This window comes from Sitophilus oryzae, unplaced genomic scaffold, assembly GCF_002938485.1.
Source record: "Sitophilus oryzae breed Bouriz unplaced genomic scaffold, Soryzae_2.0 scaffold_1387_pilon_pilon, whole genome shotgun sequence".
NCBI classification, from domain to species: Eukaryota; Metazoa; Arthropoda; class Insecta; order Coleoptera; family Curculionidae; genus Sitophilus; species Sitophilus oryzae.
Genome location: NW_022146045.1, coordinates 310,271 through 382,359, shown reverse-complemented (window position 1 = coordinate 382,359; position 72,089 = coordinate 310,271). Strand labels below are relative to the sequence as shown.

Here is a 72,089-nt window from a genome sequence, read left to right as displayed (position 1 = left end):
CACCTTTGTCTGACATTTTCAAACAATTCAAGAATTTCCCAATATCCCAACAGAGGCACGTTGAAATATCTAAACGGATCGAGAGCCGTCACTGGCTTCGGCAGCTGATTAAAAAGAAGCGGCCCGAGTAAACATAAAGAAGAAGTGTGTAAATTTAAATTGCTCATGAAATGATTATCGGGTCCAGAGGTGTTTTCGAATTTGTTAGAGGTGTCGGAGACTATCTCCCATCTCCGACAGAAGGTCAAGCGAGCGGCTGGACGGCCGCGGCCGGTCCGGTACCTGCCCAAAGGTACTGCGCGGCGTTAGAACGATAATTAGGATGGACGGTTCAAAGGAATCGATGGGAAGCCGATGTGTTTGTGCTGTAATTACGGTTTTTGAATGGCGGCCGTTGTTTTTCGATTCTCCTTTTGTGGTGCGGGTTTGTTTGAATTGACCGATGGCTTGAAGTAATAATAAACGCATACCAAATATGAAATAAAATATTGTTTTCGGCTAATACTGTCTTTAATTTTGAAATTTCTCATGAGAAGTTGAAGTAAAAACAAAGATAACATAGTAACTAAAACTATTTCATAAATTACCTTACTAATACACTAATATAATAATAGCTCCTGTATATAGCGTTTAACGCCGTGGGAGTAGCAAGGTATAGCTTGCCATACTAGAATCGTTCGGTATACAAGGAAGGTAATGTAGTTAGCATTACGCTTCAACCGCCTATTATTACCTCAGGATTGTAAATCCCAAGTACTCATTTAAGGCTGAGTCGACCTAGGTACCCAAACTATTTTTATTTTATTAAAAATAGTCGGCTGATGACTGGCTTTAGGAAATGACCGGCTGTAGGATTCGAACCCACAACTGTTAAGGATTTAAAGTAAACTGCGACAACCTCACATTCATTTGTGCGCCAGATTGACGTTGTGATAGCCGAGTCCGAGTAGTTGTCACATAATTGTCACTTAGGAGGCTCTACGTTAATTATAAGTTTTTTTGCAAATAAACGACGATAAGAGAAAATAGTAGGTTTATTATTAAACCCCGAACAACAACCTTTGAATTGGAGAGCTGTACCTCTACGCCTCGGGGCACTAATACACTAAACTTACGAAATCATTCTATCGTCATCTCTTTCAAATTACTGACGAGACTTCCTAATTTTCATAATATCTTTTCTGATCTGACTAAAGGTGTTTAGAACATTATACATAAAAGCCATCTTCTTGATTTCTTCCGAGTTAAAGCAAGTGTTCATTTGTGCTACCGCGGATCAAAATCCCACGTTTTCAAGTAATCAAATTGCTGAGGTAACAGATTCTCCATCTAGCACGGTTAAAAGAGTCCTTAAAAACAATGGATACCGATCGTATAAAGCGCGCAAAACTCAAGAAATTTTCCACGAAGACCAATTTCTGCGTATGGCGTTTTGTGAATCTGTAATGGAAAAGGCCAATTTAGATGAAAACTTTATTCGGCGTATAGTTTTCACCGACGAATCAAGTTTTCCTTCAAGAATATTTGAACAACACTTTTCCCAACCGTTTAATTATCGGACATGGAACTATTTTGTGGCCCGCTAGATCACCAGATCTTTCTCCCAATGATTTCTTTTTGTGGGGTTATGTAAAATCCAAAGTGTATGGTCATAATAGGGCTAATAATCTGGATGAGCTTCAAGTAAAAATACGAGAGGCTTTCCAAATTATTAGCCCTAATATGTTAGCCAATGTCAGACGGGGATTTTACGACCGCCTAGGCTTCTGTCTAGCACAAGAAGGTGGTCTTTTTGAACACTTGTTATAACTTTTATTTAGAGTAATATTTTAGTTTTTTTTTTAATATTGGAAATGAGTTTTGGGTTTAGAGAATTTATTTATTTTTAGTTTTGGCTTGTAAACACACTCAAATAATAAATATTTAAGTATTTTTATTTAAAATTTTACCTTAAGTGAAGGTAAACACTTAAAATGAAAATAATAAATACTCGGCACTCCTCTCGTCGTATTCCTAGTCTGTCACGACCGACCCGTCCAAGCACAACTGCAACTGCGCACTGCCTGACCAGCCGACTAGCAGTGAATCTCAAGTACGAACGCAATCGGGTAAACGCAAATTCGTCCGGCAACTTGCTATATTACTAGTAGCCTGGTCTTCTCTGTATATAGGTATGTATGTTGATAACGGTTTCTTTTCTTTCAAAAAGAAGGTATATGACTAGAAAATAACGAACACCTCTACAACCGTTTGTGCCATTTTTCTAACCTCACAATAACCTAATCATATAGCTCGACATATTTACTCGTTTCGCATGTTTGTTACCTTACAAGACGTTTGTGGTTACATGATATGCACAAAAATTTATGTTACAAAACATCTGACCTAAGATCACGATATAAAATTCCATGAAAAGAAGAACGAAAACCAAACGAGACAGAATTTAATATTTTAAATTAGTATGCGGAAAGCATCTTACGATTTAATAATCCCTTTCGTTCTTAACAAATTACCGCCCTTTGAAATAAAATTAAAGAGTCTTGATCGAAAACAAAGCTTCGCTCGCACACACACAACAAACTTTCCGCCTTTACAAGCGGCATTTTTACGTCGGCCACAATGGACTAACTCGACTTTTCTTCTCTCTTCCCGATGACGACCGGTCGAGAAAAAATTAAACTTCTTAAATGGCGTATAAACAGTACAATCCCGCCCTTAATAGTCGAGAGAAAGAGAAGATAAGGATGAAAACGTGGCCGGTTCCGGCCTGTCTACCGCCGAACCGAATGAGATTTAGTTGCAGCGGAGCATCTCGAGTGCAGCCGTGCATTGGCGGGTTCCTAGCAGGAGTCAAAAAGGTGCTTTAGTTGCTTAATCAGCTTAGAAAGATCTACTTTTTGTTGTAAATGTTTCACGTTAAAAATACTGAATAAGAAAGTCTGAAAATGATCAACGCTGGTAAAAAATTACAAAAAATCCAAATTTTTTCGGACTAAATATATATACAAATCAGTTCATAACGTTCTTCGCCGTCTTTTGATTTCCAGTCTCCATTGGTCTCTGTCTGTCCAGAGGTTTTCATCTATTCCTCTTGTTCTGATGTCCCCTTCTATTCCTCCTCTCCGACTCCGTCTAGGTCTCCCTCTCTTTCGTTTGCCTTGTGGTGTCCAATTGAGTATTTTCTTCGGGATTCTGCTCTCTTCCATTCTTTGTACGTGCCCGTACCACTTGAGTTGGTTAATTTTGATGTCCTCTGATTTTCTCTGTTTCACGCCCATGATGTTCTGAATTCTTTCATTTCTTACTCTATCCGGTTTCGATTTCCCGGCCGCGCGCCTCCAAAAGTCCATTTCTATAGCTTCGAATACTTAAAGGTTTCTTTCTTTCAAAGACCATACTTCACTACAATAACTAATGATGCTTTTAACTATGCCGTTATAAATTTTGTGTTTGTTTTCTTTTGATATGGCCTTATTCCATAAAATGCTGTTGAGTTGTCTAATTGCTTGTTTTCCCTGGTTGTTTATGCACTTAATTTCTTCATCAAGGCTACCATCGTTGGTAATGTGCATGCCCAGATATTTATATTTTTGGCAGTGTTTTATCTCTTGCTGTTGCTGTTCTAGGATTAAGTTCTGTTGTTCGCCGCCGATACACATATATTCCGTCTTATTAAGGTTTACCTCCAGCCCCCACTTGTGATACTCTTCAATTAGTTTGCGGGTCATATATTCCAGGTCCTCATAGTCTTGAGCCAGTATTATTTGATCATCACCGAAACAAAGAGTGTAAAGTATCGAGTCGTTTAGTGGTATCTCCATCAGTTCGCACTTCCATTTCCACGTTTTCAGAGCTTGTTCCAAATAGATTTTAAACAGTGTCGGCGATAGACAGCCGCCCTGTTTAAGATCTTTGTTTATGCTGAATCCCTTTGATACTGTTTGTCCTTTCTTTACTTGGCTAGTGTTGCTCTTATAAAGTTCTTGGACCGCCCTAATTAATGTTATGCTGATATTCGTTTTCTCGAGGGCTTCCCACAATTTAGACTATTAACGGAAAAAAATAACTGTGATTATTGCTAATATTTAGTTTGATCTCTTCCACAGTTTATATATTTTTTCAGATTTTTCAGAAATACTTAGTATTTCGAATCAAATTTTCGTTACGAACCGCAAGTTATAATTTCAAATAGACCATATGCGAAAATGTTAAAAGTTGACATACGATATGGCATTCTATTCAGAATGTTATTTTCTATCGAATAAAGTAAAAAAAAACCGAGGGTGCCATTTAAAAATCAAAAGTTGTAGTCGAAAGACCGAAAACAATTGAATACATCAGTCAATCCTAATTTATGTCATATACTAACATACCAAATATCGTTTTTCTATCTGAAAAAATAAAAAAGTTATAGGGGGTGAGCCACTATTGAAACGCACCCGGTATAACAATATAAACTACAGGTATCAACAAAGGATAAACAAGTATTTCAATAAATTTCATGTTTTTAGCCCAAAAATTCTACTCCGAGCTATGATACTTTATGATATTGGGTGGTATTGGGTGGTCTTGATGTTTTTTCCGTGATTTCCTTTTAAATAGCATGGTGTAGTATGTAGTATGAAACTGCACAAACAAAAACTTTTCATATCTTTGTCCAACACATTAACGCGAGATTTCATGGTGTGTAGCATCGGCCGACGTACGCCTCTGATCTCCGAAGAAGATAAAGGAAAAGGCCAAAAGTGCACTGTCATAACGAAGATTGAAACTAGCGGCACGGCCTAAAAGAACGCAGGTGTGAAGTGTGTAAATTCTAAATTGCATGTAAATTTATTAACTAATTTAAATCGTATTGGAATTTCAAAAATGATAATGGGATCCATCCGAGCGGGAATTGCTTTTAGAAAATGGAAAAGGGCATTATTAATTGCGGCGTTTGAGGTCGGCTGAGGCCGCGGCCGCTCTGTGGTAGGTAGACATAAATAATGCCGCGCGATTGTCACGGCTTAAATTCATGGAGATTACGTTGGAGTACTGTTGGCTCTCCTTAATTTTCCCTCACTCAACGAGATGATGGGATTAATGAGATCTGAATTATCTGATTACCGAGAGACGGCGAGGAATACTCGCACCGAGGAAGACGTAAATATTGGTCTTGGAGTTTATGTGCAGCACGATATCAATAATATTCTTAATCACAGTACACTACACACTGTTTTCCGATAGAGTCACTTTGTCTTAAGAAAGAATATTTTCAGTATTTTTATATTTCCGAAATTTATTCAAATTTAGTTCTTCTGGAGTAAGAAATTTGGAGCTCTATTCTGATGCCCTTCTCGAAGTGAAACAAGATTTAGTAATTATTGATTTAGTAAATGGAGAATAGTGCTATTGATTGCATTCATTAAGGTTTACTATGTAGATAGACATAAATAATGCCGCGCGATTGTCACGGCTTAAGTTCATGGAGATTACGTTGGAATACTGTTGGCTCTCCTTAATTTTCCTTCACTCAACGAGATGATGAGATTAATGAGATCTGAATTATCTGATTACCGAGAGTCGGCGAGGAATACTCGCACCGAAGAAGACGTAAATATTGGTGTTGGAGTTTATATGCAGCACGATATCAATAAAATTCTTAATCGCAGTATATTACACTGTTTTCCGACAGAGTCACTCCGTCTTAAGAAAGAGAAACTTTTCAGTATTTTTAAATTTATAAAATTTATTCAAATTTAGTTCTTCTGGAATAAGGATTAACCCTAGAAACTACAAACTAACCTTACAACCCTATTCTGATGTTATTCTCGGAGGGAAAGAAGATTTAGTGATAATTTATTTAGCAAATGGAAAAGAGTGCATTGCATTGATTATGGTTAGTCTTAGCTTAATTTCATGGAGTACTGATTTACGCTGGAGTACTGTTGTTGGCTATCCTCAACGAGATGATGGGATTATCATCATTATCATCAGCATCATTCTCAGCTTATTCAACCATTCTCAATTATGGTGTAGCCGCCCTCACATATTTAGATACTCTCTTTGTAGTTGGGCCCATTGCTATCTTTTTTTTGTGAAGTGAGGAGGGAAAAAATCTTGCATAAGACACTCACAGTTAGGTAGTGCCAGATTCTTACTGGCTAAAAAACCCTCCTCCGACTACCACTTTACACTGGAATTTGCTCTGGCATTGCTTCAGTGCAAAGGGTGTCTATAGATATATGATGTTCGTCCATCTCTTTACAACTTATTATATTTCGGACTATCCCATATACTAGCTTCCATTGTACTTCCCCTTTAACTAGGTATATCATAAATGCGGGTAAGTCAAAGTATCTCCCGGTTTCTATACGGAATTGTTCCCTAAGGACCTGCCATCGTTCACACGCAAATAGTGTATGTTAAACATCATCATCTTGACCACAGTAGATGCATGATGCACTATCAACCCTACCGACGTTCGTATAAATAATTTCTAAAACACCCACGGTCAGAGAATACTTGACTCATGAAGTAATCGACTTCTCCATATAGTCTGTTTAACCATAGTTGTATGTCGGGTATTAACCTGTTAGTCCATCTGCCATATATTCCGTTATTCCATTTCTCTTGCCACTGTTGGAGAAGTTTTGCCCTTGCTAGATTTTTATCCATCTCATTGTATCTATCATATCGTTCCTGTATATATGAGCAGATCAATAGGCTCTATTTCAGCTATAACTTCTATAGCCTCTCCAGATACAGTTTTGTATGTGCTGCATACCCTGATAGACATAATGCGTTGTATTCTGCGTAGTCTTTGCATTTGTGCAGCATACAACAGCTGCGAGTGTACCACACTAGCAAGTACTCTTCTTTTGGATGCTCTAGCACTTCCTACATTTGGCATGAGTAAGGCTAAAGCAGTGACAGTTTTCTCGGCCCTGGTGATGGTTTTATTAATATGGTCCGCAAAATTCAATTTTGGCTCATTGATGTCTATTGTTGGCTAAGCGGGCTCAAGTTATCCCTGCTAATTTCCTAATATCATGGACCCATATCAAGTTTGGTCTTCTTCTAGGTCTCTTAATTCCTCGTGGGTACCATGCTATAATTTTTGTGGTCCATCTGTTGTCCGTCCTTCATACCAGGTGTCCTGCCCATTGTCACTTGTGGGATTTGATTCTGTGGATGATATCTATTACCTGGGTCTTTTTTTGTATCCACTCTATTCTTTTACAGTCTTTTTTGGTTATTTCCAGCATATTTCGTTCCATTGAACGTTGTGCGAATTGCAGTTTTCTTATAATATCCGTTTTAAGTGTCCAGGTTTCGTATGCATACTATGTATTGCAGAGGTCATGACTGGTAGTACACATTGGCCGATTTTTTTTCTTTTTTAAATAAAAAAGCATTCTAGATTTGAAGACGATTGAGTTTTTCCCATAAGTACTCCATGCTAACTTAGTTCTTCTATTAATTTCTGGTAGTAGAGATCGCGAGCTGTGTATTAGTTTTCAGTATTTCCAATGTTGTGTTTATTAGAATGTGTGTATTTTCTGTTTACTAGTTCGTTGTATATTACTTCCAGTTTTTCCTAAATTCATTTTGAGACTTACTTTATTGCTAGCTGTATTTAGTTGTGTGGTACCCAGACAGAAATAAACTTGGGCATTTGTCCCAACGGGATCTTACCTAACGAGATAACTGAATTTCCTTCTATTAAATTTCTATCTTACTGAATTTTATTGATAGTCTTAATTGTATCAAGGGCAAAAGAATTGTAACTAATGTGAAACAAAACAAAACCAGAAAACGCTGATTTAAAAAAAAATATCCAGATCATTGACAGTAATAAAATGACGTTAAAATGCTCTTTTGTAATTAAAAGAAGTCTTCGGTCACGAAAGGATGGCTGCAAAACGATACCGTTTTTTAACGATCCGCGGTTGTAATGTCATGCAAAACGACAACAAAACTGCAAAAAATGAATGCACTAAAGTACATTCTACGGGCGTTGGGTTAATAGCTACGTTTTTTAGGCCACATTCACCTCCAGTCCGTGTGCTTTAATCTATGAAATAGCTATTTCTTTCAACCGGAGGAACACAAAAGCATTCGAAACCTATAATTTAGTAAAATACACACACGGCGTTATTAATATAATGGGTCATTCTCCAGGAAAAAATATCGAAAAAGTGTATAGACGGATTTTTAGTAAGTTAAACGTTAAAAACAACATAAAATTGGAAGTTTATGAGGCTTCAAAAAGTAGGTACCTTAGAATATTGATGACCGATCGAAATTAAAAAACTAATAATTCCAAGATATTCAAGGCAATCATAATCAAAAACCAAACATAAGTTAAAGAAAACGAGAATTAGTAAAAGAAAACTTGACACTCAATCAACATATTATAGGCTAAACATTAACTAAAATTCCAGATTTGAAGTGTAGTATATCAACACAGGGTCGTTCAACAATGTTGAAGGGGCAATATTTTGGCTAACTGTATAACAAACAATTTAAATGCAATAAAGGAACCTACGTTGTGTTAAAAATATGTTTTAATGTGACTTACCTCGGATGCGCTGGACAGAAGCAATAATAGGGAAATTTGAGGAGAATAGGTTATGTAAATCAATCGCTAAATTTGTAAATAGCCCTACTTCTTCTTCTAAGACTGCCGTCTCCCTTCGAAGGTTGGCGACCCAACTGGCCATGATGGTGTGTGAAACCACACCTCTGAAAATTTCGATCAATGTTCTTCCAAACCAACGACGCAGATCCTTAAGCCAGGAGTTTTGCCTTCTTCCCACTGATCTCCTGCCCTCAATTTTGCCTTCGATGACCAGTCTGAGCACCTCGTATCGATTATCCCTCATGATGTGAACGACGTACTGTAATTTCCTTTCCTTCACTGTTGATAGGAGTTCTCTATCTTTGCTCATCCGCCTGAGTACCTCCTCATTTGTCACTCTATCCATCCATACGACGATATAAATACATCTCAAAGACGTTAATGCGGTTTTCCAATGTCTGATTGAGTGTCCAACTCTCAGAGCCGTAGAGAAATACTGGAAAGATGTAGCAACGCAGCATACGTTTGCGGCTTAGATCTCGGCCGGAGAAGAGAGTTTTCATGGAAGCAAACGTACGTCTGGCCTTTTCGATCTTCGCTAAAATTTCAGTTTTGGGATCGTAAGCGTCGTTGACTAGGGCTCCTAGATACTTTATGGACGATACTTGTTCTACCACCAAGTTAATGTTGTTAATTCTGAGGACTGTCTTTCCCGAGGGCACGGCAGAGAAAACCTTGATCAATATTCCAAAGAATCCAACTTTGCTGTTCTGAATTTTAATCAAAGAGAAATAATAATAATACAACTATACTGTCCTCATACCAAGTTTGGAAGTTTAACACACTTAAACATTCATAACTGAAGAGTTTTTTTTAGTTACCAGGTCGCCATCTGCAAGTACTGAAGTCCCTGGATTCGGAAGGCTACTCAGCTATAGTTCATATGTGTCATATGGTCATATGGTGCCAATATCTTTAGACTATAAGTTATACCATTTTTTTTTTTGGTTTTGACTGCTCACTTGTTTAAAAACTGTATAGTTACATTTTAATAAAATATTTTCCATTAGAAGCGCTCGATTTTTGTAACGCAACACAGAAAAAAAGTGCATTGTAAAATGCATAATAAATCACGTTAAAATAATTAACTCGTTCTATGGAATTCGATTTACCTAATTATTTGTTTCATAAACGATTGCTAATAATATAATATTGTTTTATATACATAATAAAAATTAAAGCATTCGAAATAAAGTGAATACTATTTTATCGGATATCTAATATTTAGTCCTTTAGTTAATGAAACGATTTCGCTGTTCATGTACCTATGTTTTAAAAGAACCACGTTCAAAATAAATTGGCATTTCCTTATTGTTTTATATGTACAAGTATATGCATTAAATCAATAAATGTCTTGTTAATTCAATTATGACCATTAATGAGGCCAAAATATGTTTTGGTTTGGTTTAGTTTTTATTTATATTTAGATTTTTAGAATAGACTTTATTTGATTCATTAGCATTTTTTTTGATTTTACAATGTTTTTTCTCTCAGTGAATAAAACTAATTGTGAGAACGATAGTCATCAATTTTTTTATAAAGTATACGTGTTAACAATATGTTTTAAAAATTTTATAAGATAAAAGTCCGCCGCGGCCTTGTCTGGTCTGTTGAATCCTGGATACCCAATTTATAATGACGTTATTGCATAAAAGTGACTCAATTTCGGCAATAAGGCGCCTAATGTTCGCCTTTAATGTGGCAACCGTTCGAGGTTTGTCAGGATGAATTTTGGATTTCTTGTCAGGATGAATTTTGGAGAAAGCCCCAGAGAAAAAAGTCCAGTGGCGTTAAGTTGCAGAATTTGGGCGGCCAATTAACAACACCATTTTGTGATATAACAATTAGCAAATGTATGCCGCTGCCTATGATCGTTAAGCTTTAGTTCTTGGGTTAATTGCACTTTATAAAGGTGAAGCTCTAAGTCTTTATGCAGGATTCGCCAAGTTGTCGTCGAAGACAGGCCAACTTCTTGAGCCCGACGCGGAATGGACTATATTTACACGAGAGCAATATTTTCAAGGTATCTTGCGTTACGCTGATGTACGGGCACTTTCTGATCTGCCACAGTTTTTTCGAATTTGTTTATTAAACGGCGAATTGTGGATTCTGAAGGATGATCGTTATCACCATAAATTGCACGAAATGTTTGCCGAACAGAACATTCGTTTTGATAATAGTTTTTAACAATTTCGACACGTTGCTCAGTGATGTAAAATAAAAGGCGGAGACTAATTGAATAAGACTACCAAAGATAGGACCTGTGTGACTAGCGACTTCGTCATGTGCTGTTGCCAAAAATCGAGCGTTACTATTAAAAAACTCTTTACAATAAAAATAAAATAAACGTATAGACTGACACTGCCTGAATGTCAGCTGAAACTGTAATGTTACCGTGACAAAATCAGGCGAGTCTCAAGAATGAAACCATTTCACTGTTTAAATAACTATAGAATGACATCTATATAAAAAGTCAATAACCAACCAGCCAACCCTTGAAAAACTAATCCCGCGTGCTTAGTTAAGGTCAATTTAACAACCACAAAAGTACCCAAACTTGTCAATCAACTCCGAGAACCTGTTACACCCCGACTCCCATCCCCTCCCCAAATGAATCGTATCGACACGACGGACGTTCTTCTACGACCGGCCGTTTTTCAAAGAACCACCGATTTATTCACACAAAAACCAACAAATAATGGTTTTCACCATAATGGTCTGTTCAAACAGCCGAAATGGTATAATTATAATAATGTGTTGGCGCATCTTTTGAAGATGCTGGCATCCCGTCGTTTGTAATTATTGTTCTAACACCATCAGGTAGGTACGAGGGTCAGCTCGGGCTTTGATATTCTCTCGAAGCCGAACATCGGTCTACAGGTCCTATACAGGTGATCGTATATATAATGAATGCCCCGCTACGATTCTTTTTTCGGCTGTTGTATTTGTATTAATTACTATTAAGCGCTATTAAGAACCGGGTAGAGGACGGTAACGTTGATTACCATGACGAGGCGATGGACGTTATCTATGAGTTTTTTTATTATATCAAATATTAAGCTTAATGTTAGGAAAAAATAACACATAAAGCAACAAGACGCAGATGTTACATGTCTCATGTTTATGCATATAACTGATATGTTTAAAGATGATGTGTACTTAGAGAAGGAACTATTTATAAATAGAGAAGAAAGAGAATAATAGAATAGAGAAGATCTTTTAGAAACTTTTAGTAGCAATCTAGTTTGCGGTGAACAATTCCGGTAAACAGTTTTAAAATGGCACACCCGGTAGTCAAAGAGCATTAAAAGCTATCAACTCAGTAACCATCAAGTCGAAGTTGGTCAAAGAATACCTAGAGAAGCTGAACAAATAAAAGGCAAATATCTACATATATAAAATGCTAATGTTTATCTGTGTCGTCTCTATTGAAGTAACGACTTGCCCTAGAAAGTTGCTTTTTTACTAAAAGATAGCTAATTGGCTCTTCTAAAAACTGTCGTCGCTGGATTTTTTGTTTGGTTTGGTTGTGATGTCATTGACGACAGGTATTGATCATTTAGATTCTAATTATCTCGAGAGCCATTACGCGTAGCGATTTTTACCAAGATATCTCTTTTACGTAAAAAACGTCGTAAATGTATATTTTTTACTCAGTAGCTTTATACAGGTACGGACAAAAAGTTATTACTCTTCAAACCAGTTAAAATATGTAAGTGGCGCCCTCTACATGTAGGAGTCATATAGATATCAAAATCAAATTTCTCATATCAAAAAACTCCAAGACACCTATTTTTACCCAACTATTGACGTTACTTTAGAAATTATTTGGAAAAAAAATAAAAATGAAACTTCTACATCCTGTATCTCCTAAACTAAGCATTTTAGGACATACATTTATACGAACTTTTTTACTTATTTTTATCTGCAGAATATGCTGAGTTTCCGGAATACTGCTCGGACCACCCTCTATATCTCTATTTTTTAAATACAACACCAAAAGATCAATTTTTAATTCTTTTTTGGAAAATTAATTGAATATGTGTTTTATTAGTCCCTATATAGGGTGAGTTTCCTAGGATTTTCTCTATGGGTATCTCGGAAACTACTGGAAATAGAGAGTCAGTTAAATTAAAAAAAAAAAAAAGTATTTTTTTCCTGGTGTCGTGGCGGATGCGCCAGGCTTCATCTAATAAAATAAAAAAAAAAAGAAAAAAAGACAAAGATAATAAAGTCCTGCCACTCTGGGTACCAGTCGACGAAGAGATTGAAGGCAACGAAGAGGCAAACAATCTAGCTGGAAAAGTAGCAAACACTCCACTAACTGTACCAGAACCGTTCTGGTTTCCAAGTGGAAACCAACTTAAAGCGGAACTCAAGAACCTGGAAGACTCCATCCGTAACCTGGACCATCCAACCGTCTAAGACACTCGAAGAAATTTCTCAGAACTTACGACCGAGAAAAATAAAAGATTGACTTTTTAAGAAATTAGATTTTTTGGGTTTAATAAATTAGAATTTAAGTAAGAACAATCCTCGGATTGTCACGGGGTGTTTAACAGGAAACTGTCTCCTCAACGAACACCTCAGTAAATTGCAGCTAAGAAACAACGGCGAATGCAGATTCTTTGGGGAAAATGGGGAAACATCAGAACACCTCATCACTGAGTGTGCCGAGACGACAACCATTTGTGCCATGAAGTTTGGTAAGACTGATATCGGAGATGGAATTAACCTTTGTAAAACCGTCTCAGATGCTGGCTTATTGTGTTGTATTGTTCTTGTAATTTTATCAGAGCCTTATGGTGGAACGTATAAACATACATACACAACTTTTACAAGTATGTTATGAAAAATACTTTTTGATATTTCACATTTATTCCTTTGTATACCCTGTATATTTAACTCATAATTAACCCAATTGATTTTACACGTGTTTAAATCAATCCATTCAAACGACAATCTTAATTTATTCCCGTATTTTTCAATTTCCAATCCGTTTATTAATAAACAATAACTTCGTCCTACTCATGCTAATACATTTCCCAGACTAGCAGTCAAAACAATCCGTTATTTTCATACTGTCTAGTCATTATTCATCGGATTAATTGTTATAATAAATATATCCCCAGTCTCTGCGGTTTGAATTATTCAAATTTCGTTTGTCTCAGAACTAAGTATAATTCTCATTCAAATTATTTAACTGCACGGAAAAAATAAGTTTTACCTAATTGTAAAAAATATAGCCTACCCTGTATCATAATTTTAATCGAATTATTGATTTGTACAGATATTATATTAGATGTAAATATAAAATATAAAAAACGTCAAGGTGGGCTTGAAAATTAGTTGCATTTTATATGTAAATTTCTATAGTGAAATTCATCGATCGTCATTTCCAAGCCAGAATGTAGAATGTATGTGTGTTTCCCTTTCTTGAGTAATAACGTGTTATAACTCATCATACAGTCTCAGAGCTTTAACAAGCCAGCTCTTCATCCTCCACATCAGCCATACCAAAGTTCATGGCATGAACGGTCGTCGTCTCGGCGCACTCAGTGATAAGGTATTCTGGTGTTTCCCCATTTTCCCCACAGAATCTGCATTCGCCGTTGTTTCTCAGCTTCAGCCTACTGAGGTGTTCGTTAAGGAGCCAGTGCCCTGTTAGAAACCCCGTGACAATCCGAAGATTGTTTTTACTTAAATCAAGGAAAATCTTTGATTTTTCTCGGTCGTAAGTTCTAAGGGACTTTTTCGAGTGCCTTAGACCGTTATAGGAGTCCCATTCCAGGTTACCGATGGAGTCTTCCAGGTTCTTCAGTTCCGCTTTTAGCTGGTTTCCACTTGGAAAACAGAACGGTTCTGGTCCAGTTAGTGAAATGTTCGCTCCTTTTCTAGCTAGATCATTTGCTTTTTCGTTGCCTTCTATCCCTTGGTGAGCGGGCACCCAAAGTAGGAGGACTTTATTTTCTTTGCTTAATTTGTTCAGCGTCTCTAGGCATTCTTGGATCAATTTCGAATTGCTGGTTACTGAGTTGATCGCGTTTAGTGCTGCCTGACTATCGGAAAAGATGATTATTTCCTGTTTTCGGTAGTTTCTAAAAAGATAAATTGTACGCATCTTTCGATAGCGTAGATTTCCGCCTGAAGGATGCTGGAGTAGGTGCCCGTTGATACGGAGTATTTAGTTTTCCAAGCTAACTTGACGCCGTTTTTTATTATAAGATATTTTTTGTTACTATAGTTGATTAATAAAATATTTCATAAGAAGTATGATTTCTATTAAGTATAGGTATAAACAAATCAAATTACTTAACCTATATGGAATAAAAATATTATATAAAGAGCATTTGCTGTTCCTAGAGATGTCATCAATAAAGTCAATCTTAAATTAGAACTAGAAAAAATCGTAACCAGCAAGTTCATAGCCCCACATCCTTGCAATATATGTGCACCAATACAGCTTCATGACTTATTTTGACTAATCTATGTCTTGGCCACTTCTGTAGCCTTTGAGTTCTAAAATATCGAAAAAAAAAATGAAAATAATATAGACAGATCCCATGGCTGGTGAAGGCACAATCCCAGGAAAGGACTTTTTGGGAAAAAACATTCTCAATCTTATTATAAATCATTTTTCATTAATATAGTAATATGCCTAATATTAATTTACAATTTTTCTTACATGAATATTTAAGAATGTAAATTTTCATTTAACCATTAACCATACTCCCCATAAATTAATTAGAAGCATAAAATTTACATAATATAATTTCCTGTCTATAGTTTTTATACAACTATTAATGCATTTATTTTTATGTATCTTTTCTAGGTCAAAGACATAAGATAGTATCACTTTTTTATGGTAATAAACATGCAGCCATATAAAGTAAGTATATAGAACCGATTTTTTGCTAGGGATGCTTAATTATAACTAGTAATCTACGTAGTTAATTGATGTAATGAGAGTATCTTCAGCAATAAAAGAAAAAGAGCATGTTCATAATGTTAAGACCAGTAAAATTTTTCAGATTATTCAATACCAAAATATTTTGGTAACAGAAAAAAGAAAAAGAAACATTATGATCAAGTTATCCTTATAGTGACGATCAAGGACATTATCCTTATAATTTTACGTTATATAATCAATGGTTATATCTTAGGTAACAACAAAAAAAATGTCCTAATCTGGGTGTCATCATCAAAAGGAAGGGATAGAAGGTAATGAAAGAGCAAACGATCTAGCTAGAAAAGGAGAAAACCCTCCACTGAACGGACAAGAACCGTTCTGCTTTCCAAGTGGAAAACAACTAAAAGCAGAACTCAAGAACTTGGAAGACTCCATCCGTAACCTGGAATGGAAATCCTCCGACGGTCTAAGACTCTCGACAAAATTTCTCTTATCTAGACTTATCTTGTTAAGGATTCTCCGGTAGCATTACATTTCAAAGGCTTCTATTTTATTTATATTCTCGACCCTTAGCGTCGATGTCTTGCATCCGTAAAGAAGAGTGGACCATATGTAACAACGTCACAAATTACCTATTACAACGTAGTGTTCGTAATCGGGTTTTCAGTGACAAGTTTCTATTAGTGAGCGTGGTATTCCATTTTTTAAATGTTCTACGTGCCATTTTAATTCTTGCCTTTACCTCTTCGTCACATGTGTTTTTACTATTTAGCCAGTTTTCTAGATATCTAAATGTGGTACTTGATTATTTTGATTGGATTTTGATTGGATTAATTTGTATTTTAACCACAAACATCTATTTCTTGATATTTATAATAATACTCCATTTTCATAATAATACTCCATTTTCAACTAGCTTCATGTACTCTCTCTAGCAGTCTTCCAGTTCCTAAAGTCTTCCATGTTTTCTGCGACAATTATATATTATTATTATGATCTCGCCACCAATTTTAACGACTTCTATTCTGCCGAATAAAGCCTAGTTAAAAATGTTCTCCGAATACAAGTTGAATAATAACGGCGACAAAACACACCCCTGTCTTACTCCTCGTTTTATTGGGATGTAATTTGTAGTTCCTTATAACTTACTTTACTTTTACTTACTTACCTTATAACTTACTTAAAAGAGGTGTACGGCAAGGCGATACCATTTCCCCCAAATTGTTTATAGCACTATTAGAATATATGTTCAAAAGACTAAACTGGGAGGAAATGGGCGTTAATGTTAACGGGGAAATGCTCAATAACCTGCGTTTTGCTGATGACTTGGTGCTGATTACAGACAAAATAACCGAAGCACAAAATATGCTAGAAACACTTAAACGGGCGTCAGATCAAATTGGACTACGCATAAATTATTCAAAAACCAAACTAATGACCAATCTTGATATTAGTGGAAATGTCTCGGTAGACGGAGCAAATATAGAACAAGTATATTTATATAAATATCTGGGGTACGAAATAACAATTGGTCGCGATAACCAGACGCACGAGATACAAAGAAGAATAGGACTAACATGGGCAGCATTTTGAATTACTAACTAAGATATGTGTTAAAATTAGATCTACCAATGTGCTTAAAGAGGAAGGTGGTCCATCAGTGCGTTATGCCAGTACTTACATATGGCGCAGAGACACTTACACTGACAAAGAAGTCCATAGAAAAAATCCGTGTAGCCCAACGAGCTATGGAAAGGGCAATGCTTGGTGTATATCTAAGAGACAAGATATCCAGTACAGTTATAAAACAGCGTGCACGAATAACAGATGCTATATATCTGCTTAAAAAAACTCAAATGGAACTGGGCTGGGCATAAGAACGGATGATAGATGGACCAAGCTAATACTAGAATGGCGGCCAAGACAGGATGCTCTCAAAAACAGAGGCAGACCTCCGACAAGATGGTCAGATGACTTAAAGAGATTTAGGGGATACTGGATCCAAGTGGCACCGGACCGAGAAGAGTGGAAAGATTTGAGGGAGGCCTACGTCCAGCAGTGGACACTTCAGGCTGGTTGATGATGATGATGATGATAACTTACTTAATTTAAGTAAGAACAATCTTCGGATTGTCACAGAGATTTTAACGGACGATTAAATTTAAGGACACTATCTCATCAATAAACACCTCAGTAGATTGCAGCGAAGAAAGAACGGCAAATACAGACGCTGTAAGAAAAATGGGAAAACACCAAAACACCTCACATCTGAATGAGCCGAGACGGCAACCATTTGTGCCATATATCTTGGAACGACTGATGTCGGAAATGGAGAACTAACTGTATGAGAAGTAACTGAGACTGTATGATGAGTTATAACTCAAGAAAGGGAGATACAATATATCTGTAAGCTCTCGGTGATTAATCCCCTGTCCACACATTCTATCCACTAAGGTTGTACTCAGATATTGGCTTTTGTCAAAGCCCTGAGACAGTATAATGAGTTATAACTTTAGATATTTTCTATAAATAAACTTATATCAAAAATCAAAATATTATTTATGGTAGTGAATAATGTTTTAAAATTTCAACATCCCGCAAATTAACATTTCTTAAGAAATACACTAACAAGAAAGACTGGAAATATATTCAGTCCTGTTAATACGTTTTTCTGTTTCGTAAAATTGAATTTAAATGAATAACTTTCCAAGATACGATCTTGATTTTGAGTTCTACACTTTTTCTATATATCTAAGATACTGATCAGACCTCAGTGCATTCGTGCAATTAGCCACGTCTATTTACTAGAAACTATACACATTAATAATTCCATACACATTTTCTAATCAATTTGTTTACACGCCGCGTTCAATAAAATTCACAAAAGCGTTCTACAAAGCTATTAAAATGAAAAGATATTAAATGCTATTAAGCGATGGTTAGCACGTATACAGGGTGATTCTCATATAATTTCAGACAATTAATAATACGCTTTTAGATGTAAAAACGATAGTATGTTTTATGTTCTTTTTAAAAACTGAACGAATATACGGAGTGCCAAATTGAGGATAAAATAGAGTGATAGCAAATACTATTAACAGTAAACGTGCCCTTTGGTAACCATGTTAGCATCATCATCAGATTATTAAAAGTTTAAAACAAAACAAAAACAAATAGAGGGTTTATGTATAGGCTTTCGGATTGTATTTTCCAGGCATGACAAAATTATCGAAGTGACACAAATTCAATCAAGGGTAACAATAAATTACAGGAACCATATACTGCCTTCACATTTATTTATTTTGAGGCTCTCATATGCATAATCGTACGTGTTGGATAATTTGAAATTATTAACATCTATACAAGGATCTTTATAAAAATATGTTGAGTAACATAAGATTTATCTGCTTCTGCCATATTTTATTAATCTTTTAATATGCTCCACACATTTCTAATTACAATACATACACGAAATTTAATAAAAAAGTTCATAAATAGTGAAGGTCTTTTATCTCCAGGATTACTTAAGCGATCCTCTAATTTATTACTAGAGCTATACACAAGTTTTAACGGACAATACCGAGTATTTATTGAAGAAATGCATTTGGCATAAATTTATTTTTCGAATTAGACAATAATAAGATTTGATTAAGTATCTCTTAAATGACACGAAAATTATATGCACTTTAACAATAATGATAACAATAAACTTGATGATCTCTAATAATTTGAGATAAGTTGAATGTTCGGGCATATTTCCGAAACAAATCAAACATATCTTTGATTTAAGGAATTTATTTCAAGTGAGAGAACCACCCTGTAGATGTTGTTGTACGGCTACAAAGACGAGAGGACAGGTTGTCGGTAGTTAATCTGTCCGATTATTAAGATCGGAACAAGGCTACTAACGGGCAAATTGAAAGCAAAATTTGTTCGCGTATATCGATCGATCGGTGGATAGGCTTGTTTCGACTTTATTGGATGGTTATTTATTTGTAAGTCTGTAAAAGGCATTTAATAATTAGATGGAGAAAATAGTGATGGCTTTTTAGAATATATTTTGATTAAATCAAATCAAAAAGAATAAATAATAAAAAGTAAAACACTACTACGATATTTGAATAAATCATTTACTATCCATGGAATCGTGAAAATTCAGAATTCTTAGAAATGATATATAAACAATTTTTTACAAATATTGCTGTTAGTTTTTTAAAAAACTAGTAGAAATTTAATATGAAATTGCTTATTATAAATAATAATCAAAATAATTATAAACATATAATAATATATAAAATTCTCGTATCACAGTTTTAGTTACCATACTTACTCCTCCGAAACGGCTTAACCGATTTTGATGAAATTTTATATGTATATTCAGTAGGTCTGAGAATAGATTCTTATCTATTTTTTATACCTCTAAATGATAAGGGTGGTCCACCCCATTTTTTTACTTTTTGAAAAAAAAATTATTTTAATTTTTTATGATGTGGTGTTAAAAAATATATACAACACTAAAAGTTCACCCTTCTACCATCAGCCCCTATTTTTAATAGCGATATTAGTAATTCAATAATTTTAATTTAACAACAAATTATGTTTTTAAAAATTCTTAGAATAGCTTAAATTAAAAACGTGAGTATGATTGGGTATATATAGAACCGCATATAATGATATTTACCTAAATTCAATATACCATTTAAAAAAAAAATGCTGGTAAAGTTTGAGCTTTTAATATTAATATTAAGCGGTGCCCCCCATCGTGATATTCTATTTTTTTTCTTTGGAATTTTATTGCGTTCTAATAAATCAGCGTTTTGTAAAAATCAGTACATATTCTTGTAGGAAATTGAACAGTTTTCAAAAAAGGTCTGATATGAATTTTAATTTAATCGACTCGTTCAGGGGCGGATCCAGGATTCCAGAAGGGGGGGGGGGCTTGACTCAAAACTTTACTCAAAGTACATACTCTAGAGTCGGTTGTGACAAAATAAATTAATAATATATTTACAGGGTGAGTTTCCTACGATGTTCTCTATGGTATGGGAAACAACTGGAGATAGAGAGTCGTTTAAATGGGGAAAGAATTGCAGTTTTGTGGGGTCATAAATATGCGCCTTTCGGATTTTTGAAAAAGTTCATGGCTTACTAGATATTTCGAAAAAAACAAATTTTGGCTATTTTAAATATTGTCCCTAATTCCATCAAGTTTCCAGATAAAAGTTGTAGATAATCACACCTCTAATGAGTTTGTGTTCTCTGATTTTTTCTAAAGCCTGTCTTTTTTGAAAGTGAAACTGTCCCATCCAAACTTTGCAAACTAAAATAAACAAAAATTGTAAATATTAATTTTTCAAATGAAGAAAAGCGTGTTAGGATTTTATTGGTAAATTTTCTTGGTCATACATTTTCGAGGATACGTTGACCGGTGAACGTTACTTACGTTTTTTAGAACAGGTTTCAAGACATGTTAGAAAAGTTAAATTTAGATACCTACTTGCGCATTAATAGAGTGGTTCCAACATGACTTTCATTATGACATACCACTCGCCCCCACAATAAAAGAAATGTTAAAAATTATTTATATCATAATTATGTAGACTCAGGGATAGAAAGAGTTGGACCAATTTCATGGGCCTTCTCGATCACCTGACGTATCCATTTTAGATTTTTTTATGTGGTATGGTTAACAACAACAAGGTTTACAAAAGAACTTATGAATTAAGATTATTCGTTGCAATTGTTGATACAATAATTGATATTGTTTTAAGTAGATTGCTAAACAATAATTCTATTCGGACGGTTTAAAAACAATAAGCGAGAAAAATCACGTAGAAAGATCAAATGAATCGGAAGAAAAGTACGATTTTGGCGAGAGAAAAACACGGTGGTTCGGAACGCGGTAACGGTTCTAAATTTATTTACCACGCTCCGCCGAGTAAATAAAAATATTCCACTGCAAAAAAACGACCGCCGAAAAACGGAATAAATTGAGCATTAAAATGAATTTAGATTGAGTTAATTTCCTCTGTTCTTCGGTTTAATTAGATGTAAAAACGACATTTTTATTCGCCCGTTCGGTTTTCGGTTAAGGAGATTTCTTTCACGTTGTATCGTGTTGTCGTTTTTTAGTTTGGACCACACCGATTTATTGCGGTAAAAATACAAGAGGAGATTGTACGTTTTTAAGTAAAATTATATGATACTGGTTTCTGAGAACAAACTTACAAAAACACACTTTAAATTAAAATACGGTTATATGTAAAAGAAGACATAATGATTTCCTAATTTTAATAGTTGTTTGGTTTGGAAAGATGTGCACTTTATACATAGACATGTATAAAGTGAATATCTTTTAAACGGTTAATTTAATCGACTAATCATAAGAAACCATTTTTGTAGAGCAGTGAATTTCCTGGCCATTTCCAAAACCATGAGTACATACCGAGATATGAGTTTTTATTTTTAATAATAAGATAATTCGAAATTAATTCGATAAGATCGAAATTAATAATTTCGTTAGAATAGAAAGAAATAGTTTAGCTTAAACAATAAAAAGTAATATAATTTGAATCATTATTCGAGATACCTACGCCATACGCTAAATTTCTTCATTTACGTGTATGTTTATATCTACGTATATTCCTTATTGGTGGAAAAATTAGAGGTAAAATGTTCATGTCAGATAATCAAAATAAAATCAGTCTTACTTTTTCGTATGTTAGTAAAATATAATTATTTTTTTCTTTGCAGACTATACCTATAACTCTACTTAATTGGGATTATATTTTTAATCAATTGAAAGTATGTCTACAAATTTCCTTTTTTTCCGCTCACATTTCTTCTTTGTTTTTTCTTATTTTTGTAAAAGTGTTTATTTGTAACTATCTAATGTACCTAACATGTATTTATTATCAATCAAAAATGCCTAGTACCTAGACCTACCAAAAATCGAGCATCAACGCCAACAGCGACCGATCAAAGCGCGACGCTACTGCTACTTACCAGTTCCAGCAGTCGCGCGTCCACTGGGACTGGAGCGAATTACGTCGCGGTATAGGTCGTTACCAGTTACATCTCTTCACGACAGAAGAAGCGATCGAAATCGCGCGACGCTACGTACCAGTTCCAGTTAGGAGCGAAACACGGCACTATGGGGTTACTACGGTTCGAGCTAACTCCAAGAACGATTATAAATAATTTATTTGCAAATTATAAATAATTTATAGTTTTGTCGTTATTATGATCCTCGTTCTTCAGTAACAGGTTCCTGATTCATTGTGGAACGCGACACGACGTTACAAAAAAATACCGCTCCAAAATCGCGTTACTCAAATACCGACACATCTCTAGTCTATACTACTTCCTTCGATCTTCATATATTGTCTATCATTTCTTAAGCCGGCCCTGTGCGCGTCGGCCCGATTCAAAAGAGGCCGCAACTGCGGGGTGTCATTGTGACGGCGAGAAGAACACGCCACCCGCCCGCACTCTCTCGCTCGCCACACAAAGGCCAGAAATAATGTTTTACGGCCTTATAAATAGTCGTGTTGACTCAGTGTCACAAATTAAACACATACAATGCGGCGTATTTATTTGTATTCGACAATGGAGCGGAGGTGCTCTTCATTGTGGAATTTTAATTTGATTTCGGTTCGAAAAACGCTCTACGAAAATAAAACAAACAGGTCTCACAGTTCGAGCCGGTCGGCTTTGGTCAGAGACTATAAAATGGGATTTAAGGAAATAATCCCTAATTTATACTTATTCGAGGATTTGGAATTGAAGAAGTTGGGTCTTTAAATTAATTATTTAAACGTTTGATGTTACGTTGTTGATTCTTTTATCATTATGTTAATTCAATAATAAACAGATACGTAGAAGGATTTTTATGATAAGTTTCGGAGGTTTTTAAGTCACTAAATCGGTTTTAGTTTTCTACATGCATTTCCGTGTTTCTAGTAGTTAAGTATCTGTATATGATTTTTTCTGTATTTAAACCAAAAGTATTTGTAGATCGGTTGTAGATTGTAAGGGAGGGGGAAGTTAATCACCGCGATCTAATATTGCGCGATCTATTGTGTCCCCATTTCTTATAACTCATTTACAGTTTCAGTGCTTTGATAAAAGCCAATCTCTGAGACGGTTTTACAGAAGTTACTTCTCCATCTCCGGCATCAGTCGTATCAAAGTTTATAGCACGAATGGTTGTCGTCTCGGCACACTCAGTGATGACAAAAACGACCCTAAATCGACCCTCGACTATGAAAACGGCCCTGAATCAATCAGAATCTTGGATTTTTCATGGTCGTAAGTTCTGAGAAATTTCTTCAGGTGTCTTAGACCGCTGGAGGATTTCCATTCCAGGTTACGGATGGAGGAATTCCAGGTTCTTGATTTCTCCTTTTAGTTGCTTTCCACCTGGGAAGAATTGTGGTCCTGTTAGTGACCCGTTTTTCCGCTCTTTATTTAGCTAGATTGTTTATTTTTTCATAAATAATAAATAAATAAATAAATAATACATTTATTGTCCAACAGGTATACAGCCAAACAAAAGACAATTAATAATAGAAATATTAAGATATAAATAATAACATAATATAAAAAAAATAATGATATGAAATATATTTAAATTCTTCGTCACGTTACTATGAGTACCGTTCTTCTGTGAATGTCCTTTAGTATCTCATCCAGTACCCTCTTGAAGGATGCTAGTGAGTGCTGAAACAGATCTAGTGTGTAGTGGAGAGCAATATTATTAAGGTTGTGACAGCATCTATAGAGCGGGGCTTTGGTGGCATTGCAGGTACGAAGTGTTTGGAGGCGGAAAGTGTACTGATATCTAGTTGTGACCAGTGGAACGACAATTTCGGAGTGAAGGGAAAGCTGAATATGCAGTGTAGGGTGATGATGATCTTCTGGAACTAATTCAGTAGAATTAGAAACTGAACACTCCAAGTTTGATAAAACCAAGTCCAAGAAGTTACCTAACGCGTTTGGGATTACATTATATTGGTATAAGTTGGAAAAAGACAAGAAATCCTGTAAAATCGTTAATTTTGTGGTCGCAACAGTGTTGTTGAACTGGATATTAAAGTCACCCATTAATATAATTTTATCATTTTTAAAGATATCTAAGGATTCCAAAAGGTCAAAAAACTGCCTGTAATCTTCAATTGGGGAGCCAGGAGGAAAATAGACCAAGACTAAATTTCATTTTAATTCCGGAAGTACAATTTTTACTCCCAATATATCCACTGCCAGAAGACAATCATTAATCAAACCAAAATTGAGCCGAATCGATGGAATGTGATTTCGAACACCCAACAAAACTCCTCCACCCCTGGTTACATTTAAAAGTTCAATTTTACGATCTTCCCGATAGATGTCAAATCTATCATCAAACAATTCATAATTATTGAGGTCCGACTGCAGCCATGTCTCAGTAAGTGCAACTACATGATGATCGGTCTGGCATATGGACTTATAGAACTCATGAATTTTTGTATTTAAACCTCTTACATTTTGATAAACTAGTGTTAGTAAATTAAATGTATTTCTGTTGGACATGCTATTTCGTTTAAATGGTTTGGTTTTGCAGTAACATCCAGACTCCGTGTCATTTGATTTCCTTGGATTAGCAGCCTCATGGTCTTTACTTTTGCATTGATTGCACAACCAATCCTCCTTCGATTTTCCAATCTTTTGATAGGTCTTCTTACTTATTGATAAGCAATTACGATGTTTCCATATCATGCAATTATCGCATAACAATCCCTCGTCATCGTCCGTTACAGTCTTGTTACAAATATCGCATACTTCCTTTTCCGATATTCCGACAACACTGTTTGGCGTCTTCGCACCGGTTCAGGAATTTAAGGAATTTCACTTAATCGATTATTGTTTTCTTTGGTGAAATTAAATGTTTTTTATCACAATCCGTACACATACACTTACTAACTCGATTACTGTTTAGTTTATAATTTTTGGATACTTAATTAAACTTTTACACAATATTGCAGCTCAAGAGAACATGCTCACACTATGCATAGTTGCCACCCACCATAATATCTTCATTTTCATTATCTTCTATCCCCAGAGTAGGAGAACGTTTTTGCCTTATTTGTTCAGCTTCTCAGGCATTATTTCACCAACTTAGAATTGATGGTTACTGAGTTGGTCGCTCTTAAGACTGCTTGACTATCGGATAAGATGGCTATTTCTTGTTCCTATCTAAGATAAGTTGCACGCATCTTTCGATAACGTAGATTTCTTCCTGAAGGATACTGAAGTAGATGCCCATTGGATGGTTTGGTTAGGTATTTAGTTTTCGGCTTAAACGCAAAATTCCACGAAAGTATTCCGCCGACGTAATATTGATACGGTCACTATAAATGTTGTAATGTTGATAGGTAATTGATTGGAAGTGCTTCTATAGACAGTAACTAAAACAACTGACTTGGTTTTGCATGAGAACTCACAACTTTTTGTAGTGAAAGAACTGCGTTGCGAGACTTGGCATTTTACATTTTTATAGGATTATTTTAGGTCACTTAATTCCTCGTGGGTACCATGCTGTCATTTTTGTGGTCCATCTGTTTTGCGTCCTTCTTGCCAGGTGTAGCCATTTCCACTTGAGGGATTTGATTCTGTGGATGATCTATTACCTGGGTCTTTTATAGTATCCACTCTATTCTTTTACGGTCTTTCTTGGTTATTCCCAGCATATTTCGTTCTATTGAGCGATGTGTGATCTACAGTTTCCTTATAATGTCCGTTTTAAGAGTCCAGGTTTCGCACGCATTAATTCTTCGGTTGATTTCTGGTAGTAGAGATCCCGAGGTGTGTCTTAGTTGTCCCAAATATATGTATTCTTCTACTATTTCCAGTTTTGTGTTTTTAATATAAATGTCTTTTCTGCCTACTAGTTCATTTTGAGACCTACTTTATTGCCGGCTGTATTTAGTTCGTTAATTTGTGTTTGTAGTTTTTCAGGACTTAGGGCTATTATTATTATGTCATCAGCGAATCTTAGATGGTTAAGATATTCTCCATCTATTTTTAATCCTTTGTTGGTCCAATGTAGTTGACGTAAGATTTCTTCTGGTGTTTATATAAACAGCTTTGAGGATATTACATAAGAGACCTAAAGGAAGACCAAACCTGATATGGGACCATAATATTAGGAAATTAGCAGGGATAACTTGGGCCCGCATAGCCAACAATAGACAATATTGGTCCCAACTACAAAGACAGTATCTAAATATGTGAGAGAGGCTACACCAATTTGAAATGGTTGAATAAGCTGAAAATGATGATGATGATGATGATGATAGGATTATTTATTTTATTATGAAAGTAGATATTTAGTGTATATTCTTGTCATCCGTATAAGGGGGTTTCTTGTTAAAATAAACTTATTTTAAATGATAGACAAATAAATCATAAAACAAACCATAGAACACCCAATAACCTAAAAACAATTCTAACGACATTTAGTCCACATGTAAACTAACAATCAACAAAACATATTGATACATTTGCTACGCCCCGATTGAAACTAATACAGAGAGCCAAAACCCACCATTTTACCATGAAGGCCTCCATCGATGGTGGAATGGGAACAAACAAACGAATCCAATTTGTTATGTGGACAAGATAAAGGGCAGGGTCCGCGCCGAAAGGACGGTTTACAATGGGCGGTTTTTACACTGGATATAATTTAATCGATGGTGATCTTCTATGGGCCCTATTTATTAGTTTCTAATTTTCGATTACGTTCAAAAGGCCAGGCGTGACATTGGGTTTGAGGAGCGAGGGACGGTCATTTGTTATGTTGCCTATCTCGGTTTGTGTGTGGCGTATTTAATGAAAGGAAAAAATAAAAAGAAGTAAAAAAATTATGTTTGCCAAATAACGTTAAAGAAATAAATTTATTAGTTGTGCTTCAAAGAAGATTTATTGTTTATGGTCTTTTGAAGGAGAATTGTAGAATTTCCATGAACTACAGTATGTTCCCGGATTGTATTTCCAAGGGGAAAAACTTTTTTATTATTGACATTTTGAGAAAAAATCATTCTTAATAAAAATTTTGTTTGTTCTAAAATCTCGTTTATTTATATCTTGTCCAAATTTCCATACCGTTTTAGAAAAAATTAAAAAAACATAAAATATAGTTGAATTTTTTCCTGAAGTCCTAAAAATCAAAAGGCGTTTAACGTCATATTTTTTTATTTATAATCGGAATATGTGATGGATTATCGGAACATGTGATACCTAACCAACAGCAAAAAATACGACGTTAATCAAAATTAATAAAAACCCTCTATCAAAGAATAAAATCGAAATTAAATTACCATAGAAACGCCTTTTGATTTTTAGAGCTTCAGGAAAAAATTAAACTATATTTTCGTGTTTTTTTAATTTTTTCCTAAAACTATATGGAAATTTGGAAAAGTATAAACGAGATCACCCATTTTAGAACAAGCAAATTTTTATAAAAAAAAATAATTTTTCTACGATATTCAACCATATTTTCATGTTTTTTTTTAATTTTCTCTAAAACGGTATCAAAATTGGAATAAATATAAACGGGCTTAACCATTTTAAAACAAGCAAAAATTTTTATGAAGAATGCGTTTTCCTCTATATATCAATAAAAAAAAGTTTTTCCTCTTAATCTGGGGACATACTGCATATCTGTGATTCTGGGCATGAGGCACCAAATTTTAGAGAGAGTTAACTTAGAAAAAAAGAAAGTTACAAAAATTCATTTTTATGATTAAGTTTATATGTGATTTGTTGGTAAAAAGCATACTATTTACATAGGACCAAAAAACGGTGTCAGGGATGACTTAGAAACTAAAATTGCTGTCAATTTGTATTTAAAGTTATATGGGAAATCTGATCGATCGCGTAATTTCCAGACCAACTGAACGCTTTTTTTTGATATGGTATGTTTAACATACAACATACCTATATCAAATGCGGTAATTAAAAAAGAGAAGGAAACGTAGAAGCAACCCAAATTACCGAAGATGGCAACGAAGAAAATAGTCTATTGGTTGCTCTGTATAATCAATAAATCAACTAGATAGAAAATTTGGGTCGTGATGTACCAGCATGCCATCGACGGTCTTCTTTGTATGATAAGCAATTTATCGGCTACAAAAGTATGGAAATTATAGCTCGATAAGAAACAACCCGATGGATATAAATAAATTTGCTTGTTTGCATCGCGTATACGCGCTGAATATTACACGCAAAAAGATCCGTAGTGATGGGTTAAATGTATCGATATATGTAGCTTTATCGATACATATGTCACTATAGGTCGCACAACGCTCAATGGAACGAAATATACTGGAAATAACCAAGAAAGGCCCTAAAAGAATTAAATAGAGTGGATACGACAAAAGACCCAGATAGTAGATGTCATCCACAGAATCAAATACCTCAAGTGGTAATGGACAGGACACCTGGCTAGAAGGACGGACAACAGATGAACTACAAAAATTACAGCATGGTACTCACGAGGAATAAAGAGACCTAGAGGAAGACCAAATTTGAGATGAGACCGTGATGTGACCGTGATATCACAACGCTCAATGGAATGAAATATACTGGGAATAACTAAGAAAGGCTCTAAAAGAACAAAGTGGATACGACAAAAGACCCAGGTAGTAGATGTCATCCACAGAATCAAATACCTCAAGTGGTAATGGGCACGAGTGGTAAGGGCCTCATAGTGGTTCCAACGGCCTCAAGTGGTAACCTGGCAAGAAGTACGGACATGTGACAGATGGACCACAATAACCTACACCGTAATTGGAAATGGTTGAATAATCTGAGAATGATGATGATGATGTTACTATACCGGGTGCGTCTCAAAAGTGGCTCACCCCCTATAACTTTTTTATTTTTTCAGATAAAGAAACGAGATTTAGTATGTACATATATGTACATATATACTAACATACCAAATCTCGTTTTTTTTTAACTAAAAAAATAAAAAAGTTATAGGGGGTGAGCCACTTTTGAGACGCACCCGGTATATAGAAAAATAGCGGAAAAAAATAGCTAACTTATATATGTTGAATGCAATATTAGTTTAGTAAAGTGTTACCTTTATAATCCTTTATAACGCTTATAACCCTAGGCGAACTCACCAAAGTATATGGTATCTAAAAATAATATAATTCAGCGAATATTGGCAAGGCTTTCTGAGACGAATTTGTCCTGGGATTAAAAATTGTCCCCTCTACTTTCAACCATCTCAAGCTATCTTTTTAACTTGAAAGGCAACTTCACCAGCTTTTGTTTGGTTATAGTCATCCGTTTTTTGGATTAATTTGCATTATTTGGAATTTCTTCTAGTGTGGTTTGGAATTAATGTGACCTGTGTGGTAATATATTCGCCAAAATTTACGGCATACCTAAAGACAGAAAAACTGGCAAAGCTGTTGTAGGCCCAGCAAGGTAAAGTAATTGAAGGGTCAGGGGGAAAACATGATAAGCGCTATTTTACTAATTTTACAGGAGAGCACTGGACGGCAGGTGGTTAGAGATGCACGTTGGGTAATTATGAAAAAGTTCGGGGTACCCAATAAATTTCTTACAGTGTGTAAAAGCCTCCATAACAACAACAAGTCGAGAGTGTCACATCCTGGATCACTGAACGATCCCTTCCTGACAAATACGGGAGTTAGACAGGGATGTGTCTTAACTCCTATCCTATTCAACATATTAACGGCAGCGCTCTCTATTATAGTGGACAGCAAACTACAGGAAAGAGGAATGAGTGTTAGGTTAGGAGTGTTAGTTATTTAAAATGTCTTAGGACAAAATTACGTATAAAATTCATCAGAAAACTTCAACACGCTGATGAAGCTAACACTTGCGCTTAATTTGCGCTCTAGTTGCAAAAACGTTACAGCAATTATAAGAAATGCTGAACACATATACATAGGCATACGATGCTTTGGGCGTCAAGCTGAACATCGATAAAACTAAAATCATGTACACTCCCCCGGAAAATTATAATAGTGTTATAAAAATCGGAGAAGAACTACTGGAATTAGTAGCTGTGTGTGACTTCAATTACCTCGGCAGTTTGATTTCGGAAAAGGCAAATATCGACTTTCAAATTCAGCACAGAATTAGCAGCGCCTCAAGAGCATTCTGAAAATTAAAAGACAGGGTTTTCTACAATCATAACTTGAGCACAAAAAAAAGAAACTTGCAGTGTATCGAGCAATAATAATCTCCGCCATGTTATTGGAAGCGAAACCTGGCTACCGTACTGAGACAGTAATAATCTATTAGCAAAAAAACAATATGAAGGGTTCATTTTTTATATTATTGGATTTTTTAAAAATGTAGAACTGGAGAATCACAAGAGATCTACAATAGATCTGAAAAGGCTGCAGTGGAACAGGGCGATTGCCACATCAAAAACCTAATCCAATCTAATCTGATCTAAGAATGATATCGGCATCGTATATTCAAAACATTTCGTTACAAAATATCGATACCTTCGACCAGCCCTGTCCGTCCGTTCCTCATCAATCATTATTGGTCGTGGAGTAATTACGTTCTCGTGAACGCCTCTCGATTCCTGCCCCGGCTCGTTGCGATTTTACGCCGCCAATTTTTATTAGCGATAGCTTATGGTTGCGCGCCTCGCAACCAACAACTGGCCGGTTATGGTCAGTCGTTACGAACGACGGACGACATTACGAAAGAACGCCGGCCGTCGGGAATTTTACGATGCCTCGACGGACACCTACCGTGATTTCGTATTTGACTTGTTTCGTACCGATAAAGTTCATTTTCAGATTATGTCCTTACTGTGGCTGAATTGTGGTCAAATTTTTCTAATATTTTCTTTTTTAATTATTCTTCTTCTACTGCATGTCCATTAATAATATATGTTTGAGTCAACATTTTCACTTCTTCTGTATCCTGGCGGGAACTCCCAGTGACATACCAACAATGTACGAGTTATGATGAGGTTCACAAGAACCACTTCACTTGTACAACTTGGAGAAAGACCTCACTGTAGTAATGAGCAATAAAAAGAATTGGAAGAGAGAAACGTTTGATCAGCATGTAAAAGACCTTACCATAACGTGGTATACTAATGCTTCCAAAAACAAAGCAGGGACAGAGATAGGATTATTTGGGTCGAAAGCTAAACATTCCGAACAAATGTGTTGCTATCGAAAGATGGGTATAATTTATCTTACATAGGAACTATCTAAAACAGGATATAGCCATCTTATTCGATAGTCAAGTAGCACTAAAAACGATCAACTCAGTAACCATCAATTAGAAGTTGGTCAATGAATGGCTAAAGAAGCTGGACAAATTAGGAAAAGAAAATAAAGTACTCCTTAAAATAAAATCTTCGGATTGTCTCATCAACGATCACCTCAATAGATTAAAGCTAATAAACAACGGCGAATGCAGATTCTGTACGGAAAATGGGGAGCACATCATCACTGAGTGCACCGAGACGACAACCATTCGTACCATAAACTTTGGTACGACTGATATATAACGACTGAAATATAATACGACTGAGAACTATCTTAAGATATCTTAGATAGAGAAGGTATCTTAAGGAGTCTGCGATACAGTCACATCTAGGAAGCCTCTATTTATTAATGGCAGTTGCTTGCAATGTTCATCCTTCCATACCATAAAGGAACACCAACCACACATCACATTTAATAAATCTTAGTCTTATGTTTAAGTCAAAATCGGAACATATAAATACTCTTTGAAATCTCAAGATGTGATTAATTTTCTTGTCTGATGTTCCAAGAATCAGACGCCTAAATACTTAATTTTAATTACTCTTTCTATGGGCCTGGTGTTAAATGTTATAGTGGAGTTTCCAAACATATTTGAGTTTCTGAAGATTACTAAAAATTTTCTTATATTGGTGTTGATATGTAAATAGTATTAATAATTTCCTTTAAATATGGAATCCTGTCCAAAAATGTTGGTTGTTTGACCATCGCTGAATGTGGGATTTTCAATTAGCCAACTAATTCAATTAAGTATGTCTCAAAAACACAAACTTTATTAACTATTAATGACTAATTGGAGATTGGAGAGTACAGTCTATAGTATAACAGGAAATAATAATCTATAACTACTTCATCTAAATAGCAATCAGTTTAATTGCCTGATCCTAGTCCTCTTAGTTACGGAGGCACAGAGCAAGATATCATAAATAACATAAACAAGGCCAGAATAACATTTGGAATGCTCAACAATATTTGGAGATTTAGACAGTACTCTCAACTTACTAAACTTAAGATTTTCAATTCGAATGCCAAGTCAGTATTGCTGTATGGTGCAGAGACCTGAAAAATTTCATCGCCATTAATTAACAAATTCCAAGTTTTCTTGTAGGAATATTCTGGCCAAATACTATCAGAAATGAGGATTTGTAGAGCTTAACTAACCCGGGGCAGGTGTATAACGAGATCAAACTTAGGAAATGGATGTGGATTGGTCACATTTTAAGGCGAAGCCGAAACAACATCTCTGACAGAGCTATTGAGTGGAATCCACAAAGCAGTAGAATAACTGGTCGTCCAAGACATACATGGCAGTGAACAATTAAAAAGGAAATCGAAGCTGTAAACCGATCATGGCGAGATGTCAAATCAATTGCCAACAACCGAACCCGCTGGAGAGCGTTTATTGAAGTCCTATGCTCCACGTAGCCGTTTAAGAGTAAAAAACAAAACGAAAATGAATTAGTCCTCTTAGTTAGCCATGTATCGATGAAAAGATCTGTGAAGAAAACTGAAATAATAGAATGAAGAATGAGTAAAAATAATTGGACAACAAAGAGTAGACTCAGAAATTTAAATAAATATATTCATGAAACATACTACAATAATTGTATGGATGTAATTGGACGGACAATAAACATATGGATATGGGATCTGGAAAAGAACTTTTCCAGTGACCTTTGATTATTTAATGGCAGTTGTGTCCTCCTAAGTGCGTCAATCTAAAATTATTAGGGGTATGACATTCAGAGCGATTGTATATTGAAGTTTCATTCCTTTCTGTCCATTGCCTATAGAATCTTGTACTGGTGTTTGTTCACTAGTTTGCTTTTGATTACTAGAGGATAAAATATACACAGACAACCAAAACCAAAAGTTAGAGGTTTTACAGTTACTCCATCAAGAGTATATAGAATTCGAGAATGACAAAAACTTTGTAGGAAAGATTCTGATGAGAGGGTACACCTCATCACTGAGACGACAACCATTCGTGTCATAAACCTTGGTACGACTGATATCGGAGATGGAGAAATCTAAAACCGTCTCAGATCCTGGCTTTTGTCAAAGCCCTAAGACTGTAAGATGAATATATAACTCAAAAAAAGGGGACAAAATAGATCTGTAAGGTCGCGGTGATTAACCCCTGTCTCATACATTCTACATTTTACCAAACAGACTCTGGTGGTTGATGAACATTATCTGTCTGATGTAGTAAATTATTAATATAGTTTCTTTCTATATTCAACCCTCCGTCCTTTCAACCACCGACACAGAACTGATTAAGGGCCGTCAATCGTTTAATAGTTTTTCCCTTTGAACGTTTAATTCGACAGTCAGGGAGCAGTTACACGGTGTCGGATGGCCTGTAATTATGTTAAAATATGACGTAATGGCCGCTTAAGACCGAGCAAACGTCGACCGGCCAACAGATGGTCGGGCATCGGCGGCAACGTTTTTACGGTCGGGTTTTTAAAACAATGACGCGGCCGTTTTGGACCCTCGTTGTCTGTGTACGTACGACGAGCCAGAGTGAGTTGGTATGATTAATTTTTAATTCTGGGTTCTCGTTGGTCGAGCTGTTTGATTGTGTTGCGGCGAGCGGTGTGGTTTTGGAGATGTCAATTCTTTGACGTGATATCTGATATAATAAGGGGTTGGTTGATTACATTAAGTAAATATCTGATAATCAAAAAAAGCTATTAGGAGAGGTAAGTTCGTAATGATTTGACTATAATGCTCTAAGAAATTGAACGTTGCAAGGTTATATGAGATGTTTTTAACTTTTAACTATTAAATTAATTCATACCTATTGGTGCAATTTTCCGTCATACGTTCAAATTTTGAGAAGCTCTTTAAAATTAGGTATCAACAAACACTGAACACTTCTTCTTCTTCGGGTTCCATCTCCTAATGGGGGTCAGAAATCATCATGGCAATTCTAACTTTGTTAACGGCTGCTCTGAATAACTGGTTTGAAGTCATTCCAAACCATTCTCTCAAATTCTTGAGCCATGATGTTCTTCTTCTTCCTTGGCTCCTTCTGCCCTTTGTCTTTCCTTCTATTATGTTCTGCAGCAGGGCATATTTACGTCCTCTCATTATGTGTCAAGTTTTCTCTTTTTAAGGGTGTTAATCATCCCCTTCGTCCTTCTGAATTCTGCGTCGCAGTTCTAATAGTCACCTTGTCAGTCCATGCAATCCTCAGCATACGCCGATAACATCATCATTCGAATGCCACAAGCTTCTCCATTTCGGCCTTTTTAAATGTCCAAGCCTCTGAACCATAGAGTAGAGTTGCAAATATGTAACCCCTTAGCATTCTTAATCTAAGCTTTCAGTTGATGTCTCCACTGCAGAGACATTTTTGAGTTTTACAAAGCATGCTCTGGCTATTTCTATTCGTGCTTTTATTTCTGCTGATTGATCGAAGTTTTCAGCCAACCAATTGCCTAGATATTTATATTTTTGTACTCTCACCATAGGTGTATATCATCTATTAGAACATTGACTGGACATCTTCTCTCTTGAGAAGTAGTTGTTGAAGTTCTCACTGAACACTGAACAACAAAAAAAAATGTAATATACAAAATACCATGTGAATGTGAAGTTTATATTGCTGAAACATCTAAACCCTTAAATGTTCGAATTAAAGAGCATAAAGATTATTTAAGAATGGACTATTTTCACAAATCTAAAAGATGTCAACATTCATGGGACACAGGGCACAGAGTGGGTTTTAACAACGCAAAAATTATAATGAAAGAAGCGATAGCTTCTAAAAGGAAAATAAAAGAGGCTTTTCTAATACAATCTAATAACGATAAATGTATTGCTCATGCAGGTTAGTAATGTATGACAATCGCTTCTTTGATTTTAAAGAACATAACATAAATAAACATGACATAAGTAAAAATTAAAAGCAAATTGTTTTTATCTAAGACTCGTCTGCTTTTATACGCAGGAGCATTTTTGGTATTTTCGTAGTTTCTGCTTTTCTTCCTGGTTAGCAGACTCTAAACTGATCAGTCCTCGTCCCCCTTCATTTCTAGGTAAGTACAACCTTTCTATGACCGAGTTTGGTTGTAGTATGCCATGCTTCGTCAGTAGAGATCTTCTCTTCATTTTTCCATCTTGGACACACCATAGTGTTACCAAACATTGTATGGTAATTTGGTTGAGTGCAGTATAATGTGATTTAATAAAAAACTATCAATATGCTATAGAAAAATACTTACATATATTAAAATAAAGAAATTGATTTAGGTAACACCAGGACCAACAGCTTTAGTAAATACTACAGATCCACAACAATTCCTAGGAAATTATGAGCAGCACTAAAACATTTTATTCGGACGTTTCTTCTAGAATATTAAAAAACCGTTTATGAAAAATTTAGCAACTTAATTTATAAAAATAAAAAACACTACAGCTTTTTTAAACACAGATAAAATTTTAACAATACGATCATTTTTATTATCGGAACAATTAACGCTTCACTACCTACAAATGTTTTATTATAGTTACAGTTAAGTAATAGAGTTGTTCTATTGTTTAATTGCTTAATTTATCTAGTTTGAGACGTGAAATTATTAGAAAAATATCCGCGTTTGACAATTTTTTACATCGATTGTTTGCGTTAAATAATGAGGTGATTTGCGCGAAACCAAATGTTAGGGAATTTTACGCCAGTCACAATTAAGAATTTTGTCGGTTTTACTTAAATAATAAAATAATGAAATTTACAAATTTTGTAAATTCCTTATTATTTAAAAACAGAATTTCAATTCGAACAAAAAAGCAGTTTTATTTTACATACTAGCATTTTAACTGTTATTATGTTTGTTTCTTATAAATCACACCTTATTCTTATTGATCACAAACTTTTTGTCCAGATTTAAACAAAATAATAAATTAGTATTAATTATAATTAATTAATATGTATTCCGGTGTCCGTATTTCGCATTTTGGCTGTTAAAAAAGTACTTGTGAATTTTATTATATAGTATCCTATATCTCCTACGCGGAGCAAAGGGCTTCAGTGAAAGCTAGGTTCTATTTTTGGCAGTTATTTTTGCTTCCTTCCATGTTGACCCAACTTGTTGAAGCTCATCCAGTATGGAACGTCTCCATGTTTCAGCAGGTCGTCCCTGCCTTCTTTTTCCTTGGGGATTCCACTCCAACGCTGATCTCGCTATATTACTATCAGGTTTCCGCAAGATGTGGCCTATCCAATCCCATTTTCTTTTGCGGATTTCAATGCCTACTTCTTGTTGGTTTGAAAGATAAAGCAGGTCGGTGTTACGTATAGTGTCTAGGCAAAAGATTTTGAGTATTTTCCGCAAGCAGCGATTGATAAATACCTGTGGGCGGTTGATAGATATTTTTGTCACTCTCCATGTCTCGCAGCCATATAATAAAACTGGTATGACGTTGGAATTGAATATTCGTAATTTTGTTTGTATGGAGAGTTGACGGGAGGTCCAAACTGATTTTAGTTGCCCAAAGGCTCGCTGCGCCTTCTTGCGCTTAACATTGTGCGATACCTATTGTATAATAATATGGTTAGTGCTTAAATAATTATTTCCCCTGTTAAAATATATATTAAACTGTATACATGGCGTCACAGGCTGAGCGTGCATTAGAAGTTTCTAGAGAACTACAATATATAGTTTGGAGATTACTTGCACATCATTGTTTCACAATGAAATATGCCAATTAAAAATATTTTCAATATGGCGGATCTTCCGGAAATACCGGAAGTTGACAGAAACTTTCTTATTTTAAATGAGTATCCCTATTTTTTATTACATATTTAAGTTCCCTGTAAAATTTTATGAAATTAATAATTAATATTGGCCATACCTGTCATGGAATTGGGAGATAAAAAATTATTATTAATCATTTTATTCAAATGGAAACCCACTTTTTTATTTCATTAGTGAAAAGGTTTTTCAATTTGTTACTTTTTTTATTATTCATGTTCCTATAACCTAAAATAAATCGTTTTAAAAGTTATTTAAGATCTAGTTTTAAAGCGTAATTTTTTCTTGATTTTATCTAGCTTTCTTTGACGCTTGAAGTGCCAAACAATCAGTTCAAAAAATTGTAAAACAACAAAGGATATAATGCTATACAATAAAATTCACTCTTTTATTTGATGAAATAATGTTCGTCACTCTGGTCATTTAGCATGTCCCTCTAATGAAGTATTGTTTAAAGTGGTGGGTCATGCATGACACCACCGTTACGATGAAGTATAGATAGTGGTAGGATTGAAAAAATACGATGCAAAAATCTAAATCTTCCTGTAATCAGAAATTTAAGAAAAAATTACAACTTCATTAATATTATTTATGTAGTAATAGATAATATACTATGCGAAACTAGGTGCATGTTGATTTATAGTTAGTAGTAGTATTTATTAGTCTTTAATTTATTTTTATTTAACTTTCTGGCTGTTCAGGTAAATCTTTACAACTTCTACATTCAAAGTTTTTTGCTACCTCAATAAATAACCCTAACTATATGGAAAAAGAAAAACTAAAGTAACATGTAAGTAATATGTCCACTATAAAAGTCAAGTAACGTCCCTCTGTATTTTTTTAACACTGTGCTTCCTTACTTGCAAGCAGATGTTTTGATTTTGTAATGTTTATTTTACGGGCGATAAAAATTAAAGTGTTACAGGAGAACAATTAAGATAATGAGAGACTTTTATTTAATACTGTATGGTATATTGCTTCTTAGTTTGGCAATTGGCGGCTGGTAAATAGCAAGTTACAAAATCTGAGGATAATTTCGTTTACCTAGCAACGTGACCTTACTCATTGTTAGAAATGTATATGTCAAATGAAAGTGAATTGATCAAGTCACTTGAATTCATTTCGCGTGAATGCAATATGACCGTCTAAACTCACCAATTCAAATTGACAATCATGTCAATTGATCAAGCGAGTTGATTCAAGTCTCAGTTGACTATCGTTTAACTTTTGACGTTCAAGTAGTGTTTTATTTCCATTTAAATATGCCTTTTTCTATTCCATGGATACGGTCGTACAAAAATCGTACAAAGACTGACATGCATCTGCGTCACAGGTGCCATGAGAACATGTCTAACCGCAGCAATGGAGATTACCCTAGACCTAATACTACTGTATATTGTCGTCGGTAGTTATGCCAATGCGACAATGATTAGAATGCTCATTGACGGAAGCAGTACTAGGAGAATTTTAAGGTAAGGGCATGGAACACCCTCAAAAAGAAAATTCCAAAATCTCCTACTCCCAGTGAGGAGGCATACCAAGAATTTACAACTTTGAGAAACACCTCACTGTAGTATTGAGTAATAAAAAGGATTGGAAGGAAGAAACGTTTGCTCAGCATCTAAAAGACCATACTATAACGAGGTATACTGATGCTTCCAAAACCAAAGCAGGATAGGAGAATTTGGGCAAAAAACTAAATACTTTGAATCAATGGGTACATTATCTTCAGAACACAATTTATCTTAAGAACTATCGAAAACAGGAAATAGCCATCTTATCCGATAGTCAAGCAGCACTAAACGAGATCAACTCAGTAACCATCAATGCGAAGTTGGTCAAAGAATGCCTAGAGAAGCTCAACAAATTAGGAAAAGAAAATAAGTCCTCCGGCTCTGGGTGCCTGCTCACCAAGGGAAAAAAGGCAATGAAAAAGCACTCAAACGCTCCAATAACTGGACCAAAACGGGAACCAGTTGAAAGCGGAACTGAAGATCCGTAACCTGGAATGGGTGTCCTCCAACGGTCTAAGACACTCAAAGTTCCTCAGAATTTACGACCGAGAAAGATCAAAGGTTTTCTTTGATTTAAGTAAAAACAATCTTCGGATTGTTGCGGGGTTTCTAACAGAACACTGTCTCCTCAACGAACACCTCAGTAGGCTGAAGCTGAGAAACAACGGCGAAGGCAGATTCTGTGGGGAAAATGAAGAAAAAACAAAACACCTTATCACTGAGTGCGCCTAGACGACGACCATTCGTGCCATGAACTTTGGTACGGCTGATATAGAGGATGGAGAGCTGGCCTCTGTAGAGCCGTTTCAGATACTGGCTTTTGTTAAAGCTCTGAGACTGTATGATGAGTTACAGCTCGTTATAACTCAAGAAAGGGGAACCCAATAGATCTGATTAACTCCCCTCCTGAACATTCTACATTCTACATCCCATGGATAATTTAATCCTGCAGTTTCTTTTTCAGTTTTTTTTGAATAAATAATAATGTACTTATATTTCTATTATAGTAGTTTTTTCAATAGTAAAAATCCCAGTACCTAGCTACTTAGGTGAGCACAGATATAAACGTACCACTTAAACATATTGTTTTCCTTTATATTTATTATGAGAACTATTTGTAAAAGTTAATTCTCATCAGATCGGACACAACGGTCTACAATTAACTTATAAAAAATAGTATGTTATTAAAACAAGCGTTTTTGCTGGAACTGATTCGAGTCTTGAGGTCCGTTGAAAAAGCCATCAATTAAAACGATTAAATATGTGTTATTTCGCAGTCAAGTATTAAGATACAAAATGGTACATAGGAGCGGATAAATGGTAGATAAGATCTTTTCTATTATTACCGGTTGCTCGTACGTTTGCTCGATGAGAAAGTGCAGATTGGTTCGCTTTGTAGATTGTTGTAATGGAATTGTTGTTTTGTAGTAATAACAGTCGAGGAACAAATTATTTCTGTGCAATAGCATTTTCCTGCAACACCTATGTTTATTGATAACTGTAGATATATGTCTTTGTACTTGGCTTATAACTAAAATGTTGGCTGCAAAATAAAACACTCAGATTCACCGCAATACGCCAAAACACTAAACTTATAAACACTGTTTTAATCATCTGCTGATAATGCTAACATCGTTAGCAACACGCGCGTCCAATGTTTAAAGTAAAGTGTTTTGGTGTATTATAGTGTTTTATTTTGTTGATTACTAAGTAAGCATTTCAAATATTCGTTAGTTTGATTACTTTTTACTGATTTTGATACTTCTGTCAATTTTGTTAACTGTTTAAGGGATACATTTTCAAAAATAGATTCTTAGTACCCACGTTTTTGATTTAATAGATCTCTGTGTGTAAATTTAATACTTCTAGAACTATTACAATTTTTTTTCAAATATTCAAGAGTTTACTTGCACAAAATTTCACCTCCAATTTTACCCCCTTAGGGGATGCATTTTAAAAATCGTTTCTGAGCACTTAGTTTCATCACTTAAGGGCACAATATTCTATGCAAATTTTTATACTCCTAAAAAAGATTTTTTTCTGAACATTCACCCCTCATCTCACACCCTTAAAAGGCAAATTTTTAAAAATCGCTCCTTAGTGCTCAATTACGTTACCTAAGGAACTTCATACTCCCTTTCAAAAATTCAAAATTTCATACTCCCAAAATCCATTTTAACAAATTTTTGAGACAACTTACTTGCCTCTTATTTCACCCTTTCAGGAGGTGAGTTTCCGGTGAGGGTAAAAAATTACCCCCTTAGTAACCTAATCAAACCTAACTTACCTTGGTGTGAATTTCCAGAAATCGCTCCTCAGTGCTCAATTATGCCACCCAAGAAACCTCTGTGCAAAATGTCATACTTTTAGAAGCGATTTTAACAAATTTTAGTACAAATTTTCTTCCTAACATTACCCTCGTTACAACCTAACCAAACTTCCACTCCTAGTTTCGGTAGTTTCACCCCCTTAAAGATTGAATTTACAAAAATCGCTTCTTAGTGTATAATTACGCCGCTTAAGAGACCTCTGTGCAAAATTTCGTAATCCTAGAGATTTTAATAATTTTTTATGGAACCTTCTATCCCGAATTTCAACCCCTTAGTGGTCGAATTCACTGAAGCATTCATTGAGTCAATCTCCGATAGTCCCATTGGTTTGAAAATAAATGGCATTCCAATTAATAATATCCGATATGCGGATGACACAGTGATATTGGCAGACAATGCAAATGATCTCCAAATCCTTCTAAATAAGGTTAACAATGAAAGCCAAAGACTGGGTTTAAACATAAATACTACAAAAACTAAATTTATGGCTGTTACCAGAAACAATATTCCGAACACCAGAATTTACTTAAATGGAGAGGTCATCAACCAGGTCACACAATTTAAATATTTGAGACTCATGGTTAACAAAACGTGGGATCCAGATCAGGAGATCAAATGCAGGCTCGAACAAGCAAGATCTACTTTTCTGAGACTGCGAAGATTTCTCACAGATGGGAACTTGAACTTCGGCCTTAGATACAGAATGGTAAAGTGCTATGTCTGGTCCGTTTTGTTATATGGGTGGAAGCATGAACACTGAAGGTAGCAATAATAAACCCTGGGTTGGCCCTGGGTTGGCCGTGTGAGGAATGAAGACATTCTCAGAAGAGCTGGTCTAGAAGAAGGTGAACTCTTCGAAATCATCAAGAAGAGGAAAATAGCCTATTTGGGACACATACTACGTGGAGAACGCTATCACTTTCAGCGTCTGATTCCCAAGGGAAAAATAGATAGGGACAAAAGGGGAATAGGTCGAAGGAAGCTATCCTGGCTGAGAAATATTCGTCATTGGACAGGCATACAGGACTTCCAAGCACTCCAAGTCGCTGCAGTTAATAGAACCATCTGATGAGGAAGAAAAAGATGAACGCCTACGCAGGAATCTGAACGGCACCTTAAGAAGAAGCGGTCGAATTTTCAAAATCCCTTCTTAGTGCTCACTTACATCACTGAAGGAACGTATTTGCCAAATTTCGTGTTTCTATGTCAAGCAGTTTCCGCTGTGTTTTTTTTAAGTCGCATTTGATTATATCCACAATACTATACATCTTAGATATACGTGTAAGTACGACCCATCATAAATACTCTAAGTAATTCTTTTGGTTCAGTATCAATTTCAAGTGCAAATTTAATTATAGGACCATACAAGTTGGGAAGTCGGAGGGAAAGGGCCCATAAATATATTTTTTGTCATAGTGTCTAAGAAAAAGACCCTAACAACAAAAGGCCACTTGGTTGCCTCTTCGATGGCGTGGCAATATCTGTCGGCCTAGGCCGTAAAGGTCGTCATGGCAACCTTTATGGACTAAAATGTCTAAATTCGTTATTTGGTTGTTTTATTTTGTCATTCGAAATTTGTCACAAAATCACATAAAATTATACATATATTTATAATTAAATTATTAAATACTAACAATATCAAAAGCTAAGTTATTTGTTTAAAGTAAGTACCTAGGTACCTATTTAAAAAGAGGCTTTTAAATTAAAATATTCTTAAATTACAGTCACAAACATTCAAACCATCGTCAATTTGGTCGAAATATTCCATGCTGAGAGCAGTGTTAAGTGTTAAAGAAGATATTTATATTGACAAATTTCCAAAACTTATTGCTTTTTTTGAAGAGGAATTCGGTTGGTTACGAGCCTAAAAAAGTCTAAGGTTTTGTCCATAAAAGAGATCGGTGATTTTTGGCCACGGCTAGTGATGAAACTTATTTACTTACTAAGGTAAGTTTGCGATAATGATTTTAAAATATATAGATGGTTTCTTATTCCATTGTATTTGATTTTTAAATTATTAAATACTAACAATATCAAAAGCTAAGTTATTTGGAAAAATAAAAATGAAATGAACAATTTTGTGCATTTTGAAAACTTGCATCTGCAATCGAAACGACTCCTCCATTGGCAGGTAAATTTACTTTCTGATGAGGTGGAGTAAATGCGAACGATGATGTACTTGGTAATACATCCGTGGAAGTGGTCGCGATTTTCTTTTCCCCCATTAGCAGTTTGCAAACTTTCTTCTTTTTCTCAATAGATTCTTCTATGTAACCTTCGGCCACTGTGGACGACCTAAATAATTATTGTTGTTTAGAACAAGATCGGAAAATATTAAAATTTTTACCTCCAACCTCCTAGGCGTTTCAGCGATGTAAAATCCACATCTGCATCTGCAGCAAGAGTAGCAGAACTACGTCGGAAACAATGACCTGTATATTCGTTTGGGTTCGACAACTTTAAAAATGCTGCTACAATCGATGGCATCTTCCCAAATGAATGAATGCCGACTCGTTGCACGGTGCATTTTCCTTTACGATAAGAGATGAAGACATAATCATGTGGTACATTTTTTGGCCTAAGACAAGCATATTTTCTATACAACTCAACTGGATTGACAACGTTCCCTTCGTTCACCACCGGAAACACTCTTTTGATATTAGTTTTTGTATCCGCAAGGGTAACTAAAAGGCAGCTGTTGTCTTTTTCTATGATGTCTTGCACTCGTGAGAGTACAATTCTTCTCTTCTACATGCTCCACAAAGGCCAATGACAAGAGCTACCTAAAAAATCAAATACAATGGAATAAGAAACCATCTATATATTTTAAAAATCATTATCGCAAACTTACCTTAGTAAGTAAATAAGTTTCATCACTAGCCGTGGCCAAAAAAATCACCGATCTCTTTTATGGACAAAACCTTAGACTTTTTTAGGCTCGTAACCAACCGAATTCCTCTTCAAAAAAGCAATAAGTTTTGGAAATTTGTCAATATAAATATCTTCTTTAACACTTAACACTGCTCTCAGCATGGAATATTTCGACCAAATTCGACGATGGTTTGAATGTTTGTGACTGTAATTTAAGAATATTTTAATTTAAAAGCCTCTTTTAAATAGGTACCTAGGTACTTACTTTTTTTCGTGGAAATAATTTAGCAATACATCTTCATTTACAACGAATACGCCATTTTTGTCTTTCCATTCATTAAAAACATCATATTCTTTCTGGTAAATGGCACGAGACTTCACAGGAAGTAAATCCAACACGATTTCTTTGGCCTTATTAGCAATATGTTCGGGATTTTGGAACATTTTAAAATTGTTGATGAATTTGTGTGATTTTGTGACAAATTTCGAATGACATGTCAAAATGCGATGAAATAAACAAACTCGTTACTAAGATATGAATTTATAAGCCAACTTTTTTCAAACATTATAATTTCAAATATGGAAAATTTGCAAATATGCGTTCTAAAAAACTGTAAAAAGCGTATGACAAAAAATAGTGTATGTAACACGTACCTAAATTATGTTTTTTAGGACTCATCTACTATTTCGGACTCGGCTAACGCCTCGTCCGCAAACAGTAATGATTCGTCCTAAAAAACATCATTTTAGGTACTAGTTACATAAATAGCTATAATCATAGTGTCTAGGAAAGGCCCTAACAACAAAAGACCACTTGGTTGTCACTTCGATGGCGTTGCAATATCTGTAAAGTCTTTCAAACTCTAGGTTCATCAGCTGAGAAGAGACACTCAAGACTGGTATCAGTGAATGAGAATTGTTAAGGCGGCCCGGATAGTAGAGCCATCGATGGATGCACTTTTATGGTGGACGATTCACTACATCATAATGCACTTTCTTAACTTAAATAGACTTAACTAGACTTAAATTACCTTAATTAGACTTAAATTTTTATTTCACTGTTCAATACCCTTCACCACTACAAAATATATTGGAATGGAAAAACGCCGTACATACTATTCAGTTCTTAATAGTAAGATGTCGAATTCGAAGGTTGTAATCAAATTACTATCATACCCTCATATTTTACTAAGTTCATCCTCGTACAATATGTCAGAGTCCCAAGACAGTCACCTATATCTTTGTGGAATGTAAATATTTGTTCCAATTCAGAACCAGCGTTGATCTCAATAGCTTCCTAACCAACATCTTTTCAACACGGGAAAGACTAAATTATTTGCCTTTTTGAAGGATACTGAATATCACCTCAAGATTTAACGGTCAAGAAAAAACAAAAACTAAGGAAAACACGAATTAACGCTGCTAAATACCCATTGATGCTAATGCGGCTTCAACCTAAAATGCTACTTCTTCAACTTGGTTCACCTGTTCTACAAGCAACGACCTCAAACTCAAACAAAAACTTAAAAGGGTCTTCTGGCTTTTCGTTCGTCGGCGTACGTTTAATATTAGTCCATTGGATCGATAAAGGCGGACTGGCCGACGACGTTTTCACGGTAAAAGACCGGTCCGGGCGACAAAAAATAAATTAAACAGGCTGGAAAAACGCTCTATTAAGTCCGGCCAAGCAAAAAGCCTTTTATTCAAACGCATTACACAACTGCGACGCGTAACGAATCGATGAAAAACATTCGTAACCATCGGACGCCGATCCTGTACAACATCCGACTCGATTATTTTTATTTTTAGTGGTGTGTTTTTTGTTTGACTCTCTTCTCGTTCTCTCGTGCACCGACCGAGAAAACAGAAAAACCGCTCAACAAATAATTGTATTTTCGGATAAAGAATTTAATATGGATTTAGTACGGGAGCAGAATAACACGAAGAGCAAGGTTGGAACTATCTCTGAGAGATAAAGTCACGAATATCGAAGTACAAGACAGAACCAAGGTCGAGGACGCCATAGGAAAAATAACTATTTTAGAATGAAATTCCTGATGAAATTGGGCAGGGCACATTTCAAAGGTAAAAGATAATCGATGGACAAAGAAAATTATAGCATGGAGACCAAGACATGATGCATTCAGGAGAAGAGGCCGTCTTCCAAATAGATGACATGACGACGTAAGACGTATCCACATTATATATATACAAATCACTTCATAACGTCCTTCGCCGTCTTCTGATTTCCAGTCTCCTTTGGTCTCTGTATGTCCAGAAGTTTTTGTCTATTCCTCTTGTTCTGATATCCTCGTCTATTCCTTCTCTCCAATTCCGTCTAGGTCTCCCTCTCTTTCTTTTACCTTGTGGTGTCCAATTGAGTACCTTCTTTGGAATTCTGCTCTCTTCCAGTCTTTGTACGTGCCCGTACCACCTAAAGCCCATGATGTTCTGAATTCTTTCATTTCTTACTCTCTCCAGTTTCGATATCCCGGCCGCGCGCCTCCAAAAATCCATTTCTGTAGCTTCGAATAACTTAAGGTTTTTTTCTTTCAAAGGCCATATATCACTACCATAACTAATGATGCTTTTAACTATGCTGTTATAAATGTTGTGTTTGTTTTGTTTTGATACTGCCTTATCCCATAGAATACTGTTGAGTTGTCTAATTGCTTGTCTTCCCTGGTTGTCTCTGAACTTAATTTCTTCATCAAGGCTACCATCGTTGGCAATGTGCATGCCAAGATATTTATATTTTTGGCAGTGTTTTATCTTTTGCTCTAGGATTAAGTTCTGTTGTTCGCCGCCGATACACATATATTCCGTCTTCTTGAGCTTTACCTCCAGCCCCCACTTGTTGTACTCTTCAATTAGTTTGCGGGTCATATATTCCAAGTCCTCGTAGTCTCGAGCCAGTATTATTTGATCATCAGCGAAACAAAGAGTGTAAAGTATCTAGTCGTTTAGTGGTATCCCCATCTGTTCACCAGTTCCTTTTCCACGTTTTCAGAGCTCATTCCAAATAGATTTTAAACAGTGACGGGGACAGACAGCAGACCTGTTTAAGATATCTTTTATACTAAATCCCTTTGATACTGTTTGTCCTTTCGTTGCTTGGCTAGTGTTGTTCTTTTAAAGCGCTTGGACATCCTTAATTAATGTTATGCTGATATTAGTTTTCTCGAGAGCTTCCCACAGATTAGACTAGTTAGACTTGGGTACACTATTAGACTTGGGTACACTATCATTTGCTTTCTTGAGGTCTATGTAGAGGAGATGTATTTCTTGATTTCTTGCCATCTTTATCTCAATTATCTGTGTCAGTGTAAATAAATGGTCGACCGTAGATCTACCATCTCTAAATTCCGCTTATTCTTCAGCCTCCATATCCCGGTATTCTTCCTCAATTCTCTTTTTGACCAATTTTCCATAGACCCCTGAAACAGAGCTCAGCACGGAGATTCTTCAATAGTTATCGCAATCGTCTTTACTTCCTTTCTTGTGTATTGTTGTTATATATGATGTTTTCCATTCTTTCGGTGTATTTTCACCATTAAGGCACTTTTGGAAAAGACTAGCAAGCTGCTTATATAATTTATCCGTGTCGTATTTAAGTAATTGAGGAATTTCACCTAGACCTGGCGATTTTCTATTTTTCAGGGTTTTTGCTTAGGGGAAGTTGCCTAAGAAAGGGAGTTATGTAAGTATAAGAATCAAGACACTTCTGGGTAACAACCTCGACGCTTATACTACACAAGACAACCCGAAATCAATTCGTCGCCGGAATATCGAAACCAAAGCAGAGCCGTTTAATTGAAAAAAGTCATCAACGACAGCGGCTTCAGCACCAACATCAACAAAACAAGAGAGAAAACAAAGGCGAAGAAGAGAGAAGACCACGTCGTCGCTCGGTCTTTTTTGAAATTCCAATTTTCTGCCGTATTTATACTAACAAAGTGTTTAAGAGGGCCCACGGCGCGCTTTTTTCACATCCTCGGAAGGCGAACAACCGACAGACGCGGCCGACCAATGGGAAGAGAAAACGGCCAGTCACCGCCACTTGCGGTAGAAAGGATTACACCGACAATTTGTTGAATTTAAGATTAATCGAAGGTTCGATGGCTGAAATGTATTATGTTTGTTTACACAGTCCTGTACGAAATGTGTTTGTTTATGTGTGTACATTATTTGTCTACTAATATCCATATGTGCAAATAATATACAAAAAAGTAAGTAATTTGGTCAAGATAAATAACCAACCATACAATGTATTAGCGTTGATTGAAGAAATAACAAGATGCGCAACCTTATGGGCGATTTCATGGCACAAAACATGTCCGAAACGTAGCTGGCGTTACCATCAGTCTGTTCAAGATTTAATTTAGCTGTGCGCCGCTCCATTCTGGTAGTGGTTTACAGCGCAGCGGATAAAGAATATTGTAACGTAGTTCTGCTTTCAATTGACAGAGTGAGTGGCGACCGGATACAGTGTTACCAGAACTACGGATTAATCCTTCGATTTATGGATTTTGTGTACAGTACGCTAATAATAGATACGGATGTTCTATCATTAAACAATTTAATATAATGTTATATGATTAAACAAAGAACGGAATTGGCAGAGTTGGCTTGGAAATGAGGATCACTGTTATTTCACATTAAATATTATGGAAAATGTCAATAATCGTCATTTTCAAGCGAACTAAATGACTTTTTTCGATCATACGAAATATTCAGTACCTATAAAAGAATTTTTATTTTTGTTGTGTATTCTAAGTTGTTTAACACAAATAAATTTTGAATACATAAAGGACGGATATTGTATCCAAAAATATTTTTGTCAAACGTATTACAGATATTACACATTTTAATATGGCAACACTGTCGCTTTTAGTTCCACACAGTCTTCGATATGCTTTCGCTGCGCTGCGCTGGCCGAATTAGAGAAAATAAGTGTTTTAAGCGTTGGTCGCAGAACGATTGGTGGCTCCATCGTACAGAGCTTGAGACGTAAGGGAAAATCAAATCAGAACCTCCCAATTAGTGGTTTCTTATACATTACACTTTATACTTTTTAGTTTACGATCATTCAAAATGTCTAAAAAACACAATTCAAATTACTAAAATATCCTAGCAACAGCTTGCGGTTGTCTGTTGTATCCATAGAGAAAGCATAATATTTAGCTTATAAAACAATAAACTTTTGATTTCTAACCAAAATTTTTCTTGACGGGTGATAATCAAAGGCCAAAATGACATTCCTCGCAAATTTTGAAGTATAATTAGGGGAAAAGTCAAAAGTTTGTTAACTTTTTCCAATAACTGAAAATTACTACCACTAATTATGACGTTCTGAATGCTTACATTAAAATTAGGCGAACAAAATTCTACGACTAATAGAAACTACTAATTTATTCCATTGATTTCGAGGTTCTGAATGAAGCTTAAAGTCATCTTAATATACAAATATCTGCCATTTTTGAACTGTCACCGATGTTGTCAAAACCGCGTTGGGCAAATTACAAATAGCCCGCGCGTCGCGGTAATTGGCGAGTTTGGCGAGCCCCGTTCGCGCTTTGATGTGGCTGCGACCGCGCCGGCCGATGTAGCAGCGTCGGCGATGGACGGAGCTGAGCAGCGGCGGCCCCCTGTGATTAGGACGGAGCCGCCGGTACCGGGGCCCGGCTACCAATCGAGAATCGGACCGGGCCCCGATTACAGAGAAAATGCCGATGGCGAGGCGATCGACGACCCGGCCGGGCGCAAAAAGGAATGCCAAAGAAACGATCGAAGTCGAATCCTCGGCCAGCCGGTAGAGAGACCAAGGTCCGTCCGGATGAATTCGAGATTAAGCACGGATTATGATGGGTGACGGATATTTGTTTTTCCTGGCGGTTGTGACCAAACGGTTATGTAATCGGGAGACATCGTCATCATCATGATTTAGCTTATCACGTCCACTGCTGAACAAAAGCCTCAGTTAACTCTAGCCATCTATTTCTATTTTGTGCCACTTGAATCCAATTTCCAGGCACTCTTTTTATATCGTCTGTCCATCTAGATTGGGAAGTCGTCCTCTGCTTCTATAGGCCTTGGGTCTTCATTCCACAAGTGTGTCCACCCTCCATCTGTCCTACAGTTCCATTTAAGATGTAAAATAGATATATACCGGGTGCGTCTCAAATGTGGTTCACCCCTATAACTTTTTTAATTTTTCAGATAAAAACAACGAAATATGGTATGTTAGTATGTGACATAAATTAGGATTGATTGACGTATTCAATTGTTTATGGTGACTTCCTCTTTCACCGGAAATGACTTCAAGTTTTGATATTTAAATGACACCCTCGGTATTTTTTTACTTTATTCGATAGAAAATGTCACTCTGAATAGAATAACATATCATATGTCAACTTTTGACATTTTCGCATATGGTTTATTTATGTAACATGCGGTTTAAAACGACAATTTGACTCGAATAACCAAGTGTGCGGTACCAAATTATTCTTAAAAAATGTTTTTTTCCAAATATGCTAATGAGCCACCCTTGTTCCATTTGAAAAAATTGAGATATGATTAAAAATAAAATTTGAGCAACTTTTAACCGGCCAGGAGAAGACACGAAAAACATTAGACGATAGACTATCAAATCTATTTTTTCATGGCTCCTTGATTCAAAATTAGTGTTTTTAACGCAGCCATGGCATTCTAGATTGAAATTTAAATTACAATTTGTTTTTAAGCGAAAATGCCAAAAGTTGACTTATGATATGTCATTCTATTCAGAGAGTTATTTTTTATCTATCTAAAGTAAAAATATACCGAGGGTGCCATTTAAAAATCAAAAGTCATAGTCATTTCCCATGAAACAGGAAGTGACCAAAAATAATTGAACACGTCAATCAATCCTAATATATCAAGACTCAGGACAATTAGTCGTCCCATTTGGTCTGCAGCAGGCACCGTGCAGAAGGCCGTCCTCTTGGTCCTTTAATTTGTGACTAACTAATAACTTCTTCATATTGCCTGTTCCAAAATAATAATGCCACCAAAATATTTTAAATAATTTCTACTCACTTTGATGCGAAGAGACATCTTTATTCTTATTTCTTTTAGGATTGAGTACATCAATAATTTGTCTATCGGCTTATTCCATTGTTCATGTTATGGACGATTATGTCGATATGGAGGAGATGAATACATAACATCTCACTACACTGTGTTTTATTTTTAAAGGGTTTAGAAAATCTGCTGACAGACTGTCCCCACCTGTTGGTCTAGCGATAGGGGTTGTGTCGGGTTTGCTTGTAGCGACCAACTAAAACCCTTTTTCCTGTTTTCTCTCTCAAATACGGCTAGAACTGCCCTAAGCATTACTTCAACCTCACAAAATACCTCACTTCACTATATTCATCTGCTGACACTTGTACATTCTTAGGAAGACTGCTACGTTGTCTTTCGTAATTTTATGCACAAACTCGTACGTTTGTACCCTATGTGCTTCAAACTTTGGACATAAAAACAATGTGTGTTCTAGGGTATCTACCTCTTCTGCACAAAACCAACAACACGCATCCTGCTGTTTTTTTATTCTTTGCAGGTATGAGCTAAAAACCCCAGAACCAGTCATAGCCTGTAATGTATAAAAATTGATATCACAACAATTTCTTTCGCACCATTTTCTAATATCTTTAATGAAAGTCTTAGCCCACCCTCGTATTCATGCCATCTTGTTTGCCACTGTGCATAACTCATCTGCTTAGCCTCCGCAGCATAATCTTTCCCTCTTTGATAAATGAGGTCCTGTTCTTCCACTAACAGTTCTATTGGAGCCATTCCTGCAAGAGCTGGAACTGCTTCTCTTGAAGCGCTTCTGTAGTCGTTCTAATAAATCCCGATATGATATAAACTCCAGCCCCGAAGATCATATATTAAACATGTAGTTGGAGACTATTTTCTTTCTAAAGCAGATCCACAAAAAATACAAAAACTACTTCCTAACACCCCTCGTAATACTTGAACACTGTTAGAAAGAAATATCAATCAACATCAGGTTACTTATTCTGAGAGTAAATCGAGTATGAAACCGAGGAAACCAATCCCCGCAATCCAACCGAAACGGTATAAATCAAATCAAATATTTGTATGAGAAAGAGACGGATAGGCTGTAAGGTTAAAATCAGTACTGGAACCGATGTAAATTGAAGCGGTATCGATCCCAAGGGAACACAATGGCCGCTTTCAATCCGTAAGATTTTAATCGTATTCCGCGCTCTTTGAAAATCGTTTTCTGTAAACTCGCTGACATTTTATCTCGTATTTATTTAGTTGTATCTCGGCAAGTAGCTACAATGCTGTTTATCTTGCAAAACTGTTTTTAATCTCTTGTGAATATGTGAGTATCTATTTCTGGTATAAAACTAATAGAGCAGGCAAAAAAAAGTATTAGTTTTTTCCACAGCAACTATTAAAATTGCCTTATATCTATCAAAAATAGTTGATAAAATAGTACTTTAGCCGCAAGGGTAGATTAAATGATACTTTAACAGCGAGGATAGGTTAAAAACTTTATTTCTTCTCGCACGTTTTTTAATTGCTTCCATTTTTGAAAATTTTTGTATTCCTTTTCATAAGTTATTCGGGATTTAAATGGAAGTAGTTTGGATATGGCGTTTGTCGTCTCAGCCTGAATATCTGTTGGTAATTTACTTATTTCGTTTTGGGCCATGTCTGTCTCGAATTCAATCAGCAATCAACACGAAAGAGAATTAAAAGATATTGACTCAAAACTGACAACTAAAGAGACAGCTTTATTTATTTGTCAAATTACATAGAAACCAACGCCCACCTAGCACAATATTTTTTCTACTCGTAATAAATTCCTTGAAATAATAATTTTTGAATATTTTTAAAATGTAACTCGCTATGGAAAAAATATTGTTTTATACACAAAGATAAAATTGAACCATTACCATTTAAAATACCATTTTATCGTCTTGTATAAAAAATAACTATTTATGAATGTTTTTTGATAAACTTCAAAAGAATTATAAGGGGCTAAGTTATTATAAAACCGTATTACTATTCTAGCTTTATAATTTTATAGTTTTTTTTTTAATTTCTATTAAAAAACGATAATTCTATCACCCAGTCGGATAGCCCTGACAGCTGTGTCCATTAAACCAAAATATATTTTATTAAACTTCCGTTAACTTCCCAGATAACTCGACAATATCATTTTGGGTTTCCCTTGGATCACTCGATATGTACAGGGTGGGTCAAATTCGACGCTTTTAAATGGAAACACCCTTTTCTATAGGAGATAGACGAAAACTAATATCGGTGTCTGGAGCTCAATTTTCATCAAAAACATGATGGTGAAAACCGCACATCAATATCTGTTACCGTTTCGGAGTTACGGGGTGTTTTTCAAAAATGTGCATTTTTAACAAATCGCTGTAACTTTTTACTATGGAAAATTTTGTATTTCTATGAAAACATTTCCAAAGCACCTTTTACGTAGAATTTAATGGTTTAAGTATAATTTTTTTTAATTAATAATTTAAGAGTTATCAACAGAAAAATTGATTTTTTATTTGGGACACCCTCTATATTTTTAATTAACTGAAAAGAATTTAAAATTACCTTTCCAAAAATATAGCACACTTGATATTTTGTTATAATCCCCTTCGAAATACAGAATTTTTAAAAGTTCGCCACTTTAAACTAGTAGGCTTTGGACCACTTATTGATGATATGCCCTTAATGGAACTCGAAAACATATTTTTCCAACAAGACGACGCACCGCCTCTGAACACTGAAGTTATCAGCAAATTTTTGCAGCCAATTTCAAGAATAATTGAATAGCTAACCAAGATCCCAGCCGTTGGCCGTTGAGGCCGCCTGACTTAGCGCCCATGGAACTAATCCTATGGATATATTTGCGGAAGAATAAAGGTTCCTTATTCTTCCGTATAATCTAGACAAAATTAGAAATACTTAGCAGGTATGAGAGAGGTATCTTTCACCCCACTGAATTAATGAATTCCGCGAGAAATGTTCAAAAACTATCCCGTCTGTCCATAACAGAAGACGGTCGATATGTCGAACATCTGTAGCAAAATCTCATGTCTTGGTTTGCTATTTATTTTTATTGTTATTAGATATAGTTTAAATGTGTTGATGTTGGTTAAATATACTTTAAATTGTTATAAAATTCTGCATCTCTCATAGCAAATATTATTTTCGTTTTAATTGATGCCCACAGCTATAATTTTTTTTTGCATTACAGCCGGTGCCGTTCAAAGCCTACTTATTTAAAGCGGGTGAATTTTTCTATACTCTATATCTCGAAGAGGAATCGAGCAAAATATCAAGTGTGTTATATTTTTGGAAAGGTAATTTTAAATTATTTTCAATAAATTAAAAATATACAGGGTGTCCCATATAAAAAATCATTTTTTTTGTTGATAATTCTTAAATTATTAATTTTACAAAAATTATACTTAAACCATTAAATTCTACGTAAAAAGGTGCTTTGGAAATGTTTTTATAAAAATACAAAATTTTCCATAGCAAAAAAGTTACAGCGATTTGTTAAAAATGCATATTTTTGAAAAACACCTCGTAACTCCGAAACAGTAACAGATATCGATATGCGGTTTTCACCATCATGTTTTTGACAAAAATTGAGCTCCAGACACTGATATTAGTTTTTGTCACTGATTTAGTTTGTAGTTGTTATCTTTTATAGAAAAGGGTGTTTCCATTTAAAAGCATCGAATTTGACCCACCCTGTACCTGAGATCCTTCTAGGTAATAGCCTTTCCCGAAGATATCATATATTCCCGATAACTGCTTTTCAAATTGGCATCCTGTATATTATTACGCATATGTTATGATGGATTCCTCAAAGTTAATGTATTCTCATCTTGTCTCTATAAGTTAAAAAACGCTGAAAGGTCCAGCGTTTCCAATATCATAATTCATTTTATGGTATTCTCGTATTAAAATTCTACAGTTCAATACAAATTTGTTAAGAGAAGAAAATAATTTTAGACAAGAAAAAAAATTGTGTGAAACATCTTACTAACAGAATTTGAATAACAGAATACTAACAGAATTGAATTGAAAAATATGAAAGACATGCTTGAAAAGTGTAGTTTAAAATGTTTAATAAGATATTCCCGATAACTGCTTTTGAAATTGGCATGCACCCTGTATGTTTTATCTCTATAACACTAAGTAACTACGAAATGCCTACTGATTTTATTACGCACATGTTATGATGAATTCCTCAAAGTTAATGTATTCTCAACTTGTCTCAGTTTAACTTCTTGACAATATAATTAGTCGCTTTATCAGTAATAGCCTTGTTAGTCAAGCTCAGCGTGGTTTCGTTCCAAAAAATTATTATCTGGTTATCTTTCTCGAACCTCGTTGCTTACATTCCATGCCGTTATCCATACATAAAACTGTTTTTAAGCCGACGCAAACCTTTTTTTCCTCCTCGTTGCGAAGGTAATTTTCCGCCACATCTACACCAGGATCGGCGCGTTTTTCTGTATTCTCTCCACCCCTCTATAAGTTAAAAAACGCTGAAAGACCCAGCGTTGCCAATATCATATATTGCATTTTATGGTATGCTTGTATTAAAATTCTACTTAATAAAAATATGTTAGAAATAAATAAAAATATGTTGAAAAATTAAAATTGAAAAGTTTTGTATTAAAATGTCCGTCTGTCCGCCTGTTCTTTTTTTAATTTCAAAATATATACTCCCCGGCACACAATTTTGCAACCCTAAAAATTTGACTAAGTTTGATGTTTCATTCAATCCGATTTTTAAGATTATGGTATCAGTGTAAAGGTAAATGTATTGGCATTATTTTTTATTATTTTAATTGCTTATATTCTTTGGTTAGGTAGGTTTATACCGGGTTTATTTTATACGTTATCCCGTAATTATATTTATACGTTGTTTTTTGCAATAAATTCAAAACACCTTGTGGAAAACATGAGACCGGCATTTTGGATAAAAAACACTTTCCTGTAATCTCAGATGTATTCCTAAAATTTCATTTTGTGAATTATTCCATTATCTCTATTCTTTTATGAACTAAACATTTTTAAGTACTGATTTCAGAGATTCTTTTATTGACAAAAACAATAATTTTATAATAATTTTAATAGCGTGTATATCCACATCTCACAGCAATAACAGCTCGAGATCTTCGTCTTATCGATTGAATAAGGGTAGTTATTCTTTTTTGATCTATAGCTTGATGAATCTCAACTGTTGATCCCCATGAAGAAAACCCTTCACAAGAGCTAATGCTAGAACTAAGTGAGGAATCTCCGTTAATGCTAGCTGGTGGAATAGGACGATTAAGTTCATCGAACAAATGTTCGATTGGATTGAGGTCTGGACTACAAGGAGGCCATTCCAATCTTCGTAGTCCAACCTCATCCAGGTACTTGTTAACTACTCGAACTCGTTACCCCGCGCAACATGGGGCCTGGCTAATGCCATAATCTTGCATCAGTATAAACTGATTTCCAATGAAAGGAGCAAATAGAACGACAATTTCTTGGAGGACATCCTCAATATAACGGTGGGCATTGAGAGCTCCGTTTTCAACAAATTCAAGATTATAGTAAAAAGTAAAATATCAGTATTTTATTTAAAAATCTGTAGCTCATAAAAGAACAGAGATAATAGGATAATTCAAAAAATGAAACGTTAGGAATACATCTAAGATTACAGGAAAGTGTTTTTTATCCAAAATGCCCGTTCCACTTTTTCCACAGGGTGTATTGAATTTAATGCAAAAAATGAAGTTTTGATTTACCCCGGTATAAGCCCACATAACCAAAATATATAAGCCATTAAAGTAATAAAAAATTATACCAACAAATTTATCTATAAACTAATACCATTATAATAAAAATCGGATTACAAATTAAAAAGTTATGAAACATCAAACTTAGTCAAAATTTTAGGGTTGCGGAATTTTGTGCTGGGGAGTTTATATTAGTTTAGAGGTGGGAATTCTAGTTCCTTAGTTCTAGTTCCTCCAGAGCAATAGTTCCTTGAACTAGGTGTTTAGTTCAGATTATTTCCCGACTAACATTGACATCCTTATTGCTTTCTTATGGGTTTCGTTATAAGTCATAACTACTCACAGTATGATCTGTATAATTTTTATAATGTACGAAACATAACGAGACGTGTAATTGCTCATGTTAGAAATATATACGTAAGTTTTATTGCAGATAAAAAATAATAAAAAATGAAATTCAAATCGGAGTTTAAAAAACTATTTCACAAATCAATTGGAGCAAATAATACGAAAATTTTACGAAAAACTGCATTTTCCTCACTTCAAGCTTTGCTTTTTTGCCTAAAAATTCAAAATATCTACTTCGTTTTATAAGATATTTCTTAATTTTAGGGACCTAAAGTGAAACATTCCCATAAAATATTCAAAGAACAAACTAAAAATGAAAAATGTGGTTATTACTCTGGCTGTGACAATAGACAAGGTCGAATCCATTGTCATCGCCTTGTATTATATCTCGGATCTGCCGACTGAATAGATTCCCGTAAACTAGATTTTAATTCATTCCTCTAGTTCCTCTCGGTCCTTTCGGTCCGGGACAGGTAACTTACGGCTGGCTCTCCACTCCCGCCTAGCATCGGACTACGATCGCGCTGGCTGATCCGTCGTCGTCGCATATTATTAATATATCGGTCACAGTCTCGATCCCGGAATGGGTCCTGTGGAACTAGTTCCTTTCATTCCGGGGTCGGAATAGTTCATTGGAACTAGTTCGTTCACGAACTACACACCTCTATATTAGTTAGATACAAGTTCTATGCAAGCTTCTAGTTTAAAAATGTAAGAGTCGGCAACGTTGTATCGGGAAACAATGGTCCGTCCCGTCAACTAGTTAATAGATAAATTATATGGTTTCACGGTCGATCTCGAACAGCGATACAATCGCTGGATGCGATGCGATTGCGATTCCGACGCTTCGGCTCCGGCACGGTCCGTATTTCATGCGACGTTAAGCCGGTGCGAGAGGCGGTCCATCATAAAACGGAATTGTTTTGCGAGACAAGTAATAAAATACGGAGGTCTCGTATCGACAAGATCGATGTATGCTAACTATTTTAGTTTTATTTTCCGGCATTGGAATGAAATGGAAGGGTCTTTTTAGTTTCCTATTTTATACTCGAGAAAGAACACCAATTTTGTTTACATATAACATCGTAGAAATACAGGTTCTCTTATTGCTATATATATTAATCGGTTTAAAACGTTCTACGTCTTCCGATGCCATATCTCCATGCCTGTCTGTCTCTCCATGCACCAGCTCTTTCCTCCATAAAAGTGTCAATCCCTTCCTGCCAACTTCTTCTCGGTCTACCCGGTTTTCTTCTTCCTGCAGGTTTCCAGTTTACGATTTGCTTTGGGATTCTTATTTCTGCCATTCTTTGGACATGCCCATACCATATGAGTTGTCTGTTTTTTATCTGTGCCTTTATGTTTAGGTTGCTGGGGTTTGAGATCATGTTTGGTCCCTCACTCGGAAGCCTTGGGCCCATTGCGATACCCCTGTATTGTTGTACCAAATCTTCCTCTCAATCTTTCTTTTGCGTTAAAGCACTTCCAGCAAAAGTTGCGAAGTTCCCGATGTCGCTGATGTTGGCTTCTGATGCTTCCTCTAATCCCTCCAAAAAACCTTGCCCTAAAGTTTTAAAGCGTCGCTATTCCAGTGCCGGACAGTGGCACAGCAGGAGCTCTGTGGTTTCTTCTTCCTCTCCGCATTCTCTGCAGTAGTAGCTTTACCCCCGTGGGATAGTTTCCAGTGACAAAACCAACAATTATGCGTACTTTTATTATTATTAACTCGCTCTGATTATTGTAATTCAATTACACGAAAAAAATAATTCAGTTAGGATATAAAAACTACTTTACTAATACAAACTAAGATTAGTTAATATGAGGGAGAGAGAACGAGGTTCACAAAGTAGTTTAAAGTTAGAGTCTAAGAACCAATTATTAGGAGCGTCAAGTAACGTCAGTCAAACGAACGGCCGCCCATTTTCAACCACCCTACAATGCACAACGTCGGCCTTTAATTTAATTTTAATGCCGTAATTAAGCCCCTACATATCGGCGTCTTGTATCTTGCCACCTTCGAATAATAAAATATTGACATTTGGAAACAAGGTCGCGTGCTTCGGGCAGCACGGTGAGCCAAAGTTTTATGCTTTGCGTTAATCGTATGATCCAGTGGCAGTTCCTTAAATTTACTTAAAAACATCTTAAAAACTAAATAATAACATTTTGTGTTATTATTAACATAACAACAGTGTTTTAAAGATTTAAATCATTTTGCGGTAATCGGGTCCTAACTGTTTTTTTAGTTCTATTTCTAAAGTGTCCAACCAGTGTGATTCTTCAATATCGAAAAGCCACACTAACAAGCAACTTAATCAATATAGTCTTTGTTAAAACTGGATCTTTTGTATTTGTGTCTTGTTAGTCTGCTCCTTAGTTAGTGTTTTCAGTGAGACCTGATTGCCGTTTTGGTTGTCTCCTAATATTTTCCAGCATATATTTTATATGTGGCATTAAAATAAAAGGACCAATAAAAACTTTAGAAGCGGCTTCATCACGATTAATCATATACATACACTAAGAGAATCTATCAGCCAAAGAAAAGAATACGAACTGCCACTATAGGCTTTATAGACTTTGAGAAGGCTTTGAGAAAGCAATAAAAGAAGCCCTAGCGAAACAAAGTATTGACAATCCTTATATAGAAAATCTCACCAATATATACAGAAAAATCCAAAGCAAGAGTAATGATATATAAAACAACCCTAGAGTTCCCAACTGGCAAATGAGTACGACAGGGAGACACGATATCCCCAAAGCTGTTTACAGCAATACTAGAAGAAGTCTTCCATCAACTAGACTGGACCAAGAAATTATTAAAAATAGATGGAAAATATCTTAACTATTTAAGACTCGCTGATGACATAGTCCTAATTGCCAATAGTCCTGAAGAACTACAAACACAAATTAACGAACTAAATACAGCCAGCAATAAAATTGATCTCAAAATGAATTTAGTAAAAACTTAAGTAATGTACAAGGAACTAGTGGACAGAAGAGACATTCTGATAAATAACAAAAAACTGGAAATAGTAGAAGAATATTTATATTTAGGACAACTAATACCCAGCTCGGGATCTCTACTACCAGAAATCAACAGAAGAATTAAGTTAGCATGGAGTATTTATGGAACATGGAAAGTAAATCTTATATCTAGAATTCCACTTTATCTAAAGAATATACACATTCGACCAATGTGTACTACCAGTCATGACCTATGCATGCGAAGCCTGGACGCTTAAAACAGACATTAAAAGAAAACTGCAGGTCGCACAACACTCAATGGAACGAAATATGCTGGGAATAACCAAGATAGACCGTAAAAGAATAGAGTGGATACAACAAAAGACCTAGGTAATAGATGTCATCCACAGAATCATATCCCTCTAGTTGCAATGGACAGAACACCTGGCAAGAAAGACGGACAACAGATGGATCACAAAAATTTCAGCATTAAAAGGAACCACGAGGAACTAAGAGACCTAGAGAAAGACTAAACATAAGATAAGACCATAATATTAAAAAAATGAGTAGGGATAACTTGGGCCTGTATAGTATAGCCAACAATAGACAACAATAGGCCCAACTACAAAGAAAGTATCTCAATATGTGAACGAGGCTACACCATAATTGGAAAAGCTGAAAATGATGATTGTAATAAAAGATTCTCTAATTCTATTGGAGAATTTGGAAATATTTCTATCAATGAAATTTATTAAATATTGCTCCTTCTGTCAAAGATATTTCTTGATATTTCCTTCATTTTTCAATGCTTCTGGACTTCTGGACTGTTAATACGCATATTAGTGGCTCGTTTATATAAAACTGAAGATTACATATTGATTTTTTAAGTTGGAATATTTAATGCCCGAAGTGTAATCCGCAGCTTTCAAAATACATATGTAGCTGGGACACTCTGTGCATATCGTATCAATATAGTTATCTTTTCAGCAGTTGCTATTAAGATAAATAATTATTCAAAAATGCAAGTATTTGCGTGGAAAAGAAAAAAGAAAAAATACAAAACCAGGTGCGTGCCGCGTTCGAGTGCAGCTTAATAGCCAAAGGGAGGTTATTACTTAACAACGTACAAAAGGGAGAAAATAAATAACGTAATATTTACTGTGCGAGCAGTTTTTCCTGTTATTTATTCGTTCGAGCATTGCAATACTTTGTATTTTTAATTATGAAATGAATTATAATCCCTCGTTACATTATTTCGTATCTTTACAAAACGATCTATTTGATTAATTCATTCTCATCACCTCTTGTTGTCAGCAAGAGGTGGATGCATATAGCGATAATTCAATGCTTGGCATTAAGTACTATAAATAAAGGTATTATTTGCATTTATATTACGTATTGTTACTACACTCAGATGATACAGAACTACAAACGCAACGGAACATTTTTTCATCAAAGTGTTATATTTTTTCCTTTTTTTTACAGCCCTATTTTCGTAATTTTTTTATAAAACTGTATATAAATCTATCAATTTCAATTCATATACTCTGTTTTTACCCTAACTTTAAAACACCCTGTGCAATAATTTCGTAAGTGAATTTTCCTAAAATATTATTTTTCTGTCAGAACCATGTTCTTAGAGTATTTTGTTGTTTGACTCATGTCAACACATGCCTTGGTTAATTTTTAAGAGCGAAATAAACTTGTCGCCAACAATTTGGAATTTTTTCAACTATCGTTACTTTATGGCGTTATTTTTTAATCTCGCGAGGTGGCTTTGGTGACTATTGTCGTTATATAATATAGACACTGATTAGAACTCTATATTAAAATACAAAAAAAGTAACGATAAAGGCTCGACTTTAATAAATATTAGTAACACTAACAGAACTAAGACTATTAAATAAAATAACTGTAATAACTAAGTGTACAAACAAACCTTTTTTTTGTTAAAACTGTTTAATGTTAACTTAATAAATGTTTTTTTTTTGTAAAAAGTTAACTACAAACGAATTATAACTACACATATGCTTATTTTATTCAATTCTCACGATTCTTTTTTACGGTTCATCGTTCAAATGTTATAGATCCGTATTGGCCACGATTCAATTGAACGAACCGGATTGCAAGCAATGAATCGAATCTCACGATTCATTTTTAATACAATCTCTGCCCACCTCTAACTGTCAGCACCATTTCAATTATATTTGCTGTGGTTATCTGCTTGACTCCAAATCAACTTAAAAGACTTCAACTTCAACGTTTTTTCGAATATTTTTCGGTTTTTGTAGTGGAAACGTCAACCGCACAGACACCTCCTAGAAAGCCAGCGGCGATCCGCCCATGAACTGCGGCAGGTAGACAGAGCGGCGATTTCAGCTGCGCTCGGCGGCGGCAAAAGAGCGCATTAAAAAGGTGTTAGATGCCCCATATTAATGATACGTTTCGCGTTCGCCGAGTGTTCAATAAATATTTGGTTGCTTAAACAAAAGGGGCTCCAGGGGAATTAAGGTCTCTGTTTAGGCTCTTGGGCCGGTTGCAGAAAGATGGTCGGACTTTGATCGTTTTGCTTGTTTTTCTGACGAAATTTACATGGCAAGGAAGAAAATAATCGTCGCCGTCGTTTATTTTTTAGGTTTTGGAAAGGCTGACCGGGTTGGCAGATGTGAGGTTTATTTTGATTATGAGGCTTTTCAATAAATTTGACGATTAAAATTACAGTTGTATTTTAAGATGTTCAAAAAAATAAACACAAATTTTAAGGTATTTTAAGAACACACGTTATTGCGATTTGAATGAGATTTTGTGTGTCTATGTTTTGCTAAGTGCTTTAACATTTGACTTTTTTTCACAAAAATCAAGAAACAGTACAGGAAAGGTGAAAACTACCACCTCTACATAAATTTTAGTATAAATCAATTTTCTAGATTAACCGACAAGCGATTTTCCTTTCGTAAAATGGTCTCTCTAGTATTTACTACTTTTTTTTGTCTCTTGTAAAAAACGCCAACGCTCATACTTTTTGAGGAAAAAAATAATAAGTATTTCCAAAACTGACTGCCAAAAAATGTTTGGTTTGGTTTGGTGAATATGTAGAATTTTATACTAAACTGCCCGTCAAATTAAATACCACAGCGATTTTTTTACTCATTTTCAACGAGTTGTAACTTTGAAAAAAATGGACCAATTTTGTTGATTTTTTTAATATATTAAAGATCGTTTTTCGTAGATTGATTTGACTTTTCTAAATTTTGTATTAGATTTGGTTTTCTATGATATACAGGGTGTGAAAAAAAGGAATGCAATTTTTGTAATTTTTGTGTTGCTGCAATCTGGGAATAGCTACGACTAATATCTCGGGACGTATTTGGAATTTTTACGATAACTGATCTGGAATAAAAGATAATTAATTTTTACTCTAACTTGTATTTTTTCTACCTTTCTTAAGAGATATGCTAACAAAACTGAAATTAACTTTATAATGTAGAAACATGTTACATAAAAAGTGAATATGAGTTTTACCATTATTCATCAATACCGCGTAGGTCCGCCTCATACCCGCAGAAGTTCGGCTGTTCTTCTACCTAGGCATACTATGAAATACTATCCACCAAGTTCCTGATAAAATCCTGGGGAATAGATTCCCATTCGTCCCTGATATCGCCAATTCTTCCACATTCAAAAATCCTTGCTCGCTCTTGTTTTTAAGCACTTTAAGTTGCAGCTAAACTACAGATTTTTAGACACAAAAAGAGTTTTTACAAAAATATGAAATACGTGTCGAGCAAATTAACCTTATGGAGTTCAGAATATTAAAAAAATAATTTTACTTTTTCGCTGGTCGAATTTTTAAGAGATCCTGTATTAAACTGCGTTAGTTAAATCATTTTTTTTTAATTTCACATTGTAAAAGTAACGAATATCATACAATTTTAAAGTTAATTTTAGTTTTGTTTGCATATATCTTAAGAAAGGTAGAAAAAATACAAGTTAGAGTAAAAATAGATTATCTTTTATTCCAGATGAGTTATCGTAAAAATTCCAAATACGTCCTGAGATATTAGTCTTAGCTATACCCAGAATTTATAATTCTACTTAATTTTTTTTTGGCAAAATGCGAGGCAAAATGGCCGCAACACAAAAATTACAAAAATTACATTCCTTTTTTTCACACCCTGTATAACATAGAAAACTAAAGCTACTACAAAATTTAGAAAAATCAGATCAATCTACGAAAAACGATCTTTAATATGCTAAAATAATCAACAAAATTGGTCCATTTTTTTCAAAGTTACAACTCGTTGAAGATGAGTAAAAAAATCGCTGTGGTATTTAATTTGACGGGCAGTTTAGTATCACAAATTATATTTGACAATAAGCTTCATAAAAAACTTCAAACAATGAATAAATTTTAAATTAATTAACGTTCGGGAACTCATTATATAGAACTAATTATTAATTAATTATATAATTTTTATAATATTTTAATTTAGGAACACCCTGTAAATTTTGTAGGTCTGCTTTGGAAAAATAAATTCCCAAATTTTTTTTTTCTCAAAAACGTAGCTGTGAAATTAGTTCAACTTTAACAACTAGTTATCAGTTTGTGTCAATTAAAATAAAAAAAAATTCTCAGAAATTTGCCGAAAATGGGAACTTAACCTACAAAATTTTGAAATTTTTCTCAAAATTTGAGCAAAAAAAAATTGGTTTGGTTTGGTTTATGATTGGTTATGATATAAATAATTTTTTTGGAAATTTTCAAAGTAAAATAACTCGATTATTTTGGACTTATTTGAAAAACGGTAAAGAGAAAAAATATTTATTTTGACCAGATCTACCACCCCTTAAAATACTTGCACTTATTTCTGGGACACCCTGTACAGGGTGTACCATTACAAAAAACCAACTGTGATGCGTAACTTTTTTGGGGGACATCCTGTAAACCTCTATATATGTTTATAAAATTCCTTCAATTAACCTACAGACGCTCCCAAAATTTCATTTCGATATAAACTCCCTTTATCCTTGGAACCTCTGCGTCGTATGAGAGGTGCCACCCTGTATACTCCCTATTTACCTAATTACGTTTATTTTATATAGAGTTGCTCAAAATACTATATAGAGAACAAGTGAACACATACTTATCTAGTAGTTTCACACAGTCAACGTTCATTGATCTTCCGGCATATATTTCTATAGAAATAACAGTTGTTTAATTATCAACGCTTAATTACTCATTAGACTGGCAACGTTATTTTTTACACTCGTCAAAAAAAGATCTACCATTCTCTTCGAACACAATAAATCTCTAAATATATCCACAATTACACGTATTGAACAGGCTCGTAAATATTATATTCGAGCCAGAGCAGAAAGGAAAATATCGCCCCATGTTTAACTTGCCATTAAGGGAGTGTCTGTCGTTCCGCATATCTTCGGCTAATACGTTTTATTGATGTTTTGTCACTGCAATTCGTGTATTTATTTCACGGACGTTAGCCGTTGCGTATAGAGAGAGGACAAATAGCGCGTCAAGCAAGACGTAGTTTATGACCGCGACAGTGCAGGCAACGATCCCGTATTGAGGCTGAAAGGAAATTGCGCTTCCCGTATGGACTCGGAAAGGGCATCCCTTTTCGGGAGTTTTTTAAGGGTAAGAGAACAGAGGCGTAGATTACGATTCGCTAAAATTATTACTAAACCAAATATTAAATTTGGCTAGTAATGAAGAAAGCAAAAGATTATCCTGAATTTTCAAATATTAGACAAGGTTATCGAAATATGTCCTTTTGAAAGCATGACGCGACGCGACGGCTTGGCTGAAAGCCTTGTGATTATACAGGGTGGTCCGAATTGTATTCTGGAAACTTCGGCAACATATACCATACCAACAGGTATGGTAGGCTATTAAGATCGGCAAAAAAAAGTTTTTTTAATTTCACTCAAAATGAGTTATTTGGGTCATAAATGACTTAAATACAAAATATTTTCATGGTGTCTCTCCGTCTGTCCGTCTGTCCGTCTGTCCGTCTGTCCGTCTGTCCGTCTGTCCGTCTGTCCGTCTGTCCGTCTGTAACACGATAACTCAAACATGGCCGTACCGAAGGGGGGGGGGGTGAAGAAAGTAAAAAAAAAACAACTTGACTTTTTTTATAGAATAGATACCTATTTAGTATATTATATATAATATAAGTATGGCGAATATGTATTACTATTTATTAGCCATAGTGGTACGTAACATGTTTTTTACGAATTTTAAAATGCTAAATTTTCGCTCGTTTGTTGCAACTGAAAACGCAGTGGTATAGATAAGTTGACAAAAAAGAAAACTGTCTTTAAAAACGTATTTTTGCTCGATGACAATTTTCATTACATCTTCCATGGAAGCAGCCTTTTTCTCTATACAAATATCAAAAAATACCTCCAATTCGCCCTGTAAACTAGCTGGATCGGGTTTATTGGAGGGAAATAATAAAATCGCTGCTTCAATATTTTTACTGTCATTACGGCTGTTTTAGACAATGGAAAAGAACATATTTTTACGAAAGGTTGTATAATTTTTAGGACTTCAGATAATTTTTTTTCCAAAACACTGATGAGGATATCTAAAACTGGAAAGAATTCGTGTCGATAAAATGCGTTTATGTCCATGAGTGCAGCATTTTCATTTTGTTGTTCAAACATTTTTGGAATAACTTTTCGTCGATGGTGCCTTTTAAAATCTTCGACTGCATTGACATCTAATTATGCCGCAAATGTTTTGGAGGCTTCAATTAGGTTGTTTAGTTCAACGGGATTTGATCTAATCGTTTGCAGGGTATTTTTGACACTATTTATAATAGAGAAGGCATCAATAACATTTAACTTGTCGGATTCTAGGATTTTGGTAACAATTTTCATCTTTAAAAAAACAGTTTTTAAAAACATTAGACAGCAGATAAAATCAAAATTTAAAATACGTTTCAAATAGACCATATGCTTTTCCTTTAGTACTACTGTCGACATTGACACTTGTAGAGATATCTTCCAAAGTCTTTATAATAATTTCCATTGAAATGTTTACGGCATTTAAAGTTTCTGTACGAGCAGTCCATCGCGTTTTGGAAAGATTTTTTAAAAAAAGGGAATTTTCTATCTGCTGTAAGTTAGCATTTGGTACCTTTTTGTACTTGAATTAAAGAAAACAATTTTATTTTTAATGTTTATTAATTTTAGTTAGTTAAAAATTATATTCTATTTTTTATTACGATTAGTAGCTTGGTAAGTAGATTTTGCCAACCGCATTTGGAACCAACTGGCTCGACTTGGTAAGGGGTTGGTAAGGAGGTATAGGAGGGGGTTAAATTTTAAAAAAAATCGTAACTCCAAAATTACAGTAGCTAGCGAAACGCGGTTTTCAATTTAAGATTAGGAATAATATTTGTAACAAAATTTGGAATAACATCAAAATCAGTCAAAGTCACAGTTTTTGAGATAACATATTATTTTAACATATTATTTTAGTATGAGCGGCTATTCGTGTCTCCCCCCAATTTTTTAGGTTTGCTTTGAAAAAATAAATTCTTCAAAGAATTTTTGGGGGTAGTTTTCACCCTTCCCGTACTTTTTATTGATTTTTGTGAAATTCAAATGTTAAAGCATTTAGCAAAATATAGACACCCAAAATTCCATTCAAGTCGGAATAACGGTTCTTAAAATATCTGAAAAAGGTGTTTATTTTTTTAAAATTTGATGCCCTCTAGCGGACAAACGAAGGCACTTCTGTATAGAGGTAAATTATGTCAAATGTTCTTATTTTTATACCAAAACTACGTAGTACTTCTATGTCCACGGAATATTAGGATACCCTGTATACAACAGTAAATAATATATCTATCTATCCAAATTTCCAAAATATAATAAAAAAATTCATGCACGCCCCTGTTTTAACAATGAACCTCCATAACGTATCAATTAGTTCTGCGTAATGCGCAATTGTTGCCTATTAATAGAATATAATTCGGGGTCCCCCGACCGATACGAGACCGCCGGAGAGCAACAAGAAGGGGACAACGTACGGCGGCGAGAGGGATGTAGTGTGACATGTCGGGGCCCCCCGGCTCCATAAATCAGATAGAGAGGCGCGAAGCCCCGGCACGCCGCTCTGAGACCAAAGTCGTGTCCGTTGTCTGTCGGGACATTTAACAGGGGGGCGAGGGCGATATTTATGTCGTTTCGGTGTGGCGAGGTGCGGTGGGTTGACGTCGCAAGGGCAAATATTGACCGTAGATCGGGATGATTGTGGTTATTATTTCGATATGTAAGTTAGATTAGATCATTTTTGGGATGGGTTCTGCCTTTAAAAGGGTAGCCAACAAAAACCACAATCTGGACAGGAATAACCAATAAGTAATCTTAATCTATTTTGCTTTGTAACGCCAAAGGTTCCATCCTCAACTGTATTCAACTATGACTTACCTTATTTTGGCATGTCTGTATCACATTAAAATTACTTTTGGCGGAATATCCCCAAAGTCCTATAAACGTCTATTTTATGTCCTATATAATATGTCTATATTAGTTTTAAACTATATCATATACTTACGTGGATAAATCAACGCCATAAGTTTAGCATTAAAAAATATGCCGCCAATCATCACGACATGCCATTTTTAAGCCTTCTTTATTGCACTTATGGAACGTTCAATAGGTTTGTCTTTCTTTACGCATGCGCATTTAAAGTTACACTTATTTCCAAAATAATCACAATTTTATACGGTTTAGAAAGTACAAATATATATGAAATGAACAAAATTCTTACAGCTTTAGTGTATATTAATAAATAATATCTCCTTGCCTTTAACTGTGTATTTCTTTCTAATTTTGAAAAATCGAAAGTAGAGAAAAAATAAAAAAATAAAAAGTAAAAAGAAAATTGTTTTGCTTGTCGTAAAGAGGGGAACCAAGTTCCACTCCCACAACCGGTTTCTGGGCCTACCCTTCATCAGGTGTAAGAAATACACAGCTAAAGGCAAGAAGATATTATTTATTAATATACACTAAAGCTCAGGCCTTACATCTAAACCTTTTGTAAATGTTTGTGTGTCAGAAATCTGCTAAGGCTATTTACAGGGTAGATTATAGAGAAAAGGGATATCGTATACCGGTATATTATGCTGAATATGATTCTCATTTTCTAAAATTTATATTTTACAATAAAATATCAATTATTCACTATTAATTTCAAATAATAACAACAAATATATTATATAATAAATGATCGAAAAAAATGTCGTCATATTACCATTGATCGATTTTTCGATATAATGTTACACACAAATTATAAATACATCGATATTTCATAGAGAACTTGACGTGGTATTTTTAACAATCTAAACTTAATTGTTAAATGATAATGAACCTAGTATCAAAAAAATGTAGTAATATTAGGCAATTATTCACTATTGATTTCAAATAATAACAACAAATATATTATATAATGAATGATCGAAAAAAATGTCGTCATATTACCATTAATCGATTTTTCGATATAATGTTACACACAAATTATATATACATCGATATTTCATAGAGAACTTGACGTGGTATTTTTAACAATCTAAACTTAATTGTTAAATGATAATGAACCTAGTATCAAAAAAATGTAGTAATATCTTTTATACAGTAAATTTTCTGCTATAATACAATCAAAAAGTCAAAAATTTCATATAAATTGATTATGACAGATCGTGAAGATGACACTAACTTGTGCACTACGTTCACTATTATAAACAGCATATTTGCGCTTGTTAATTTGATGACAATCAAACAGATACTTTTTGGGAACCATGTTCTGCAGTAATAAAAATTAATTAATAACCAAGGTAAAGAAAAATATACTCCTTAAACTTACTTCTCTAATCTAAATTCTCTAATTCTCTAAATCACATATACTTTTCAAATCCTACCTGACAGTATTAACATATTGTTATTTTAACTCTAATATCTATATTACCTTTCAGTTACATAAGTAACAATTTTCAATTTTTATTACTTAATATATCCAATAAATTTTATTAAATGATTAAAAATAACGGATACACAAACTAAATAAAAATAACCACAGTTATAATAAATATAAATCGGAATTTTACGGTCCAGAAGTCACCGACAGGAAAACCAGATAAGGTGAAAATAAATGGAGAGAATATTGTCAAAGCCATTTTTTGAATGGCTACGTTTACTTCGTTTGTGTAGGTTCAGAAATTAATTGTTTAATTTTATAAGAATACTCTCTAGCAATTTGTTTCAAAATTCTTCTTTTCCTTCAAAAAATTCCAATGTGTATCCATTTTGCCACTTCGCATCGTCTCCGCATCGCTTTAATTCGAAAATCGCATACCATCATTAGATTAACATGAGCTGTATTGGATTACGCGTGGTATGCAGATACTGTGATCTTCTAAGTAGAATACTGCTGATTCACCATCTCACGATTTGAAATTTAAAGAACGACATGATTGAAGTTAACTGTGAAAAAGTGACCTAATGATAACTGCATAACCCTAAACGAAAAAAATATCACAAACGCGGTATAATTCACATTCACAGTTATTTTCACAGTAAGTAAATTATCACGGAGGTATACCTGTGTAACTGAAGGTGATTTGACATTGCCTTCCGTATGGTAAACATTCCATGGTCATTCTATTTAGATAAATAGATATTTTTATTTAATTCAGTGAGCAACCACATAACGTAAAGATCGAACCCGGATCTCCTGGGTTGTAGGCAGATACACTGTTCCTTCCCAATTTAAGTTTTTTTTTCAGTTTTTAAGAAAGTTTCGAGTACAGAAAATTTAATTTTGCTCATCACCATTTTACTAGTACCAACTTATATTTAATTAAATTATATACTAATATTGATCGCGTTAACTTTCAATCTTATTCTGCCATGATGGGAAAAGTTTCTCGAGACGAACTATAGCATACCGATAGTTGACACATAATTGATATATTAGACAGGCTATCAATATAATGAGAAATATTAACAAAGTTACTACAAACGATCCCAATTCAATATATTTCAAATATTGTTTTAATAAATCAAACACGCTCCTAACGATATAATCGCGTGAATAACCTTGTATTCCGTTTCACCTCGTAATTTATAGTTTTCGGTTTCTAATTTTAGCGTCTCGGATACCCGTATTATATACAGGAAACGTAAAAAAGGAAATTTGCATAAAATAAATAGAGCCAGCGCGAGGTTATTAATTTAGACAAGTCATAAAATAAATTACCACCAGCTCTCCGAACTTAACTATAATTATCTAGTGAAAATATTTATTCGTATTAAGCAGATTTTCATCTAAACTCGTTCATTAATCTACCGGTTAGTTAACCGGGAGCTAATTAAGGATGCATTAAATGGCGAACCGCGCTACCTTAAATAACTTCGTTCGCTGACACTTTAATTAAAAATAATAAATATATATGCAGGCGTACGACACGCTCATTCGTCTGATGCGGTACCTTTGTTTTTAAAACGATCGCATCTATATTTCAGCTTCGTAAATCGGTCCAATCGAGGCTTTACGCGTTTTTAATCAGTGAAAGTTTAAG

The 72,089-nt window shown here is 34.9% G+C and overlaps 3 protein-coding genes across 3 annotated transcripts; all 3 read right to left on the bottom strand.

Moving 5' to 3' along the window:
- Positions 1 to 3,014: 3,014 nt before the first annotated feature.
- LOC115875476 lies at positions 3,015 to 3,350 on the bottom strand. The gene has a single exon (XM_030890944.1). It carries the CDS (start codon positions 3,348 to 3,350, stop codon positions 3,015 to 3,017), a length of 336 nt encoding a protein of 111 aa, XP_030746804.1.
- An 18-nt stretch (positions 3,351 to 3,368) lies between these two features.
- Positions 3,369 to 8,972, bottom strand: LOC115875475. The gene is made up of 3 exons (XM_030890943.1): positions 8,655 to 8,972; positions 6,508 to 6,684; positions 3,369 to 4,046 (listed from the first exon to the last, which is right to left on the bottom strand). The coding sequence occupies exons 1-3, from the start codon at positions 8,970 to 8,972 to the stop codon at positions 3,369 to 3,371; spliced, it is 1,173 nt and encodes a 390-aa protein (XP_030746803.1).
- Positions 8,973 to 46,546: 37,574 nt separating this feature from the next.
- On the bottom strand, positions 46,547 to 47,212 carry LOC115875473. Its single transcript, XM_030890942.1, has one exon. It carries the CDS (start codon positions 47,210 to 47,212, stop codon positions 46,547 to 46,549), a length of 666 nt encoding a protein of 221 aa, XP_030746802.1.
- Positions 47,213 to 72,089: the final 24,877 nt, after the last annotated feature.

Excerpts from the sequence above, each read along its gene's own strand:
- LOC115875473 (XM_030890942.1), bottom strand. The coding sequence starts at position 47,212 with ATGACCCGCAAACTAATTGAAGAGTACAACAAGTGGGGGCTGGAGGTA.
- LOC115875475 (XM_030890943.1), bottom strand. The coding sequence starts at position 8,972 with ATGGATAGAGTGACAAATGAGGAGGTACTCAGGCGGATGAGCAAAGAT. Across the intron at positions 6,685-8,654 it reads CGGCAGTCTTAGAAGAAGAA|GAACGATATGATAGATACAA; the intron begins GTAGGGCTATTT and ends TCATATATACAG. Across the intron at positions 4,047-6,507 it reads TCGATTACTTCATGAGTCAA|TCTAAATTGTGGGAAGCCCT; the intron begins GTATTCTCTGAC and ends TTCCGTTAATAG.
- LOC115875476 (XM_030890944.1), bottom strand. The coding sequence starts at position 3,350 with ATGGACTTTTGGAGGCGCGCGGCCGGGAAATCGAAACCGGATAGAGTA.